We start from the raw sequence: 71785 nt of genomic DNA, 5'->3' as shown, positions 1-71785 counted from the left end.
GGTCTGGATAGTCCCAGCTGCTAAAAAATCAAGCCTTAATTGGTATTGGCCAACTTCAACCGATTTTGTTTAAATCTTAAAGATGAGCATCTCTGAGTTAATGCTGTCGTGACTCTTTGGCTGTATGTTCGGTTCCAGCCATGTGGCAGGCAGGGCCAGGAGGCTGTTCAGGGTTTTTCGTCTTTAGCTGGAGCAGGTCTCTGATCCAGTTCACCATGTGCTGCACAAATGCTCGCAGCCATGTTGTGCGCAGATGTGGCCGAGCAGCTGGGGAGTTGGCAGCTGGGGTTGACATTGTCACTGAGGGAAATGCAACCAGAGCCCTAGAAGAAAAAAGTTACTGAAGCAGGGGCTCAGCAGCGGTTGTTTGGTCTTGGGGATGGTCAGCATTTTGCCTGGTGGTAGTTAGGGCATGTACAAGGAACATGAAAGACTTGAGGGAGTGGTGGCTGGAGGATAGAGAAGAAAGGGCATGAGTGGACTTGATGGGGTGGGACAAGAAACAAAGGGGCCATTATGAATTTGGATAAGAGCAGGAATTATGCTCGGGAGATGAGGGGCACAGATCTGTACAGAATCAAGTGTCATTACTTTCATCTGAGTGAAATGACTCCTAATATTTCTTATTTCCCTGGAAATTAGTCTAAAAGCGTTGGAGGATAAGAGCAGGAATTATGCTCGGGAGATGAGGGGCACAGATCTGTACAGAATCAAGTGTCATTACTTTCAGCTGAGTGAAATGACTCCTAATATTTATTTCCCTGGAAATTAGTCTAAAAGCATTGGAGGATGGTGGCTATAGTATCCTGGTGAGGCTGAGCCTGTGGTTCCAGAGCAATCAGCCACATTTCTGTTCAGGCTCTTGGGCTGCCCCTTGTACTGTGCTGATGCAATGATGTGCGTGACTGCCTGGTGAACTGGGAGAGTGATCTAGTGGAAAATGAGTGTGGGGAACAGGGAAGAGAGATAGAGGTTGCTTCAGCAGCTCAGTCACGTAGGTGAAGCTTCACAAAAGCCACCGAGGGATTTCCCTCATTGGAAAGGGACTCTCCATCAGCCTTGGGTCCAGAGGAGCTGGAAGCAGAACTGAGAATCTGGTCTAGAGGTCCTTCTGTTACTGAAATGTCATATTTTTTTTAGAACAGTTCGTTATTGTCATAAACTCAGGGTTTCTCAGGCTTGGCCCTGAGCTAAGACTGTTGAATAGGCTAAGGAATTAGGTGACATATGTTGCTAATATTTTTAAAAGTAAAAATCTAGAGCGTTGATGAGAAATGCATGAGAATGGGAGCTGAGGGGAGGAGAAAGAAAAGGGATATATAGTCATGACTGTGTCTGTGTAATGCTTTCCATTTGAAGCCTCCTGTTACTGTTTAAATGAATGAATCTGCTAGACATTTCAAAGCAAAAGCTTCCCCTTCCAGTCCTCTACTTTATAGATAGCTTTATAAATACACAACTGCATGATAGTTGGGATAGGATCAAGGAAAGAAGTGTCATGTAGGAAAACTTTTGACAACTTCTTATAATATTTCTATTCAAACTGTAACAATACAATGTTATGAGCATTTAGTTGAATAGTTAAGGGAAAAATAGGTAATGTATGTTAGTAGGTTGTGTTGCTACTAAAACCAAAGTCAATTTCTGTATGGTATAAGGAGTAGTTGGAAACATTTGTTCCTGCCTTTCCCTTTCAGAACTGTGAAATAAGCTGGGTTGGCGCTAGCCAAACTAATTTAAAATTAGGATTGATTTGCTTTTACTTCTGAAGAATGTTTTTCATTCAACCATGTAAGTTTTTTGTATTTTCACTGTACTTTACCAGTATGAGCATTTTGCCACTTCCTCTTAGATAAGTATTCTTCCCACTTGGTGAGGGCAGCGGGACTTTCCTGGGGCCCTCCTTTGCTCCCAGATCACTTCATGTGGAATTTTCAAAGGTGTGTGAACTGCTTGAAAGTATGCTTCAGACTTGCAAAATGGAAAGAGATATGTAATTCAGAAAGAAAGGATAAAATGTAAGGCTTTTGCAGCTTTTATTCTGTGATAACTAAATTTTAAACTCTCTTGTCAGAAAGACAGCAAACTCCAGGTACTTGAAATGGGGGAAAAAAACACTGGTCACTTGTATGAAATCTTAACCTTTAACGGGTACGGGACGCTCTCTGTAGTGGGGTGTTGTAAGGGGATGATGTGTTTGTATATATGCGTGTGCGGAGGTGAGGAGGTAATGCATAGTGGGATCTAAAAATCAAACTTGGCTCCTGACCTTTGAGGCTTCTGAAGGTAATGTCTTTAGATATTGCTACAGGTCACGTTCCTAGTGGAGTGAGCATGTTTTCATTAAATGGTTGAAGTCAAAACAACACCTAAAATATAATGAAGTAATGAAACTTTTAGTAAGAGTTTTCCTGTGGCATGAGCATTGAAATTCTGATTCCTTGTGTTTTTATTTGAAGACACAAAGTAAGGAAAACAAAGTTCTCAAGTGATTGCATGATTCCCAGAAGTGAGTTTTAGCCTCTGAAAGCAATATGCAGATGAATGACTTTATTTGTGTGTCTGAGGCAACTTTGAGTTCATCTTGTTTACTTAATAAATTGGAAAAAAAAAAAGTGTTATTTTATGAAGTACCTAGATGGAGTTGTATTAAATTAGCCTTGAGGCTGAAATATTTCTCAGTACATGGTAAAATGAGATGCTACCTGTCAGTATGAAAATGTGCATCATTTTGAGGGGAACGTTATAAATGGGAAGAGCACGCTTGGTGAAGTATCTTGAAACAAAACTTACTATTTCTTTTGGTTTGAGAGTCTCCATCATTAAACTAAAAATACTTAATCAAATCAGAGTTCTCTAAACAATGGTAAAATTTTAAAAAGAACAGCTTTGTGGAACAGTTGAGTTTAAAGACACTTTTTTTTTTTTTTTTTCCCCAAAATAGAAAGATGATGACATTGAAGAGGGGGATCTTCCTGAGCACAAGAGGCCTCCAGCACCAATAGATTTCTCAAAAATTGATCCAGGCAAGCCTGAAAGTATCCTGAAGCTGACGAAAAAGGGGAAGACTTTGATGATGTTTGTCACGGTGTCGGGAAATCCCACAGAAAAGGAGACGGAAGAAATTACTAGCTTGTGGCAGGGCAGTCTCTTCAATGCAAACTATGATGTGCAGAGGTAAGCTGGTGTACACAAAGATAAAGTTCTTGCTTTTACGGATCACTTGCTGCTTGTTTCCTAAAAATGTTTTCAACTGTTCATCGTGTGCCCTTCCCCACCTCCATCTTCTGTCACTTTTTCTTTGTTTCTCTGTCAATTTATATACCTATTTGTTTTAAGTCACACTGCAAAAGCTCTGATGTGGTGCACAAATCTTTTTAACGCTTATGCATGATGTACATATAGCCTAGTTTCTTTTTATCTCATTACGTTTCAGCTATTTATCAGTTTTCGCTGCAGTAGTTTGCCTTTATGTGCTTGATGGAAAACATCACCCTCGGAAGACTTGTCACCACAAAAGGCTTTTTGTTCCTCTGGCTAAAAATGAGACTTTTCTCTCAGAGAGAGAGAGAGGATTGTTTTCAAACAGAGGAATGTTGTGCTCTTGAATTGAGGCTGAGAAGGGTAGCAGTAAGTGTATTAAGCAAATTTAATGTCCATTAGTGGATTTTACATAGTGCCGAATTAGTTCTTAAGTTTTCTTTGTAGTCTTACTCCTCCTTGGTTATTTGTAAACTTAATACATTTTGTTCTTCCCTGTGCTATAAAATTATTCTCTTGTGTCCATCCCCAGGCAACAACAAAACCAACTTCTTGCTCTTAAATGTATGCCTCAGTTGTGGAGATGCTCTGAATTTAGCAAAATGTTGTAGAACTTGAAAGGCATGGAGCTAACTGAAAAAAAAAATATCTTTCCTCTAGGTTTATTGTTGGCTCAAATCGTGCCATCTTTATGCTACGTGATGGTGGTTATGCCTGGGAGATCAAAGACTTCCTGATAAGTCAAGAAAGGTGTGCAGATGTTACTCTGGAAGGTCAGGTTTATCCTGGGAAAGGAGCAGAAGAAAGTGAGAAAGTGAAAAACAAAACAAAACCTGAAAAAGTAAAGAAGAAAAAAGATGTGGACAAGAAATCTAATAATATCAAAGAGGACAACCGAGCAACCAAGCAGAGGGAGGATCTATGATGGATGCATTAACCAGACTGAATACTGCTCTGCTGGTCCTTGAAGAGAAATTAAATTTCAATACAATTCCTGGCTTTATTGGGGGGAAGGAAGGAAGCCGAGATCACTGAGGTTAAAAGACTTCTATCTTGAAATACACCAGTTTACTTATTAATGTTGGCCATTTGTTTAGTTACAGGAAAGGTAATGTTTAATACCAGCAGTTGACTACTTTAGTTTGTCCTTTTTATGCTTTTGTTGTTGTTTAAAATTAACATATGAATCTATGTGTCTAACATTGCAAACTGAATTTAAATGGAAAAGAATACAGTCTCAGAATACACCAGTGTTCATTTGTAGTAGTAGCCAAGTCCATCCTGGGTATGCGAGTTGGTCGGTCGATTCGTAGCTGCTGTTAGATAGCAGAGTACGGCACTAAAAGATCTTTGAAGCCAGTCTGCTAGACTCAGTTGGCAAAGCTGCCTGAAATTGCAAAGAATAGCGTTACTGTGGCCAAAGATGCCTGAAATTACAAGGTTTAGGACAGTTTATTTAAAATAAACAAAACCCCTTCTGTCACTCGCAGAAATCCATAGAAGTGCTTAGAAGCGTGGTAGAAGTTAGGCAGGTGCTCAGCTAACGCACTCCAGATCAGTGCAGAAAGGCGATTCTGTACCCGTCAGAAGTGATGGTGGGATGCTCATGGAGTTACAGCACCTGCGTGAGCAGTGTTGGGGTGAAAGGAAAAGTCAGATTCATGGCATTCGGGTTGCTGCTGCTGCCAAAGAGCTGTGCCTGTGGAAGCAAATGCTATGTGTGTCCCATTTTCTGGACAGTGAGCTAGAAGAAATGGCTGTAACTCTGACATTAGCTTGTTTTACTGGTTTAAGGGTTTGTTTAAATCTTTGAAAAAGCACTAGTTACAGTGCAGAGTTAAACTTTGAGTTAAACATATCACTTACTGATGTTTAATAACCAGTTTATATTTTTTTTTGGTACAGATTCCTGACGGACATAGTTGATTGTAAATGAACATTGGATTTAAATAGTAAGAAGTTTGATGTATGGGAGCAAATTTGATTTCTCCTCAGAAGACTTTGTATAATTGAGAAGGTTTTATTATTTTTCAGATTGTATTTGGTTAAATACATTGCTTAGAATTGTTTCCCTTCTGCCTTGCTATGTGTTAAGGACTAAATGCACCTAGTCTGTATGGTCCATATCATTTTCCGGAGGATGAGCACAGTATTAACTGTCTTCATTCAGTACTACTAAAGTGTTACTTTGACTCTTTATTTAAGGTGCTAAAATCCAAGTGTTTTGGATAAAAGGTCCTAATTGAACCATAATGGTTGATTTTTGTGGAATACTTCAGTATCAAAAGTGGGAAACTGTGACTTACTGAGAGCTTGTACTAAAATAAAAGATGTCACCAAACTTACTGTTTCACTGAGTAGTAAAACCTTTTAAGTAATTATGCCATTAGTCAGGTATTTGGAAGACAGACTAACCCATCCTTGGCTTCTGGCCTAAATAACATTGATGAAGGTTCCAGGTGATCAGTTTTATTTAATTTTAATTATATTTCTATGAATATTGGATTAAAGAAGCCTTTCTGACCATGCTTCATTAAACAGGTCTGTGCCTGTTCAAGTGGAAAAATGAAAATAATGTATTTCTTCAGGTTTAACTATATTACTTTTATATTCTACTGTTAATCCACATGTGTAGTGGAGTTGAGAAGAGTCTCCGTAGGTACTTGAATATCACATTGGATTGAGGAGAGGTGTGCAGTCCATTTCTTTTTCAGAACTAGTTTATCATTTTGTCAAGGGTTCTGGGATTGTATCTTCCTTTTTCTGAAGAATATTGCTTCTCATCTCAAGAGATGAACAGAAGTTAGATGAAACTATAAAGTATTAATGAGTTTTTCTTTTTACAACTTAAATCTGTGTAGAGGTGACAATTCAGATTGTGATCCGAAACATGTGGAACTGCAGTTTCTCTATTTTTCCTAGAATTATGAAACAGAAATATGATTTCTGTTTTGGTCAGTTGGGTTCTTCCGGAGCTAAATAATTAAGCAATGAACACAGTATACAAATAACACAAAAGCAACTTAGCCGAGGAGGAGAAACAAGTACTACGCTATAGCCCAGCTGTTGGGAACAGATACTTGTTTCAGTCATTCATAAATCTGCATTTACAGTAGGTTGGGTCTTTTCCCTTTATAGTTAGAAGGAGGGGGCAGCTTTGTTGAAATTCAGCCAGCCCATTGACCAGGGTTTTTGTTTGGTTGCTTTGAGTCATTAAGTTGCCTATGCCAAATGCAGGCTTGTTCTGTGCTACATAGTTGAAGTGTTTGGTTTTGGGGTGGTTATTTTTAGGTTTTTAGTAAGAGTAATGACTTGAGGGCTGCTTTTTGATATAAAACACTAAATGCTGCCTTCAAGTAGCTTTTTTATCTTCTATTTTTCTTCTGCCTTTTTCATGCTTTACACTCAACAAATAATTAAATATGCTAGTAAGTATAATGTGGCTGTTGGGCAGGAACTTCTTCACCAGCCAGTCTTTCTCTGGTATCGTGGTTCATAATTCTACTCCAAAACAACTTCTGTTCCCTTTTAAAACCAGTAAGTCTCTGGGACTGTAGCACGTGTCCTGGTACGGTGTTAAATAGGTAGATGTTATTTTGTAATGAAGCCTGAACACAGTATCACTTATATATGTACGTATACATAAATATCTTCAAAAAGTTACTTAAGGTCACTAATGTTCTGCAAGTAACCCAGCAGATGCTGGATTCTGCATTTGAGTCTCATCAGACTTCCAATAACAGATTTTTGGCTCTACATGCAGGCGGTTCAGATACAGCCTTTGAAACAAATTTCAACAAGAAGGGTGGTGATTATAGCTCTTATAATTTCCTCTTTTTTTGCGTATTGTACAGAGGTATGTGTAAAATCATCTGCTTTCATGACAGTTAAATATTTGCTGCTTTTCTCCACGCAGCTTAGTGGTTTCTCTGTTCTAGCACCATAACTAAGTCTTCTAAGTTACCGTTAGATTTTTAACCCAGCTGTCCTCAGAAAAAAAGAGTTTGTCAATGATACCACACAAGCTGTAGTTGCACTTTGTGAAGAATTTCCAATGGACAATCAACTTTTTATGTAATAAAATAATGGAACAAATATCTTGGTGGTGGTTTTGTGGTATGGTTTAGTGTTTGGTCTTGCTTTGTTTTGGTTTTTAAGATAAGGCACATAGTATTCGTGCTGAAAAAAAAAAAATAATTAAATTCCTACCTCGAAGAGTACAAGTGCATCCCCTGTTCTTGAGTGCTTAACTTCATCAACCAAATAAGCAGGGAAGTTGGCATTTAAATTACTGGCATCAGGGCCCAGAAGACTTGAGAGAAGGTGCAGTATGTGAATGGGTGCTGGCAGTTGAATTCATAACAAAACATCCTCACCAACTACTAAGTTTTACTAATTAGGAGATACAAGCAACGTTCCTGTTCCCTGAAAAGATGAGAACTGCAGCTGCTGTCATTACATGGACAAGATGTAAGCATGATGGTGCAATAAAGTTTCCTATACCATCACACCTATTGCCAGTCTGTCTGCTGCGGTCTTTCTCTTTGTGCACATTTGCTAGCTAGTTTGCAGTTCCCATTTATTTTACAGCTTCTCTTAGTTTGTCTTTAGCTTTGTTGCTGCACTCATTTCTAGGTGAAGTATCCCTTTTTTTTTTTTTTTAATTCTATCTTTAAGTCTGTTATGACACACTTAGAAACTACAGCAGGGTTTCTGATCTTTACTTGGGCGGTCAAAGCATTTCTCTTCTCTGAGCAGTCAGGACAGCCTTGACTTCAAGAAGACTGCACGTTCCTGTCACTGTTTCTGAACTCTTCAATTTTCTCACTAAAAGGAGATAATACATTAAAACACCATTTTGTTAAGATACAGAACAGCCTGCTTTTGTCTGATGTTTGTGTGCTATTCTCCTGGGGTTTACAGTAAGGCTTGGAAATTATTTCCAGTCTTTATCTGTGGCTCATTTACTTTTCTGTTCAAGGAATAACAGTGTTTGCTTTCCAGAATTTTTTTTTTAATGGTAGTGGATGCTTATAGAAATTCAGAGAGCCCTTGCCTGAATTGGGGGGGTACCCCTGTTTTAACAAATGACTGTTTTGTTGGTACTCTCATGTTTCTCATTCTTAAGATTGCCTTATCTGTCGATAGCTTTTATTGTTAATTCTAACTCTGGGATAAAATGAACTATTTTTGCATATCACTATTTTCTATTTTTTATACTGCACCATTTTAACAAGGACAAACCCCACTGAATTCAGGTGATATCGAACTGCCAGGAGGGTTAGAGCTGCTTGGATTCATGAAGGAAAAACACTCCACTTCTGAATTTTTGAGTGGTGTTTTTTCTCCTCCAGCAGAGAAGCCAGGTAGTGTGAGGGGGCTGGACACACCATCTATCTGGAACAGAAGAGTTTCTGACCAGCGTTTAAAAGGTTGATGTGGCACATGACAATCAAGCATCACCCATCACGCCAGCCGTTATCCACAGACAGCTGGTAAATGCTTTGTTTCTATCCTGTGTGATGCTACTTGATAGACCAGTATTTTCGCTGTTGATGCTGCTGTCAGTTGGGTAAAGTTACCCATGGTGTGGATTTCTGTAATACGAAAAACTGATCTGTTAACCGTAATTTAAATTATCAGTAATAATTGTAAGAAAGAATTTCTCAAAAAATTGGGGAGATATAGATATTAATTAATACATAGACATTGGTATTTTAGGAGGGAGAAATGGGACAGTTAAAGGAGCTTCAGCCGCTCCCCAGTCTGACTTGCTGATGCTTTACACCTCTCACGGCGTGATGGCAGAGTCATCCCAGCCTGTGCAGTGCTGGAATTCACCCCATGGGGATGCCTGTGGGTACCCTGGCTCTGAAACAGCAGCACAGACATGACCTGTGTCAGGATTTCTTGTGTTCCGGTGGCTCACTGCCTGCTGAGGCTGTAAAAATAATCCTATTGGCAACGTCCTTGGCCTGAACATGGAATAAAATGGGGAAAGAATGTGTTACTTTTTGACAGGTCTCAGAAACAGAAACTTGTTCTTTTTTAATCCAGAATTATTGTGTCTCTGCCTTGTTGCAGCTGGACAGAAGAGACCCTAATTTTTTTTACAGAATAGGGACTAGAGTGCTCTAATCCATTAGGCTTAGAACCAAAACCTTTTTCTTTTTTCCTTTTGTTATTTATTGGTACCTCCAAAAAAACTGTGGGCCCATGTTTACTGCCTACAGCCTGTACTGCTTTTAACAATCATTTTCAGCAGTGTCGGAAGATACCCTGGACATCTGTGTTGGGGACATGCCCACTGATTCTGTGGGAACCGCTGACCAGCGCATTGAGCACTCATGAAATCACTGATATTTAAATCAGTTCAGGTGCCTTGGTTGATGGCAGTGTTACATGTTGGCAGGTCTCCGTGTGCTTTGGAAAGAGGCGAGCAGCAGGGTCCTGGCATTTTCTTGCGAGGTGCGAGGCCATTAGCAATGAGCTGTTTATGGAACAGCACCATGACATGACCTGGATCTCGCTGTAAGCTATGGAAGGTCTTCTTTGTAACGAGGTAGGCAGAGTTATATATGGAGAATTGTATTGCAAGGTTGTACTGAAGAAGAAAAAAATCATGATGAGCACTTGCTGTGTCAATAAATAAATAAAAGCTTTAATGTGTGTATTCATGTGATCATTGCTTATTTCCCAGAGCTATGCCTGCAAGCCACCCTGTCCCCACTGCAACTTCTTTTGCAAAAAATAAGCCAGTTTTCATTCCCTCATCCAAAATGAAATCTCACCAGTATCCATAGTAGTGCATACTTTAAATTACACAAGACTTTTGTATGAATATTTTATTCATCCTGGCAATTGTATCCACAGCCATACCCTATGACTTTTCAACCCGTGATAGCCAGCTGTTGCCTTTCCTGTGCTGTAAAACACATCAATAACTGTGTGAACTTTAGATATTCGCAGTTGTAGTAGGATGGAGTTCCCAGGGAGCTTAATGGAAGCATAGACATGTAAGTGTTCTGGCTCTTAAGACAGAGGTTGAGTAGAACATTTTGAAAAACTAACCTTCCCTTAATAACCTGGGGGCCAGGTATTTTGTTGTGATCTAATGAGGTGTGTAACTAACGAGGGAAAGGCCACTTCCCATCCCATCACCACACCTCCGTTCCTACACAGCATCACCACTTAAGCCACGTTTTGCTCAATTCTCAAACAGCCCCCGTAAGGCCTGAAATATATTTCAGCCACGTTATTATTGCTGTAGGCATTAATGAGCCAGGACAGTCTCACTTTCTGGGATGAGAAAAATTAACTTTAGATTTGCAACAGGGAAGACCATGCTCAAGAGATACCAGATGACATATCGGTACCAGTTGAATACTGGAGATGGACTCTAGGAAAGCAGAAATAAAAGTCAAATCAGCTGCATTAGTTTGCTGAGGTGCTGATATCAACTGACAGACCCTTGGGCTTTAGGTGAGGCATCTGTGCCCTAAGAAACATTATTCTGTACTCCTCCTGCAACACTAACATGGTTGGATGTTGGACCATGGTTTTGGTCGTGGTGGGAATTTCGTCATGATCTCACATTACACCCTTTGCCAAAGGAGGAAAGATACTTATTTGTAAGGGGCTTTCTGCAGAACAATTTCCCATTGAGTCCTGTCACTGCTGCCTTACTGCAGGCCCCTCACTGTGTCCTGGTACAGTTCCTGACTGCTGAGATACTCCAGCTCAGCCTCAAACTCAGAAACTGCAAATTCTATTTGCAAAGTGATAGAGCTCTCCCTCTTACCTTTTATTTATTTATTTATATTTTTTTTTTTTTTTTCCCCAGGTTGTACAGTGAGCGTACGTGCTGGATTCAGCGCCATGGCTAAGGGATCACTGCAGGGAGGAGCTTCCGAAGGTGTGTTTTGTGAAGAAGAAATGCAAGAGGAAGGAAGGGTGTAGCTGCAGTGGTGGTTTCTACACATCCCTCCCCGTCCTTTGGTCAGAAAGAAGGTGGTGTGATAAAACAGCCTGTGAGCCAGCTGCTGGAATGGACCTTTGGGGCTGAAAATAGCCTGGAGACATCACAGCGACTTCTTATTCTGGTGGCAGCAGTGGACTGGTCAGTCCAAAGGTCTGCAAGGGTTACTTCATGTCTTGTTTGTCCAGCAGGTTTGGGAGAATTAAAGCTCCATGAAGCAAAGGAGGGAGCATCCCTACATCTTGTAGCTGTGAGCAGAAACTGTGACAGCTCAGTTACTTGCTTGCTGCTTAGAAAAGACTTAAGTAGGAGTGTGACATTCAGCTGAGAATATTACTGGCATGATGGGATAAGAAGGAGTTTATGTAATAGCCAAAATCTCTGGGTTTTTCTTGGTTTGTGATTCAGCCCATACCCTCTTTTTCCGTTGTCTCAAGCAGCATCTATCAGAAAAGGAAAAAACCCACCAAACCAACACCAAAGCCTCCTCCCAAATGCTCTCGCTGAACTTCCTTCTGAAAGGCAGAAGCTGCAGCTGGAAGCACACCACCAAAATTGTGCCAGACGACACCCTGCCTCATGCGTTCGAAATGCAGTTTGAGGTACAAAAAACCTGCATCAGAGAGGGCTGGAGATCGTTGGCAGGTGGAAAGTTGCCAGGCTGCCCACGGCCCATTTCAGCTGCTCGGCCACTTCGTCCTTGACACCCCTGTCACCCTGGGGTTCCCTTGTCACCTCCGCACACGCGCGGGCCCGGAGCTGCCCCCGGCGGGGCGCTGTGCCCCTGCGCGGCCGCTAGGGGGAGGCAGCGGACAGGCAACGGGAAATTTTGGGGAAAAAAATATTATATTTGTGTGCTTTTTAATCTTTAGTAACAAATTAAGCATGTTGTTATACAGAAGACCATACATTTAATGTACAGTGTATTTTATACATTCGTAGATAGAATGTATCTACTCTATATATCTCCATATAAGTAAGAATTACGTGGTAATTTTTAGAATTAATGTAATTAATTGTATACAGTTATATATAGTTTGGTTTTAATTTCATTCAAACAGCTGTATATATGTAGACATCTATGCAGACACATAGACATATACACACATATCTATGCATGCAAACACCTCTTAGACACACACAAATACACAGAAAAACACAAATACTCTCACATAAATATCCACACACAGACACACCCACCCCCTTTCACACAATGACACAAATATATCCACACACGCACACCCCCCCACACACACACAAAAATGCACAAACATAAATATCCACACATACACACGCTTTATACACAGATACATATCCACACATCCCCTCCTTATACATAAACATGCACATACACATGCACACACACATCCACCCACCCCCATTGCCACCCTCACACCTCCCTTTGGCTCCATCAAAAAAAAAAAATCAATCAATAACGTAATAATGTAAAAGAGTCTGTGTACAAGGAATGTGTGTGTGTGCATATGCCTGTGTATCTGTGCATATGCCTGTGTATCTATGTGTACATGTGTATATAAAAAAATATACGTGTGTGTGAGAGCCATGTATGTGCATACATGTGTATGTGTGACCCTAAGATGTACGTGCACATATATAAAAGCTGTGTGTATGCATGTATAAGATGTGTACGTGTGTGTGTGTGTATAAACTACGTGCACGACTGCGTGTGAAATGGCTCCTGCTCCCCACCCTGGGATCCTGGGCAGGGTCTGCCGCAGGAGCAGGTGCCCAGCTGCTGTAGGGCCCTTTGGAGGTGCCGGGGACCCCCCCCCCAGTTCACCCCCGGGGCCCCCCCCCCATGTCACCCCTGTCACTTCAGTGGTGTGTCGCAGGCAGAGGCTAAAGCCCACCTCTGCCCCTGCTCCCCGGGCAGCCTCCGGAGCGCTCGACATGGAAGCCTTTGATCTTATCATGCTATTAAATATATGCACCATTTTTTTTCTGGTGCTAGTGTTGTAGAATGAGATTTCTGCCTTGATTTTCTTTCTTTTTTCTTTCTTTTCCCCATGGGGTTGATCTGCAAAAGCCCAGTGTATCAGTCATTGCAATCCGACACGAGCAGGCAGGACGCATTTTTGGTTTCCTGGCCTGGAGGCATTAGGTGGGTGATGCCCTCTAATACACTAACTACGAATTTGATACGTGATTTTAAAAATACATGCTTGCATGTTAGAAATGTTGATTGTTGCCACCAGAAAATCCCACTCCAGTTTTGGAGCTTCCAAAAAGTTTGATAGCAGAGTCTGCCCAGCTGTCATCAGCCCAGGGCGGAAACTTTACAGTCATACTTGACCCAATAGTGAAATTCACGTAAGCCTAATAGCTGCCCACTACAAAGACATTGTACATGTTTTATATGTTATTTCCATATACATTTCTACTCCATGTTCACCCTATTCACAAAAAGAAAAAAGGTTTTGTGAACAGGGGAACAAGACTTTTGTTTTAATCTGCTAATAGCTCCCCCCCCTCCCCAGCTGCCCCAAATACAGTCCTTCCCCATGTCTGCCCGCAGGAATATCCCCTTTCCCGCTTCCATCTCCTTCCCTTCCCATCTCCATGTGTGTGACACGAACCCAGGTGGGTAAACCAGCAGCTGTTCCAGCTGTTCATTGTTACACAGATGCACTGAAGAGGCAAGAGACAGAAATAAGAAGTTTGCACGGAATATTTATTTTGATAAACATTGCGTACTCCAGACAACTACATGTTATTTCAGTTGTAAGCCACAGTCTGTTGGAACCAACATCCCCAGAGCTCTTGTCATCATAAACCAGACAGTCAATGCATTACCATGGTCTGCGGACATAGAGAGCTTTCAAGTGCAAAGCAGATTATCAGAAAAGATGTATTGCCGACCTCTTTAACAACCTGGACAATGCTAACCTCCAGTAACAATGCTTCATATGTTTGCAATTTAGTTGTCTTAGTGCCATTGTAATAAATTAATAGAAAATATATCTTTTTCTTTTTCATTGGAATGTCTATAAGAAAATGTACAAACATCTAACTCCGAAAAAGGACCAGCTATTTCGGCAACAGGTAAAACAAGCATTTGAACAGAGGCAAAAAAACCCCAAACATCCAACCAAACGAACAGACAAACAAATAAAATGCAATCCAAAAACCCCACTCCACCGCTGGCAGCTGTGTAGGCAAACATGGAAACATCTGCAGGAATTAAACCTTACAAAGAGGGTAACTGCAGCTTGTGCGGGGACTGCTACAAGGCTCTACAAAGAACAAGCAGCCAGTGAATTCCCTAGTCAAAGTGTGCATGTGAGATTTCTAGAACAGTCAAAGATTAAAAAGTAATCATATGGCACAAAACGATTGCTGATTGGCAATGGTGTTAGCCTTCGTTCTGTCTTCAGAGCAACATGCTGGTGTCACCCCGAAACGGCCGATGGGAGCCCTTTGCGTGTCCCAGGCGCAGCCGCTCTGTCCCACTGCTGCGATGCTCTGCTGTCCCACAGGCTCACGGCTGCTGCGATCCCGCACGCCGTATGCACAGCGTGAGACCCACTCGAGCTCCAAAACAGGCCCCATGTGACAAGCTTTGCACGATACAACAAGCTACTTTAAAAGTTTTCTTCTCTTGATAAGATGAGATTTGTTTAGGAAAGAAAAAAAAAAAAGGTTTTCCTAGAGCCAAGTCTTATGATTTCACCCTGAGAATTCCCAAAAATGTAAAATCAGAAGCTACACTTTAGCACAAAGGCAGCGCACTTGTAGAAGCTGAACAAACCAGTCTTGGGGACAGATTCACCTGGCACGAACCCCCTGGGCATCGACACGCTGACAGCAGGGAAGGGCAGCAGCCACCACAAGGGACCTCTGCCCCGGGGGTCACACAGAGCCATGTCCCAAGCCAGGCACATCCTGAGCCCGGCTTTCCTGCCCTCCGCTTGTCAAGTGCTCATGAGAGAAATCCTCCTGCTTTGGTCCAGCTCATGGAAGCAATCGTGTCCCAGTAACACCAGTGCAAGGATACCAACAGGCTTGCCCCAGGGCGGTGCAGGGGCTGGATAACCCCGACTGATGCGCTCGAGGGACTTGGTTTTAGTCCATCTGCCTGACTTCAGGGGTACGGCTCTGTGCTGGCTACCAGAGAACGTCAGGTAAATGACATTTGGATAATCATGGTTGAACCATGAGTGGGACTGACTTTTTCAAGGAATAGTTTGTGAAATCCCCAAACCATCATAAGCCATCGGGGGAAAAAAGACCCCACCTTACTTGCCTTTTACAAGTGTTGCCCATTCGTATTCATTCTGGAAACAGCACAGATGCCTAAAGAGCAACAGACTCCTGTGGAGGAGCAAGAGGGGGAAAGCTTGGCTTTTAAACACACTACACGTGACATTCAGCGAGTTCAAAACAACTCTACAATAAGACTGAAAGGAACATTTCCAGTTTTGAAACCCAGGAGAGGCTTGAGGGGAATGTAACCTGCAGTACTATCCAAATTTTGCTCACGGTTGCTTCAACGTTCAGAATTATTGATCTAAACCAGGCAGATGGAGTGCAACACCTGCCCGGCCTTTGGAATGACACACAAACGGGTTTGCTCTTTCATTCTAGCTGCAAGATAGTGTTTTGGATTCTGTGGAAAAAAAGCAACTTAATTAAATGAGCTCTAATCAAAATGGAGCAAAACAAAGTCACCATCAGCAACCAGAATAACCTCTGTAGCAATGGGGGCAGGCAGAGACAAAGTGGGGAAACAAACCCAGGCAAACTTTGCATTCTCTGTGCTTTGAAAAGCTCTTCATCCTGTCTTTTATCCCCTCCTAGATTTCTTAGAACAGCCACAGCCTCCAGAGACACCTCCACGGCACTTCTCAGCAACAGACAGAAATATCACTGAGCACTGGAAGTACTTACAATGTTTTACAAGACAATGTTTAATTTCCCAGCTTTGAGAGATGTCCCCGCAGGAGTCCTGATTCACGCTAATCTGCCTTCATTACCCAGATATTGCTTTGAAGAAGAGGGAAAGGAGGTACAAGGCATCCAACTAGCGTATGGGGATTCTCACTCTAATTCTTCAGCTGCTTGGTAAGACCTCCATCCAGATCTCATGTAACTCTTCCAGGAGGACAAAGACACCCATGCCTCAAGCCTGAGGACAGGATCAGAAAGCAACGCAGAGCAGAGCAGTGTCATCCCAGTGCCTCTGACCTCCCTGGAAGGGCAAGGGCTGCCCACCCCATTTGAGGCTGCATAATGTGAGTCCCAGTACTCCCAGTTAAAAACTGGAAGCCCTGAACAGAGTGGCTTTGACTGGCTGCCTTAAACCCTCCAGACTGATCCTGAACATGATTATACAGAGGGACTGTATGGGGAAGGCTGAGAAAATATATGTGCTAATTGACATGGATTTCTTTCTAGCCTACAGCTGCTTGTTGAAGGAACACTTCCTATCTGAGCAACCACTATTGAAAAATCTTGATCCAAAGGAGAAATGCAGTTTTCTGAGCAAGCATAAATATGTGGTTTCATCAGTCTCCACTGGCATGTTTTATCCTCTCCTTCTTTCGTCTCTTCCCCAACTATGTGCCGTGGGCTGGCATGTACAACACAGATCCCAAAGAGCTCGACCAAACATCACAGAAGTTTTAGGATAAACTCCTACTGTCCAGTTATGTTTCCCAGTATCTTGATAACCATTCAAATATACTCTATCCATTTTAGATTTTTTAACCAGCCTTTAAATTGGTATTCCACATTCATGTCGGCAGCTAGTTAACACTATGGGGAAAAAAAAAAAAGGGTTTGGATAACTTAGAGGCTGGTAAAAGCAATAATCCTCCATGGCCTTCAGACCTAGAGCTCCCCCTTCGAGAGGCAGCACAGAAGTTAGTCTGTCACAGGGTGCTGCTAAAACCAGCACTTTGTAAACCAGGTCAAACCTTGCTTAGTAACACGAGAGTCAACATGGCATCAGTGAGCACGTCAACCGGCGAGGAGCTGGTGATCACAGAACTGATCGCAGAGGAAGGCGTTTCTGTCACATGTGGCCACTCTAGCTACTTACAGTAAGATTTCTTTTTGAACAACAACAACACCAACAACACCAGGCTCCACCTCGGGAGCAGGCTGCCAGGCGCCTGGGGTGAGCAGTCAGTAGTCCGTCCCGTGGGGCAGTGCTGGCAGGCAGCAGGCAGAGCTGTGTGTCTTCACAATTTCATTTTCTTCACCACAGGGATTGGCAGTGCTTGATAGATTTTAGCTGAGTCCTCATTAGTGACCAGCTTCACCCAGACAGGGCGGAAGCTGCCTTTGAATCCAACAAAAGCCATTTTTTCTGCAAATCAGAACAAACGCATCAGGAGTGTGTCGAGGCTGCACCAGAAATACACCTGCGTGGGTGAACCCCTTCATTTACACAGTGTAGTAACATGAAAAGGAACTTGAGGAAAATCTCCTCTCTATATTTAGATGTATTTTAAACCTCTGGATGGATGGATGGGGTGGACAAGAGCACACACGTGGACACAGACTTGGCCAATTATGCATTCTCCAGGTGGTAAAGAAATACTTTCCTAGTGAAGCTTAATGAACATTTTATTTACACATCGTACGCTTCCACTAATCAACAATGTGTGATACACAGCAGAGAAGAAAGAGAGAAGGAAAAACCTCCCTAGTAGGCAGCTTGTCTGTTGAGGCTATCATTATTTGCATGGTGGTTATACTCAAGACCCTTTCCTGCTTGGGAAAGGTGGGGGGATGATGAGGGCCAGGATAACAGACAAGACCTGTGTTAGCGAGTATAACACACAAACACAAGAAGAAAGTGTGCCAAAAGCTCACAGTTAGAGCTGATCAGAGCAACGTGGCCAAGAGAGCAACATTCTAGTGCAATATGAGATGCTTTGTAAGCAATATGCTTTGTGCCATCAAGTTGAAATTTTGTTACAAGAGAAAACAAGCTAAAAATAAGTTCAGACAAGTAAAAAAATCCTGATGTGGGGCATTTAGTGGGAAAAAGTCCAATATTCCTATTGTTAAAATGACTTTATTTAAAGTGAATGTGGAAAATTAAACCCCCCGAATCCTTTACTTCCAAGAACAGCGGCCAGGGCACTTTTTTTCCATCTACGGTTAAATTGTGTGCTGTTATCCAAAGCTGCAGTGGATGCAACCTCACCAAATAAATAAATGACAGCTTCCAGGATGCTTGAGCACATGCTGATAGAAACAAGCAAGGCAAAGTTTAGAAGCAGAAAATAGGTCCCTTTACTGGCACCATGGGAGGGTAATAGATCAAAGAGGTTTAGAATGGGGTTTTTAAAAAGTGGTTACCTTTTAACCTAAACCCCTCTTCTTCTCCGAGTCTCTCCAGTACTTTAGTCCATGGTCCTCTTGAAACAAATCTTCCTTTAGATGTCACCAGCACTATGGAGCTGAAGGGAACAGAGTCATTTATAAACAGATGAAGTCATAACACATTCCTTGCTTGTCTGTCTTGAGCACTGGTAACTCCCGCCTGCCTGACTCAAAGACACCCACGAACCACCGTGGTTTCTGCTTTAACGGCTTTTGTCAATGCTTTCCAACAGCTTAGTCATATATTCACTTTTCCAATCATGCAAAATCCATTAGGAAGCCAACAGGCTAACTTTTTTTTCTTTTAAATACTGTTTTCTAGAATGATTTAAATGTTTCCAAGCAGCAGTTCCATCCTGCTTTGCTCAGAAAGGAACATGCTCTCTCTGAGATGCTCTAAGCAAGTCTCAAGTCATTTATTATTCTTAGACAATTAGCAAGATAAAGCCTGAACAAATTGACTTCTTTGAGATTTTTGCTGGCCTGATGCTTTTCCTTTATTTTCAGTGTGCTTTTGCTTAAAAGGTTTATTATTATTATTATTATTACCATCATTATTACCTTGCTTGCATGTACTGCATTTCACCTCAAAATTCTCAGGCTCTTCTACAAATGCCATAATAATAAGCAAAGGACATGAAGTAAGCGCGTTAACCTAATGCAAATCTGTAAAATGTTTGGGCAAAAGCTGGTAACTGCCTAGGCTTAATTCTAAAAGGGTAAAATAAAAACCCAAATTAAACATCAGGGGATAATTTTATAGTGAGAATTGTCCATAGAGAAGCACAGGCCACGCAGCGATGTTAACCTTAATTCCTGCAAGATGCACAAACACTTCCCGTGGTTATCTCCAGGTGTATGAAGAGCTACACTCCAGGGAGTTCAGTGGAAGTTTTGCTATTGAGCTCAGAGGGCCTGGAATATCATCCTTGTCCAGCTCCTAATTAAAGCTGCATCACAGAGTAATTGAGCAAACACTTGCTCAGATGAAATTATTTCATTCCACCTTGCAGGCTTTCTATGAATGAAACCTCCCTGCACCAAGCGGCGTCTGCAGCCTTGCAGAATGGGAGCCTTGCTGGGTCTGCTTTCCTGCATGGCAGTGGACACCAGTCGCGAAAATTAATTAGTCAAGAGCTCCTGCAGAGCTCAAACCCTGAGCTACTGAGTGCAGTAGTTACATCTTAACACCTCAGCTGGAACTGGAACTGTTCAAGGGAAAATAGCAACGGGTGGTGGCAGAGGAACAAGAGAAGCAAAGCAGTGAAGAGCCACCAGGACTTTTCCTAGAATAAACCCAAGGTGTTAAAATACCCCAGTGCTTATGAGAGCAGATTGAGCTGGCAGGCTGCTTTTGAGTACTTTGCAAATGCTGAATCATCTCTTTTTTCTTTCTTCAGTTCACTAAAATGATTACTTTTCATTAAGCCTTCCCTGCTATGGAAGTTTATAATAAATTGACCAGATGTTTTGTTTTCTTATCCCTGGGAAACTCATCAGAAAAGTGGATTTACTAAAAAAAGAAAAAGGAATTTGGCCTGCAGAAAGTTGCTTAAATGAACAAAGTGGCTTGTCCTTGCTAGAAACACCTCTTCTCTCATCCCCAAATCCATAAACCCGACAGTTGTTCCAGCAGACTCTTCAGAAGAGGCTGGCAAGGCTGGGGAGGCCCTTTCCTTCCATGAGCACCGTCCCTCTGTACAGTCTGTGCTTGGCATCGCTTCAGGGAGAGGTGACAAGAAGCTGCTAACTGTACAGTCCCACCATCTGCACGGTGTCTGCATCTGCCTCTGAACAATGCTTTGATCCAGTAAATGGATGAGAGACGTGCCACAGCTCTGGCTCAAGCCTTTGCCTGACCAGGTGGGAAAGGCTCACAGGAGAAGGGCTGGGGAAACCTTTGGTGAAAGGAGAATAATTTTGGGGTTCAATCCTTGCAAAGCCACACACCTGAGTGGGACCTGAGAGGTGCTGACCGTGTTGGGTCAACTTCCAGTTCTAATTCTAATCCTAGTCCTAATCCTAATCCTAATCCTAATCCAGTTCCAACACTAATCAAGAAAAGACAATGAGGCTCAGAAAGACTTAAAAACACCTCAAGTCTAATTACGATTCAATCCTCTCAAGTAAGAAAAAATCCAGGAGCTGTATTTAGCCAGGACTGACATTGGATTTTTTGCAGAGGAGGATGATAGCCTCTCTGAAAAGCCCTACTTTTTTTATGAAAGAAAAATGAGCTGCTGCCATGCTTCTCTGCAGTAACTACTCATGTTTTTTCCAACCTGCAGAATTATTTAAGACTGTAGAAACACGTCCCTATCTACCTGCATGGCATTGTGCTGAAACTTTGCCCGAGTCTCTAGAATAAATGCCAGAACAATGTCCTGTTGATCTGCCCACAGTTATTTCAGATGATTCATCAACAAAGCAATCATATTTATATTAAATGCTACATACCAGATTCCAAATCAAACCAGATTTAATAACAAGGAAATATGTTCACTTCCCAACAGCACTCCACAAACCAATGTGAGCACAACCCCTTCGGTTAGAGACTATCTGATGTTATTCCCATTCCTATTCCAGCAGATGAACCCGCTGTCCTCCAGGATGCAGGAATATGTGTTGGCCAATTACCGCCCACTTGCAAAACTCTGCTTTTCTGGCTGCCCATACTTTAAAAAAAAACAAAAAAGCATCCAGCGCTTAGGTCTGGGCAGAGAACATGTGCAAAGAGGAATGTATTTTATTAGTGGAATTTTCTGCAATTTGTGAGAGCATGCAGGCAATAGAAAAATGTAAACTGCGCCCATCTGTACAGATAAGTGCTGAGCGTTTATTTGTGAGTTAAAGTCTGCAGGCTGTCTGTAACCCACAACATAAATGTGGATCTGCAGTTTATTAATCAAATGTAGCTCTGCGCCTTATCTGGGGCTCGATCAGTTCCTGAATCCCAGAGACTGCATCCCGCTGCAGGACAGGCAGGCGCCTGTCCCCCTCACACTTGGGCTCTGTCAGGGTCAGCAGGTACAAAAGCACATCCTTAGCCCGCTCAGTCTGGCCCATCTTGGGTGACAAAAAGCAGGAAAAAGATGAGTGTTGTAGAGCATTCTCACACACGGGATGTTAGTAACACCGGATTATTTACTCACTGGTCTTTGATGTTGTTGACATAATTTTCTATCTGTGCTGGGATTCCTTGTAGAATTGAGTTTCTGAATGTTACTCGATCAACAACTTTTCCGTGATGTCCATCAATCACAACCAGCTGGATACCCTCATCAGTGAGGAAAAACCTGACACCGTCAACCTGTGTGCGGGGAAAAAACATTCGTGATCTATCACAGTAACAATTCCAAACAACCACCTGTAAGAAGCACTGGCATTCTTCAGTCACAGGACTACGCCTTCTATCAAAGGGCAGAATTACAGATCTCTGAGGTCAAGCTGTCCTGCATTTTTGCTAATGTGGGGAAGTTACAGACTTTAAAAAAAAAAATAAATAAATAAAGCAAAATCGACCGGAATTTAATTATCCATGGAAATGTCATAAGCAAGTTTTCCATAAAAAATGCAGCAAATGCCTTGAATTTTGTACCATAAGGTTCACTGAGAGGAGCTGCTCACCTCAATGTATGCAAAGTCATCCTTTAGGTGGAAGTACTGTTTCTTATAAGTTTCTATTTTCACTTCTAGTAGGTGGTCCTTCATCTTCTGTTTACGAAGCAAAAACAAACAAGAAAAGGAGAGAAAAGAGATTTTCTAGTGAGGATGTGCATGCTGCATTTTCAGAAAGCATTTTAAACTTGAAATTCAATCAATAAGGAAGCAACATAATAAGCACTGGTTTGCCAAATTACACTGCTAATGAGACCGGGCACAACGGTAACCTCTCTGCTCATCCTGTCAGCATTTAAATGGTTTCACCAAATGGCAGAGCATAAGTGATTCTCACTTTGCAGAGCTGCCACATAATTCTCTGGGGCTTTGTTTTTCAGGGGTGATGAGTGAAAAAAACCAGAAAACAGATAAATATCCCTCTCCCTCCCGCAGAACCAGGCAGGACTGGATATAGGAGACAGTGTTGTACAAAATCCTTTACAGGGATGCGACATTCAGCCATGCAGCCCCTTCTCTCACACTGCTGTTCCTATAGCCTGGAGGAGCTGGGGGCCGGGCAAGAGACCTTGTGTCTCTCCAGAACCACCTTCTCTGGACCAACCTGTCTTCCAGCTCATCATTTTGCACCCTGTGCTTCTAAGCACAGCAATTCACAACAGAGCCCCAAAAGACTAAGTATCCAACTCCAGCCAAAGTCTTGGGTGGCTCTGTCCTTTGAGGACCTGGGCTCTTTGCAAGTATCTTGTTTCATGTACCTGGGCCATTTCAGAAAATCAGACATAGGATATACTGAACCTGGTACAAAGTCTTTCTGTGTCTGTGGGCACAGTATGTGCCAGAACTACAGATTTACACTGGCGATAACTGCAGTAAGAAATCAACTACTTTACCAGTTGTGTACTGGAGAGTTTCTTGGGCATTGGCACTTCCACTATTGGTGTCTCCATGTACTTGGGATAGGCCATGGCTTCACAGTCGCTGATGCCAGCCGTCTTTGGGATCACCGCTTTGATCCTTATTCGTTCACAGCCTTTGACAGAGCAGAAAGCAAATTTCTCCTTCTCGTTTTGAGCTTTGAGTTTCAGAAACAGCAGCCTGCAGGTAGGAGAGAAGAGTGAACAACATCCTTGAGACTTCTGTGTAAAAAATGACTGTCTCCCAGTTTTGGCAGACTCCTTCCTAATGCTTTGGAATAATGTGCGTTGCAAACCCTCAGTGCCGATGTCTGCAATTTATAGTGCTCAGTGTGCTACTTGCAAATAAAAGAGGACACACATCTCAGAAACAGTTTGGGGAGGTCAGGGATCTTAAGACAGAGAAATTAGATGACACCTCAGCCCCCTTTGAGCTCTATTTTATAATGACACATTTATCTAGAAATACATGGTTTGTGTGTCTTTTTATTTTAGGTCTCTCTTTCTTTCCCATTATTTTAATTTTTTAAAAGAAAACAACAGGCTTTACATTCTTAGTTCCCATACAGCCCTGTTGTGGTGTTTACGAATGTTCAAACCAAAAAGGGTTGGGTACGTGTCCAGTTCAGTTTCATGGTCTGCACTTTGCTTTTGTCTTTTTTTTCTAATTTGTATTCACTTGGCAAAGCATTTCCCAGAGTGACAGGCGGTGCAACAGAGGCTATGAATGATTGGCAGCTGTGGGAGTCCCAGGAAAATGAAACGCTGGTCACAGTCCCAGAAAGACTTTCTTTCTGGTTTTGTTGTGATCTCCACTAACGGCATTAGCCAACCGGCCCAGGAATCCGGCAGCTTTCTCAAAGCCATGTCCAAACAGGCAAGACTTGCTTCCTTACCCAGTGTCCTCATCCCAGTAGTAATATCCTTTGCTAGGATATCTGTGCTCCAATTTCTCCATTTGAGAGGTTCTATAGAAGGTTCCAGTTTTGTATGTTTTCTTCAAGAGACGATTGTGGATGTCTGAGAGAATGGAAAATGTCGTCCCCTTAGGATAGCAAAACCCTACTTGGATCCAGTCGTTCCTAAAAATAGCAAAGACCCACATTATAACAAGTCGACACAGGACTCTTATTTTCCTGGGCATGCTAGAAGCCAAACTAAATAATTCACTCTGAAACGCAACTTAATTTTTTCCTGGCCAGTTAGAATTTTAATGGTTTGGGACAAACCAATGCAACGTAAATTAGACACAATAACCATGGGTTAGTGAAGCAACTTGTGTCAGAGCTGACTGCTACACCTGTGACTTCCATGCACCAGGAATGAATTAGCTCTAGGCTTCTAAAAATGAACCGTGTTATCTTGCAGGGCTTCCCAGGGGAGGAAACAGGAATCTGAGATGTCAAATGGAATGATGGTGAACTCGATGGACTTCCTGGAACAAGCATGTTCTGAGGAAGAGCTCTGGAAGAGCTCAGGAGGTGATGACCTCACCCATTAAAAATGTGCAGTTACATTATTGGGCTGGAATGTTGGAATTTGGTCGGATCACTCACTTGTTGAAGTTGATGAGCCATATGGCCAGCTCTTCAGGGGCTGTCTTATCCCAGTGGATGGTGTAGCCTTTCCTCAGAGTTATAACTGGCTGATACTGCTGGTAATGAGTGCTTTTGCTCAAAGCCCCTTCCAAATAGAGTGGGTGACTGTGGTAGTCATTTTTTATTATTTTCATTTTCAGGTTGGCTGGCTTGTAGGCTTGAATGTACATCTAGATGAAAAAAGGAACAGTAAGGGTTTAATGAATGACAGTAAAACACAAAAGGTGCAGCTACTCAATAGATGTGAACTGGCACAACCACCAGTTGGCCTGTGACTTCAGCAGGGACCTGTATGCCCGACGCTTATATTAAATTTCTTAGGCTTCCTTTTCAGCAAAGTAAACTGTTTTCAGAAAAAAAGAAGGATCATTTCCTCATCCACTGAGTTCAAGAGTATGTGCCAGTCACGGCTTCAAGCAGGTCTGCAGCAGGGTTGAAGTATTTCACAGCGTTAGTGGCAACCCTCCGTGGTGGGACAGTGCCTGCCTTAGACATCTGACCTCTACTGAACAAGGACTCTCTGTCTGGATTTCAGAAGCATGAAAGCCAGCTCAGTGGTTAGAAATTGGCTTTAGTGGCACTACACAGAAAAAAAACAACAGTTGCAACACCCAAGGCAAAAACAGGAGCTACGCACCAGAGGAAAGTGAAGACTCTCTCAAGGCAGCAGCACTCGGAGCTTGTGTGGTCAGGAGAATGGTTTGGCGGTTACACAACAGGATGAAAGATCATGAGGGCCGAAGTCAAATCGTGACTGCTCAGCACATTTCCCATAACACTGTGGGCAGCACTTCCCTCCGCAAATCAAGGGAAAATAACTAGCCACAAGCCTATAGATTTATGACTATTAATCTGTTAATGCTCACGGAGCTCTCAGGGGACCTCAGGGAGAAGTTGTTAGAGCTGTTAGCAGTCAAGGCCAAAGTATCTGAAAATGTACCACAGTATCCTCATGTCCTAAACCACCTGTGCAGACACGCAGATAAACAAACCCTGAGCACCCTGAAAAAAGTCCATTTCTAAAGGTTGAGCTTCACACTGCCAAAAAATTTTAAATAAAATAAAGTTATAATGATACTGCAAGGTAAGCAGCTGTACCTGTGCAAAGCGTCCGCTGCAGATGGAACCTCGCCAGTCAGGCACGTCAATGCAGTCAGGGTGCTTGATTAACCAGTTATCTTCTTTTATCAGGTACGAGCCTGGATATTCTGACACAGAACCATCTACATCATGAAAAACTGATGTTTTGTCACCATCCATATCCAGATCATTGAACCAGGGGCCAGGTTCTCCAAAGAAGACCCTTGAGGTAATCTAAACAAAACAGTGAAACACGTTGACATCTCCAGAAAGGAATTCATCACTTAGAGTACAGAGCAAAGGATGGCTGTGGTCACTAGAGTGGCTCAAAGGACCCATTTTCTGCCTTAATTTGGCATTGGGAAGTAGCTTGGACAAGAAATAGTGTTGGGCTTGTGGGCCAACTTGTGCATGAAGAAATCTGTGTATGCACCAGCATCGCCATTCTTTAAATGACCACAGATTTTGGCTGCTCAGCTTGAGACATTGTAGGCTTGATGTTCAACAGCTCTGAGGCCCCATGACTCCAGATGAAGTCTGGGGTTGCAGGTCCTCTGAGATACCATTTATGTGGGAACAAAACTATGAGCTTCTGAAACTGACCATCCAGAGACGGAAGCATCAAAATAATTTTCAGCTGAGGTGGTTTTGTTAGTTGTCAGGAACATCAGTGCCACTTGGCACAGGCATATGAGGATTGTTGCTGCCTGCACACCGCCTCTTTGTCAAGCCTGAAGGCAGCGTAAAGCTGGGTCACACACTTAAAAGGTGTTTGATTTATCAGACAGAGCAGACACACTGCCTTGCTGACCATGGGGGAAAGGCTAAAACAACCAGAACTTCAGCATCAGCTGTGAGAAGGTTTGTTTCAAAATTCTGGAGGGCGGTTCAGGAGATGGGGTAATTTCACTAGAGCCACTTTACCTGTTGTCTGCTAATATATTTTGAAGGTTTGAAAGCCACATAGTCACACCGATGCTGGGAATAATCAGTGACCTCCCCCGGGAAATGGCTGCTCAGGCAATTCTGACTGATATTTTTATCCAATATAAATAAATGTCCTGTCACCAGCCTGCCTGGTGCAATGTGAGAGAGTGACTGAGCAACACTTTTAGGGGAATTTTGCGTTTCCCACCCCATTTGGCACAAGGATGGAGAGTCAGCCCTTTTGCTGACAAGAAAGGAAGTCTGCTAATTTTTTTTGAAAGTTAAGCAACCCAAATCATTTCAGTCCCAACCACTTTATTTATTTATTTGTTTGCAATGCTTGGCAGTTGGATTTAACAGCTGCTAGAGGTGAACCTCAGCAAACCAGTTAGCACATATTTGTGCAAGCAAATACAAAAATAACTCAAAAGCACAGACCCCAGGATGGGTTCAGACCAGCACCCAGAAGTTCATACTGTAATTCAAAGGCTGGCAGACCCTTTTTGGATGGGCTCTTCTCCCATTAATGTCTTCAGAACTGGAGTCCCAGGAATTACCCTGGTGTGCAGGGCTGCAGGATTACCGTGCATCAGCTCGGTTTCAATGGCCATTTCCCAAAATCAGTATTTTCTCCTTCTAGGTGAATTACACCTTCCACAGCAGACTTCCTTCTGTTGTTACTTTAATATTATGCTGCTGTTGAAAATAAAGGGGCAGATTCTTCTCCCTCTTTCACAGTTTCTGAGACATACAGAAACAGAAATTATTTTCACTTGAATGTCACTATTTTTTTTTGAACTGATGCCTGCTTCTGGTTTGCTGCAAACCTGTCAGAGAATTGGATTTCCTTGTCATTTCATCCATTTAATTTTCTCTTTCTTAGCTGCCACCATCTGTGTTAAACTTCTGTCAAAGACAATGGGAAACCTCCTGGAGATCTCATGTTTTCTCCTAAAGGCTTCTACACTCTTTTTACCCACAACCCCATTTCCAGGACAGCTGGAAGGGGCTTTTCTGAGAAGGATAACTCACAGGGACATCTTCAAAATGAATGTCGGTGACGTTGTTGTTGGGGCAGCTCTGCCAGGCGTTGTTGAGGCGGAAGGCCAGGGCACTCGTGTGCCGGCCGTCCAGGGCAGCGAACTTGCGGAAGGTGCAGTTTTGGACATTGATCGGTCCATCGTAAAACTGAATCCCTCGAATGGGAAAATCCCTAAAAAACATTTGGAAGACACAGTGAGATTTGGTTACGACACATTAACATGAGGATGAGAATCTATTCTAGACCTGCACAGTCCCACAGCACTTGTTCAGCTGCTTTCATTTTTCACAGCCCTTAGAATGACTCCTGAGTTCATGTTTTGGAAGAGAAGGGATTTCCCTCCTCCTTAGGTCTGCGAAGTCCTCTTATCCGTGCAAGTTCAGCTCAAGTTCTCTTGTGTCTGAACAGATCATCTTTATTTGCTCTGTGCTCCTCCAGGGAAGGAACTTAGAGCAATGCCAAAGCATTGACATAAAAATGAATAAATTCGTGTTTGCCCTGAGAAATGAGTTCTGCAGCAGTGAAACCTGAAACTCTTCAGAGCCATGCAGACTCTTTGGGCTGAGTAACGGCAGGGCTAAAGTAAGTCCCACCACATCTTTCAAAGGAACTTGGAGAGAAACAGTGCAACTCAACTGCAATAAAAATGGATTTGAAAACAAGGAAAGATCTTGCAATCTATAGGGCTGAAAAGAGGTGAAGGGGCAGAGTAATGAACCTTTATTAACAGCCTTTTCTGATATAATCTGCAAGGTAAAGAAGACACCATTTTTTACACTGATTAAGTGAACAAGATACTTAAACTCCTTAAGAGGCTAAGATAAAATGTTTCAAATTTCACTTATGGTAAATAAATTTGATCTCTTCCTCATATGAATGGTTTTCCTTAGACAAGACTTGCCTGCTCCTGTGCATTTGTTCTGTTCCTCTGAGTTTCTACACACAACACCCAAGATGAGATACTCCCACAAATATATACGTAAAGAATATTAGAAGGAGAGTCGTAGCAGACTGGGTTTTCATTATTACTATAGTTAATAATAAGCCTCCTGTATCACTACCAACAACCAAAGTTGAGGCGTGTAATATAGCAGAAAAAAAATCGTCTGAGCTATGTCTTCCCTGTAGGGCTAGGTTAGGATAACTGTTTTTAGGAATAACAACAAAACATTATTGCACTTGTAAACCAATCTGTAGGACTAAGGTCTAGGAAGAGGCCACACACGAAGTTCACTGGCCATTTCAAAACTATTTCACAAAGGCATCAAATTCCTGTAGCACAGCAGCGATAGTAACAGCAGCTTTGAGGACATCTGTGACCGCATCTGGGCCAGTTCAAGCGCAGGGAAGGGCTTCTAGGAGCTTTCCTGGCAGCTGACCTGGACAGAGACTGCCACACTGCTCAACCACTGCTGAGCACATAAACAGCAGTGCCCAGATAGCACACAGTCCTCTTGCTGTCTACTCAGCTCTGCTTGCGAAGAGGAGGGGGAAGGAAAGAGGAGTTTGATGCTGTCTTGGCAGCCTGCAAGTATGTACCTGCCAGCAGCAGCTGCACATGAGGACTTTGGGATCAGGAGATGTGAAACCAAATCCTTTGTGTGTAATGGTTATTAAACCAAACAGCACTGAAGAAACCACACTGGGCTGGCGTTTGCACTGGGAGTGAGAACAGAGAATGCTTTGATGTGCTGAGCTGAACTTACGGGCCGATGGGCAGGGTCCTTCCTCTGTGATCCAGACCTCCAGGTCCCCAGATCTCATTGTCCATCATCTCGGTGCCCAGGTTTCCACTCTCACCAACAAACAGGCTGTTCTTGATTTCTTGCTTTGAGCCATCATCATGAGGGAAAGTCCCACCACTGGGAGAGAAAAGCTGGAGGTGAAGGGGCTGCTCACACCCATCCCCACCAGCTCTGCCCAGGCTGCAGGACAACCTGTGCCACACTCACCTCGCCAAGGTCAGGCCAATGCCGTTGTCAGCAAACCTGCAAAGAGGAAAGCGATGCTTCAGAAGAGGTTCGGGTTTGCTTTGGTTTATCATGTCAAACTAAAATAAACAACCCAATGAGGTGGAAGGCAGCAGGGCTTAGTTACTGAACAGTGTTCATGGGGAGGCTCAGGATTTTCCAGATTTGTTCCGTGTCTGGTTTTGGAAGATCTTTTTTGGCACATCTTGCAGCACATGCAGATCATATGAAGCAGCAGACATGCACCTGATTGCTTCTAGCTGAGGTTAAGCTGGTGATCACTGGGCATGGTTTATTTGTCTAATAAAGCTTTTTCCCTGTGTCTAATGACCATGCTTTTTGCAGTAAAAAGATCGTGCTTATCTCTCACTCCAACTGGCTTTTGTTATTTAACAGTGCTTTGCCTTACACACACCTCTGTGCTCCTCTGTTTATGTGTCACGTACTCCTTCCATGAAACAAGTTTACAAGAGGAAATGATATAAAAGCAGAGAAGTTTGGCTTCTCCTTCATAAACAGAAAGAAAGAGATCAGATCTTCCTTATTAAAAAAAAAAAAAAAAAAAAAAAAAAAAGTCTTTCCATTTTGCTGAAATTCCAAAGCTTTTAGATGAGATAAAGCACAACTGTTGGTCCATGACTCCTGCTTACAGAAAGGCTACAATTAATATGATATATGAGTAAGTCTTGATGGTATCTTCACATTGGTGTCACTCTTAACACATCTGTCACTGATCCCAGCAAAAACACCCGCGGAGATCCCACTGCAGAGTAACACCCAGCTTTGTCCTGCTTCTGTCTGTAGATGGCAGCCCTTCACACGCCATCGCCTCTCCTCGCTCTCCAGCCCCATAAGCGCACGCAGTAGTTTGTATACTGCATGCCACATTAACATTTGTTTTGTTAATGTAATACATAAGTCTTCTTGTAGCAACAGAAATGGAAATTACGATGGCTATAAAGACAATTACAGTTTGATGTCTGCTTCCTCAAATCCACATACGTTCATAGGTTTGCTGCTGGAAACTGATGAAGTACTCGGTCTTTTAGCAACCGCCATATGCTGCATTTGCTCCGTAAGAAATGCAAATATCTCAGTGACATGAGCATGTTCCTCGAAGACAACACTTGCTGGTCACGGAATGGGCTAGATAATTCTAGTTCATAAGTTCAGAAGAAGCACAGACTGTACTACTAAATATCACGTTTCTGCTACCATCTCATTCTCACCAACCTGACCAGTTGCTAGAGCCAGCTTATAGCACCGTTTACTTTAAGAGGTTTGGGTCACTCGAAGGTAAGGCAGCTCTGGCTGGGAATTGGACACCAGATAACGGTGTGACAGCTATTCCCACCAGGGTTATCACAATATGCCTCATAAAGCAGCTTTTTCCTTTTTCTCCTCTTTCTTCATTGAAGTTGATATCAAGAGCCTGGCTCAGCAAAAGAAACTGCAGAAGATCATCTGTGTTCAGGGGCAAAACAAATATCTGTTCTGACCAGCACAGGAAACAGCCTTCAAAGAGCACAACACGCCTCTGCCCAGTCTCTCTCCCTCGCTGCTGTGATGCATAGTTTCATGTCTGCTTCATCAGTACTTGCTTATTCAGCATAACAGTGAACCACATAAAACTGATCTGTGCCCAGGCTTAGCCAGGGAAGGTGGTGGATTTTACTGCTTTCTTTTCAAAGCGCCTCATTTTTCATGTAAAAAATTAGGTTTTATTTTTAGTTATTTGCATCTGCGTGTCTGTGTGTGTCAGCATCACACAGAGAAACAATCTGAGGGATCTTCGGTTCAGACAAAGCAGGTTTTGTTTGTCTAAAATAATGCCTGTGTTTACTTAACGTTTCATCTTTATTTCAATCTTGGCCATACGGAAGGTGCAAAGCAATATAAATAGTCTGAACCACAGCTATGCTCGCCATAAACACCAGGCTGAACTCTGAGAGTTGAAATAAGGCAAAACTCACTGGCAGTTGTCCAGCCACACATCTCCACCCCGCAGCCAGGCCCCGTGATCCTGATTCTTGTAGGCAATAAAGCGCTCGATTATTGCAGGTTCCCTGGGCTTCAAAGGGTCAGCATCTTTGTGTGGGCTGTATCTGCAACCAGGAGAGAAGAAAGGTTGGCGAGGGAAGGTGCACAGCCCTGCTAAACATCTGGTTTCTGCTAACTCAGGAACAGCTTTGGGACAACAGTCCATCCAAGCAGTGTGTCTCGTCAAGCAGCCATGGCCAGACCCAGCTGCCAAGGGAAGGACGGTCCAGGTAAAGCAGTTGTAAAGACCTGCTCCAAGATTCCTTTCAACTTTCTATTATGGTATTGCTGATATACTGCTGAAAGCACGGAAAGTTTATTATTGCTCCCAAAAGTCTGAGATGTTTTTTAATCCCTTACTGTTATCCTTTAGCATATTCCTGTTATTTAGATAAATATTCTTTTGTTTTCCCTTTTGAGCATTCTTATCTCCTAACCTTGGCTATGCCGTGGCAATGAGTACTGCTGCCAAATTTTCCTTGCTGTGGAAAGGAATTAAAACATCTTGGAGAGGGGCTGAGAGTATGTCCTTTGTTATTCCTGTTATACACTACCCAGGACACATTTACAAGATTTATTAACTCTGAAGTTCTCAAGTATGATGAAATATCGGGCTGATGTAGGAAAAAAGCAGACACAAGTGGAAACTGCAGCAATGTGTGCCCTCAGCTGCTGCATGTTGGCCACCACTTGGGCCACAGGGTCTCGGCAAGGATCTGTCTCGCTACGGTGATGCTGAGCTCGGCTGTCATTTACCTGGTCCTGAGGCACAGCTCACCCTTTTCCTACTGAAGGGGCATCTTCTATCATACTACACAGCTTAGAAAACCTGACAGATGAGTATCCAACTCAGTGCCAGCAACGGATGGTCTAGAGATTGAAAGTCATGCGTCGCCAATGGGTAGCAAGGCCAAGCTGTCAAATCGCTAACTGATATTCAATAGTGCTTTGCTTTGTTTAATAAGCCATCATATCTATCTGAAACTGAGCATCAGGCTGATAGGGTTCCAGTAAATGAATATTGCTTTGGCAGCTTCATCACAGTGAATTTGCTTTCAGAGAGTGATTTAGTATCAGCCCTTGTGAATTCCCCAGACATTGTTAAACACAGATATTTTGAGATGGATTCCAGTTTCATTCACATCTGTGTATAACTGGAGGAACGCTACAGAGTGCAGAATTTGGCCCAGATATTTAATGCTGTAACTGAATGCAGAATAATCTCTCCAACTGTCCAGCCTACCTCAAAGTCTGCCCCAGCCAGTCCAGCTATAATCATTTATTCGGTCTTTCACTCTTGACACATGACAAGTGGTATAAATAATCTGAGCTGCAGCCTGTGCTGGTGGGTAATCCCCAAGCAGAAATATGACTGCATTATGAATTACTTGGCTTCCAGGGGCCATTCCTGCCCTTCTATGGCAAGGGACAAATTGCCTTTTGTAATCACTTACTGTGCCTGTGGCAGCAGGCACTTTCCCAAGGCACGTGTTCAGCGATATGAAATAGCAGCATCAAGCTCCCAAGAGAATTTGCAGATGCCTGCAGAGCAGGCTGCTCTTAATAAGTTATTTTATTAGCAGTTACTTTTATTATTGAATTAATGATTTCAATTAATTGAGCCTTAAAATAATGTAAATAATGTTCGCTTTTGATCATCTTTTGCCATCAGCTGCTGGGCAGGGCACTGGAGTGATGTGGGTCACAGGATAACTGATACCTGAGCTGCTGGCTGGGCTCCCCTGGGGAGGACAGAGCCCACCCCTGAGATGCTTGCCTGGTGCATGACTACAGCAATCCCGGTAACCCACGCCCCAGAGATGGAAAGGAGAAAGGAAGAAATAACAGCCATTCTCCACTGCTGAGCAGAGGTTTTCAGCAGGTTTCCCTTCCCTACATGGCTTCTTCTGTCAAGAAACCCATCCATGGGAGAATGTAGGTTGGGTACAACTGGAGGCAATCGGTCTGCCAGAAAAGAAAACTACGAAACTTGAGAATATTTAAGTCCTTTTCTCTCCCTGGGATTGGTAACTAAGAGCCAGACTCAACCTCTAAGGAGATAAAAGGGTGCAAGTGAGGTCCTTATGCTATTACACTTTGCCCACAAGAAGCCTTCTGCTTACATCAGCCTCCTCATGTGGTCAGCTTTGGGGGAAAAAAAAATCAACAGCATTCCCAGAAAATACTTTAATTTCTTATTCCTGGGAAACTCTTGCAGTAAGTGCTGCCGAGTGGGGCTGTTGACCAGACAGCATCTAATTTTCTTGCTAAACTACAAAAATACAAAAGTCAATGGAACACCCTAGAGTAGATGTAACATCCATGCCAGCTCAGCTCAGAGCTAAAGAGCAAGGACAAAACCAGAAGGGTGTGGGTGCTGGGGGTCCCTTGGGAAGGAGAATGGAGAAGATGAAGTTAGAAAGTTGTAAATCTAAGTTAAAACCTTTCCTCAATAAAAGCCATCATTGCAATGATTCTTGTCAGCTTCCTTGGGTGCTCTAGAGAAGTATTTTCCAAACCAAACTGTGCAAAACACTTTACCTCCCAGATATCAGTGTCAGGATAGGTCTTTTGTCCTTGGCTGAGGCTGGAGTGGTTTTGACGCCATTATCAATGATCATTCCAGCCTGAAAGAAAAGATAAATGCAATATTACAGCATGTTTTTATATTCTACAGTTCTTTCCATCTCCAGGCTCTGCCTCCAACTGTTCCAAGCCCAAGTCATTTGCTCGATCCTAATGACTGCTTCTGCTAGTAGCATGTGAAACAGACTATCCAGACTTGCACAGACCCCCCCCCCTCCCCAAAGCACCGCAGATTTCCAGAAACTGAACCTCTTGTAAATGTGTGCATCATCCCCATACACAGAAACACCCCGCTGCAGCCTAAAGCCCTCTGTAACAGTAACACACAGCCCCATGACATGGCACGCTAAGGGTAAATGAGTAAAGAGAAGGCGATTAGACACAGCGGCCCGTATTTATCCCTCTAGAAGCTGTTCAGTTAATTGCTAACATTGGCAGTTGAGGTCTATAATTAGACAAGCTGCCAGTAGATGCTCCTGGAGGCACTATTTTAGGAGTGCAGCAGCAGAGAAGCAGCCTGAGCAGAGGGAAGAGCCTCTCCAAATGCCCAAAAGCCAAGCAAAGCGGGTGCTGGCCGACTCTGTGTGCTCCCACGCCAGCACGCAAGCTGCTTTATCTGCAGACACAAGTTTGCAGTGACTTGGAGTGAAACAGAAAGCACAGGCATTAATAGCTTGCAGACCCAAAGAGCTGGTGCGAGAGGGTGGTGTTTTTTTCGAGGGCAACGTTCCCGTTGCGTGTAGACTCACCCGGTAGTTGGAATGCGCGCGGTTGTTGGAGAATTTCCCCATCGGCATGTGCTCTGAGTAGCCAGGGGAATACATGCCTGCCGAAGGGCCTGTCGGCACATGGTGCAGAACAAACCAAAAGCCTGTTTCCTGACAGAAAGAACAGACATCTGAGCCTTTGCTTCACCGTCTTTGCTGATCTACCTTAGCCCAAGGTTTTATCAGTAAAGCCACAAGACAGAAGCCAGAAGATTTCAGGACAAATCACAGCTAGCAGCATTGACCTGTATAACTATATGCAGTAAAAAGTTTAACACACACACACACACACACACACACACATTCACACTCACAACCAGCATCTTCAAGGTGCCTTAACTTAAGCTCTGATATCTATACTGAAGCTATAATCAAGACTTTCAAAATCCATAACACACACACACACACACAGATGTCCTCCTATCAACACGTGCGCGCATCTTAAAAATAAGATAATTTTATTTAGTTGCTTAAAAATGTATCTAGGAGCCCAAATCTAGATAGACAGTTTTGGAACCTCTGGAAAGACCGCATTGCTTTGTTTAAGGCTTAGTTTGCTTGTTTATTTGTCTTAGTAGGAAAATAAAGGCTCCTGACGTGACCAAGAATTCTTGTGGAATTAGCATTAGTGCCGACTGAAATTTCAGAGCACCATTACTGTACTGCAATCACCACAATCATTGCCAAAGACTTCACTGGGACTCCACAGCCACATTTATTTAATTTATTCAGGCTGCACACTGGGCAAAGGCTGGGAATTTTTCTTAAAGCCATCCAGCTCTAGAAACAGCAAGTGACAAGAAGTGTGGAGCAAAAGGAAAAGCATTCTTTTTTATTGTCAGAACAAGCCACGTTAATATGTGTCTCCATCTAGCAGTGTCAAAAATGCCTGAGTAACAGCAACAGGTTCTATTCCAGCAAGAGCCTTGCAGGGCTGTAACCGGTCTGAGTTGTTACCAAACACGAGACTTCTGCACTCACTTCAGATCCCGCAGCTGCACAGTTGATGAGGTTGTTGTGTGGGTTGGCTATCCAAAAGGTAGATACGGCACTGCAGGTCAGGAAAACAAAGAATAACATGAAAATGACACTTTGAGCACACACCAGGGTCACCCACCAACTCCCCCAGTGCAGGCAGGGCCGATAACTCCCCAGATAAGGGGTCCTGCCTCAGGGGCAAAGGGAATGGTTTTTTCTTTCTTTCTCGTCTCATACCACATGTGTCCTCTGAGGTTTGACAGAGAGCATGGCCTTATCTTTTAAAACTCTGAGTATTAAATGAGGAATTTCTACTGCCATTCCAAGCCTGCTATGAAGCTGTCAGATGTCCATCACTTTTTATGATAAGATGAATATGTTGTTGCACAAGTCACAGAAAAGAACTTTGCCCCCCAAATAATCCCTCAGGTTCATCAGAGACTCGTTTCATCCAGGGACCTGATGAATTGCCTCTTAAGGGCTTTCCAAGTGTACTCCAGTACCTGCCTTCTCCAAGAGCTGCTGTGATTCATTAACTTTATTTGCTCCCACCCTCCTCTGCACCTCTTTTGGGACAAAAGGACTCCATTTGTCTAATGTATATAAAAGACTCTTAATTGAAAGATTCCCATCAAGGAGGAAAGACCAATCCATCACTGTCCATCCCCTGACATACAGCATTCATTAACCGACAGGCACATGAACTTACAGCCAGCAGACTGGGTCCCTAAATCTGCCGGGTGAGATTCGCCCCCCTGCAGGGGATGGACCTATGGAACCCTTCTGTCTATTTCAGTCTTGCTATGAAGGACTTCATAGGGGCTTTAGGCCAACGGATTTTGCTGGCCTTAGATGAAGTTTTGTTTGTGTGACTTTATCATGAAAACATTACAATTTTTTTTTTTCTATTTTGGGCATGGGACCGGCCTAGAAAGAAACAATTTGAGATTATTTATAGACTACCTCCTGCTGTGGAGGTGAGGGCAAGGACATTGTATTTCCACAGTGACCTGTCTTTCAGCCCGATCCCATCTCTCAGAGCCACGTGGACTGGGAAGGTTACTGTGTCATTTGGCGCAATCCTATCGTCTTATTTTCTGTCAGCGGCTGCCTGCCTGCCTCTTCCAAGCTGACGGAGCCGCAGCTGGTGCTCATCCCTCGTCCCTGCGCCGGGTGCTTGGCTGCTGCCCTAGGAGCAGCGTTAGCATACTCATGCACTTGCAGGCTGGATGAGCCCGGTGCAAAACACATTATTTTTCTGATCAGACCTTGAATTCTTTCATAAAGGAAAAAGTGGCAGATCAAAGTACCATAGGACCTTCTCATTAGAACTCCGCCTATCATTCCTAGCACTTTTTCATATAACAGTCTTCAAAATGACACAAAATATGTTCCTCTGACTATTAAATGGGTTATCAGTGGAAAACAGGCACAATGGCTGATTAACTCTTATTTTATGAATGGAGACACCAAGTGTAATTCATAAACAAACACAGATGTGAGAAAGAGCATTGCATGAATTCATCTCTTTTCCTTGCCAAAAAGCTAAAAATATGTTTCTTTGGACAAAACCCCAGTTTGTTCTGAGGACAGAATGGATGATGCTGGTACAGTTCTCAGCAGATTGAGAGTATTTCCAAATAAAAGAAAGCCCCCGAAGATTTTTAGCTGTTAGGCATCAATCAGCTTCTAATTGTCTCATTTTCAGGATGGAAGCCTGGCTCCAGAGAGTTTCTTGTTGACTTTTTGTGGGTCAGAAATTTCGCTTTTTTTTTTTTTTTTTTTTTTTAGTTTAGATTTTCCCCCCCTCCAATTACAGCAGAATGAAATCCTGGAGACAAATCTGTACTACAGGCAGAAGTGCTCCTGTCTCCCAGCAGCTTCAATACAGCACCAGTGCCCTGTGGGCTCAAGATAAATCTTCACTGTGGAAGACCTCCCATTCTCTTGCACAGGGGTCTTGTCCTCAAGATGATCCACCATCAATTTTAAACTCTTAGAGGCAAGCTTGACATCCAACTTTTAATGGAAACTGTTCTGAAAACAATGTGAGTCCACAGATCTTCTCCAGACCGCTTGCTATGCACCCTGGACCTCAGCTGGGGATCTGCTTGCCCAGCTGCTGAGCACACAGGTTTTACTTTAATTTGTACTCTCTCAAGAAGAGTTGGGGGGGATGGGGAAGAAAAAGAAAGATAATTAGCTGTGCACCTTGATTTTTGGGGCAGAAAAACTGCAGGAAAATCATGGAAAGGAGGGCTAGACTGGCCTTCAGGAGCTCAGTGAGTCCACACCCTGCCTTATGACAGGGTCAGCTACAGCTACAGTAGTTGTGACTGGCATTTCTCTATTCAGTGCTTAAAAATCACTGCTAATGTGGAACCCATTAATTCCTCTAAGAAAAAATTCTAACGCTTAACTATGCAGCCAAGCTGGTTGTGTTTCTTCTACAGTTCACCTGATTTTTTTTCTACAAGGCAACAGAACAGCAAAAAGAACTTGTAAAATCCCTTCTTATTGCAAATGCTTCTATAATCCTCATCTAAACCTCAGTTGGCAGATCTGCAAGGACACTTAGAGGAAAGGATCTTTCATTCTTGGCATTTTTCAAGTTTAATACAGTGTTTGTGGCAAACAGAAGTTTTGAGAAGTTCTCATGGAAACGTTTTAATGAGCTCATGTATAGACAGACTATTACAGACCCAATGGGTGTAAACAGTCTTTGATCTTTTATTGTCAAATTCCAATCCTGTGCTAAACCGCATTTATTATATTATTTTGGTTTCACTCCACAGTTTAGTTAGACTGTGCCAAATGAATGGATAATGCCAATGCTGTATCATTAAACAGTATCCGTTCTTTGCAAATAATGACTTCTGAATTAATGGGAGTATTTTCAAAATCAGCCACCATTCAACATGAGCACTAATGTCAGAGCCCAGCCCACTCTGAACTCAGCAACATTTTGCTGAGCCATTGGGGTCAAGATTCCGTAAGGCACAAGGCATCACTGTGTACATCAAAAGAGAGCTTTTCAATATCTGAGGTAGCAACCATCTCAACAGACTTTAGGCTAAAAAGGGAAATGACACCCTAAGTGTGGAGGCATCTAAATAGCAGAAGGATAAAGATGCTGAGGAGACTGCTCCCCCAACCTCTGGGGCACGCAGCCCTAACCTCTACAGATGACCACATAATCTTATACATGGTATGCTATATCTACGGCTAAGTCCTGCAAGGAAAATAAATAAGAAAAGGAAGGCTCCCACTCACCTGCAGTCCTGCCTGGGTTTAGGGATGTACCCTGGGTAAGCACCCTCTGTGATCAGCTTGCACATCCTGCTGTCTCGGTCGGAGGGGAGCAGGGTGCTGGGTTTAACAAGCAGCCCAAGGCAGTGATCAAACGTGTTGCGCTCTTCTGGTCCATCTTCCGTAAAGAAGCAATGGCCCAGTGCATCATAACCCACCACATCCTTCACCTGCATGTACAAAACAAAGGTCTGTGTTCAGGTTTCATCCTTCAGCCACCACATAATAAGAAGAAACTTTATAGTAACGGCACATAGGAATGTCAGTACTCTCTTGAACTCAGAGTGTATAAACAAAAACAAAAGCAAGATCACTCTCTTCTCTTAAGAGCCTATAGTCTAAGCAATAACTCCAACACTTAAATTTAATTAGAATTTGTCATCACCTAGGAAATGCTCATTCCGTTCTTTTGTCTGCCTGTGAAATTAGAGACTGTTTTAGCATAAGGCTGGAAAAAACACCGGATGGGGGGATGAATGGAGAATGTTAGATGTTCAAATCACATCTGGGCTCATTCATCTTCACGTGGAGTTACACAAGCAGCTACATAAAAATGCATCTGAAAAATGCAGCTGAGCTGAAAAAATATTTTTTCAGGCTATCAGAGAGGTGGCAAGTTGTTTTCCAGACAGGCTGGCTTGTTTTTGGTTTGACCTGATCCTTTTTTCCAAGTCATTGACAGAAGCTTTACTTGACCCTGAGACAAATCAGCTGGTGTTAATCAGTGCTGTTCTGGTTTTGGTTGTTGTTAACATTGGGACACCTTTGTGCTGGACAGAACAATACCCACCACAGAAAGATCTGAGAAAACAATTTCAGGAGCAGGTATGTGAATTCGAAGCCTAAAGCTGGGACTGGCTGAGAAACAACAGCTCTCAGACACACCATGTCCAACAAGCCAGTTGTTGGTGGATATGTCTGGGATATGGAAAACTAATTTCAGGTCTCCATTAGCCAGGCGAAGTGCTGGCTATCCTGATCTCTCTCCTTGCTCTTCCCATCAGCCATCACCCATCAACCACCTTGGACTTAGAAAACCATCCTGCCAAAGCTTAGCCTGACACCAGTGTGTTCCTACAAATGCTCCTGATGAAACAGCCATTGCCATGGGGCAAAAGACAATATTAAACTGGATAGAAGACCTATTCTTTATGGTGTCATTGAAAGAGCTGGGCACACAAGCACCCGAATTATTTTTGTAAACAGGCCTGAGACGACTCTGTCATCTACATGCCTCATTCTCAAGGCAAGGAGCACAAATTTCAAATAAAATCCCAAGACTAGTGTTGAAATTATTACAAATATGTTCTCACATAAGAAAGAAGTCTTTGCTGCCAAATCTATTACAAGCTTACATGGGCACACACATCTATTATGTATCATCCATGCTCCAGTGTAAATGCTCAAATCTCTGAACAGGAGTCATCACAGTAAATTAAACACAGCTAAAAAGACCTGCAAAGTGCTGCATTCCTCTAAGCTACCTCTCTGAAATTGACTGCTAACTTCCCGAATCTAATTAGATGATAGCTTTTGCAAGGTTGATGCTTCTTTATTTAGGTGTAAAACATATGTACTAGACAGAAGTGTCCCTCCTTGGAAGCATGAGCTGCCCCAGCCTTGTAATTGTAAAGACTTCAGCTGGGGCAAAGCCCACCTCTGTGCATGGGGAGTAACATCGCTGAGACGATCTGAGAGAACATCTCCTGGTACGACGAGAGAGGAGTGAAGCACTGGCAAAGGGCCTCAGAGCCAGAAAATGCCCCTTGTTCTCCTAACTCATCCCTGAAAGCCCACAGAACAACCTGGAGTTATCAGCCAGGGACCTGGTCCCTAACATACTTGTCACCCTCTGTCTGATTAATTACTTTCCCCATATCTCATCTCTCGGTCAGCTCTGACTTTAGTTTCCTGTGCGTGTTTTCATGCACGAGCCCAGTGCTGAAATGCTTGGATAGCAAACGAGATGCTTGTTCCAAAATCACTTTTCCAGTGGATTTAATTTTTCATTTGATTAAAACCTTCCTAATAGTCCAGAATCTTACTTTAACCGTGAGTAATTTATGGCCAGATAATGCATTTCATTGTAAAACAATTGCAGCGCAGTACAGCTGGATTACTAAAAGCAGATACCACTGAAGCAGTTAGAGAGTACAACCTCTCATTCCATGAAGCACAGCTCTCCCCTGGATTCTGCCAGACTGTTTATTGACCTCCATTTAACTTCCCTCCCCATTGGCCGTTTCTATTTTAGCTTGCACACTGGGATGCAGTGGAGAGAGTGGGAATCAGAGCAAAGTTTCATCCCTAGGATTGCAGTGGCATAATTAGGTGGTTTTCTGGCCAATGTACTAAAGAAAACATTGGGCAATTATTGCATTTTCAAACAATAACTATGGTGAGAAAAGAATTTCTACAATTTGTTTCCAGAAAGACCCTCTGTGCCTTGCAGTGAACATGATCTTGTAGACAAGTGCAAAACAGCCCATCAGTGAAGTGAGCTCATGTTGAGACAGTGACTTTTAGCACACTGCACAGACCACAAAAAAAAAAAACATTTCTGTCATTATGAATAGCTGGACACTTTTCTCCTAGTATTTTCTGTGTGAGTGTCTCTGAAGTGACAGCAGAAAAGTTACAGCAAAGCAAGCAGGGAAGTCTGTATTACCAGCCTGCTTTAATGACAGTTAAAAATAACTGATACCCCTCTCCCATTTGTTAAAGCATTTGCACAGGTACTCAGCCACAGTCATGCAAGAAGCCCCTTTGAAATCCACAACCTAATGTTAAGGCCATCCTTAAGTGCTGTGCTATGCGGAGGTTTAAGAGCCCAGCTAGGTTTTTTGTATGGTTATTTCCAGCGTGTGGTTTGTGCACATCATCAAGGCAAATTTTCCCTCAGCAGAGTATACTTTGGGTCTACCTGATCTCAGAGGGAATGAATGTTACCTGGGGGAGGTGGAGCTCATCTCTGTTTGCACAAATGATGTTGATGCAGGTAGAAACAGGTAGTGCTGCCCAAGTAAGAAGACAACAGGCAACTAGGAAATGTATAGAATAACCATTGTACTCATCAGAGACTCGTGGTTGTCTGTGAATGTATCTGGGGCAGAAGGAAGAGGAAAGGAAGGAAAACAGAATCAGAAAGCAGATGAGGAGATTGTGGTGGGATCATTTGATGAATCAAGGCATGGAGCTGCTTGACTACAGATGTCTATCACAGAGCAATGAAGCAACATCTAAGTGATGCAACCTTTGGAGAGTGTCTTCTGTGACGCAACTGAACAGACTTGGTCAGATTGTTTTATTTCACTGGGGCTTTCTTTTCAGCTGTCAGTAATAATTATACAGTTAAAATAAAAAATAGATTAAGTATTATGAGCAGAACTTAGTATTCACTAATTTTGATAAATTGTAGTCAACAGAGACTAAATTCTTGACTAACTTTTCAGATTATATGTCCTAAATTCTAAGACTTCTTTTGGATGCCTTGTCATAGAGGCAAAGCACGGTCGTTTAGGGAATTGTGGCTGTTGAGTAACAGTAAAAGAGAATCAAGCTGCTTCCGTCAGCTATATCAGCCTGTCTAAATTTCATCATGCCGCCTTGCCTGAAAAAGCCTGAGCACATGGATCCCTATCCCATGGCACAGTTGTCAGCTGGAGAAAGCACAAGAGACAGAACTATTTCCAAATGCTCTATATGAATCCATCTGTCTGACCGATAAGAAAAATACCAGGTTCTGGGTATTTGGTTCAGCAAGCACTCATCAGTAGGGAATGAAGATCTCACATTAGCTCCAGAAGCAGGGCTTTAGGTGTTCTGCAGCTCATCAACAGCTGTGCAACCTCGTGCACCCAAAGACTGTGTTTGTGGTGCCATTGGTAATAGCCCATGATGGTGTGACACACAAATCCTGCAACGCTGCCCTTCCACTCTGCCCATTAATTGTATACTGACCTCCTGTACGGGTGACTCCGTTGGAAAGATGCCATATGACCCTGAGTGCCTTATATAACTTACATAGTAGAAGGCCTTTTTTCTTCAGAAGCTGTATTCACTTTGTAGGTTTTTAGAATCATGTTATAAACTTAGAAGGAGAGAGAGGTCAAAACCCTAAACCTCAGAATCAAAAATAGCAGATAAAAGATGCTCTGCTTCTGGAGCTACAATTTCAATGCCTTCTATTCAACTTCTGTGCATTTTAATTATGCCTGTGACTTCTCCTTCCAACGTTGCCACTTTTAGAGGCTGCAGTCTGCAGCACTTGCCAAAAGGAAGACTGTAAGTTGAAGCCTTCCATGTGCTGGAGTCAGTAAAGGAGGAAGCACACATCAGCAAGTAAAAGGGCAAAAAGCGTGTCTTAGCTGGGCATTGAAAGCAAATGCTATTTCTCAAATAAATTCAAGGAAAAATAGATTCTTACAGGCTCCTACCATTAGATGGTACGATAACTTTAAAATGATGGTATGGTTATGAACCACACGTTTCTTTCCCTCTGCATCCTTACCCTAAAGAAGGCACCCCTAGAACTGGGGAGAATCCGAACATGTTCTTACCATCTCTGGTGTGCTGTAACTTATCTGGTAAACATAGGTCATTTTATAGATTTATCCTAGAGGACTTCTTCTTTTGGAGAGTAACTGACAAATCAGATCTCTGCGAGTGCTTAATGTTGTGAATGGCATTGCAAACACAAACCTTTGTTACAGGAAAGATGAAGCACACTTAAACCTGATTACCCTCTTTAAAAAAGCAAGCTGTCTGTCTAGAGATAAATCCAACTACTCATTAGAGATGGGCTGGTCTGCAGACATCTGCACACAGACAAAAGCTCTGCCTCCTTTGAGTCGTGCCCAGCCTACAGTGCCACATTGGCCTCCTCCTTCTTAATGCAGGTTGAAATATGCCTGGAGTATGTAGCCACATAGTCAAGATGCAGAGGAGAGTCAGACAATAGCTCCAACAATAAAACACATCACCCGGCAGTAATTAAGCTGTATTCATGCTGTGAGGAAATATTTTGACTGGTGCCTTGATCTCTCAGGTAGACATCGGGGCTTCTTACCAGCAAACCATTGGATCCATGGACTGTGACACAGCGGGAGAAGGTATGGTGGATGGAGGCATCCTTCACGTACGTCGGAGGGTTGTAGCCTCCTTTCTCATCCACATCTCCAGCCATATGGAAATGAATTGGGTAATGTCCCATTGTCTGCTGGCCCATATATTTCAGTTCTAGACCTTCAATGTGGGTAGCCTTAAAATTGAGACCAATCTGGAGAAAAACAGAACATCAGTCAAGATATATAAAAAACTGTAGAGGGCAAGACGGAGAGGGATAGGGAAGGTTGTACGGTATCTGCTAGAGAGATTTACTGTGTGGAAGGGAGTGTATGGCTACAGAGTGAGGGAAGGAGGGTCAGGGTGGCTAAGGGGACTATAGCTTGATCCCACCACTGCTGCCATGGCTACATTTGACTTATTTTAGAAGGAAAACCATATGCATTTAATGTTTTCCGTGAGTTTCAATCAGCTGGGCTCAAATCAAACTCCCTGGGCTGAGCATCACCAGAATCTGGGGAAAACTGAGATCAGGATGTGGAGACTGTATCTTGGATGGGTTGAGCACCAGCCTGGCTGGCTCAGCAACATCTGCAGAGGTGTGAAGGTGCACTTCAAAGCCAAGGGACAGGCAGCAGCAGCAGGGTGGATCTGCTGCACTGTGGGGAGAGGCTGTTTGCTCAGCCGCTGACACAAGGGATTTTTCTCTTTCTGCATCCTGGCTTCCTGGTATGTGAAGGTGTGGCTGGGAGGAGTAAAGTGCAAGGAGAGGGTTCCAGCCCTACCTTGATGTGTCCCCCGAAGGTGTCGAAATCAAAGAAGGAGCATAACTTGTTGCCGTACTCATAGCACCGTCCCTCCATCTCACCCATCACCACGACATTGCGGCTCAACAGCCCCACTTCTGCCCGCATGTCGACGCCATCAACGACTTCACCAACGTGGAGGTATTTTGCTTTCCCTAAAGGAACAAGATCCAGTTTCAGGGTTACTCTGCCAACACTGCTGTTTTCCCCTTGTGCTTCCTGTGGTGGGGTTAGCGTGATAATGAAAGGAGTAATTGAGTCAGCAAAAACTGTTGGCCGACTCCTCAAAGAAGGGAAGGCTGGAGCACAGGTGTTGCCCAAGGTCGTGCTGAGATATTTGCAATAGAGGAAGTGGAATTTTTGGTCTTAAGTTGCTTCATTTAGCCAGGGAGTTAAACCAACAGTCTGCCAGATAAAACACATTTCCTACCTTGCAAAAGGATCACTCGAGACCTTTTCACTTTGGATTACAATCACCTGGGTACGAATGCCCAACACAAAGAAAATTGATGATGTAGCTACTGAAAAATCTAAATCACCAAGGTTAGCTCAGCACTTCATACAGCGAGACACGGGGAGCTGCTCAGATCCCACAGCACTAATCATGGGCGAGCATCGGTCTGATCCTGCACACGCCATGGCTGTTAATCTAAGCAAGGAGAGGGCTGGGCAGAAGGCCTTGTGGAAATTGTGAGTTAGGACAATTGCAACCCCTCATCCAGCTTGTGGGCTAGAAATCTCCTGCTGCCTGCCCTCCCAGACCTCTCAATTTTAGATCCACCTACATATCTCCAACTTGCTCTCAACACTTCCCTCTGCCCTGGTGTCGTCCGAGTCAATGGGATCTTCCATCTACCCCATGCCACATGTTCCTTTGCCAAGCCAGGTTGCTCACAACCTCTTACACACACACACTTGGCTCAATGGAGAGGTTAAAAACACAGAAAGCTTTCCCTGGCCTGACCAGAAAGGGGTAAAGTCCAGGCAGTGTGGATGTCTAGAAAGCAAAATAATCTCTCTGCTGTAATTTCATTGAAACATATTCATATTCCCTCCTTCCTTCTGCAGCTTTCTGCAGTGAATGCAGTTGGGAAAAGGTTCATCTTACTGACTACATTCTGTATTATTCCAGTAAAAATAAGTAATAAACCCTTTAAGTAAACACTGAACTTTAAGGAATGCTACACGTGCACGTATTTAACTTCAACGGAACCATTCAAAAGAGTAATTAGAAACAAATGGCGAGCCTGAAGCCTGGCTATCGCTGCAAAGCACTTTATGCCTAAGCAGAGGTGCCAAGTCAAGGGGAGGATTTTGAACACTGAAAGTCTTGGTTTTAACCAAAACATGATGCTTTGACTTTATAACAAAGCTAAAAAAACACCATTCACTCCCTCTTTTTCCTGGAGCTGGGAGCAGTGTAGTTTGATGGCAATACTGGGATTTGGGAAGGGTGAGCGCTCTGCCTTGCTCCCCTGCTCAACTGCTGTTTTGAGGGATGGGGGTCACACTGACACATGGGCCCTCCACCTTAGCACCCTCACCTTAAAAAAATGTAATTGTGAAAACACACTCCCCGTTAACTGGAGGAGTGGGGATGGCAGGACAGATGGACGCTGTTACCCAGGGCTGCAGTGGGAAGATGAGGCTCCTCTGAGCTCTGTGCTCAGCCCCAGAAACGAGAGGCTGCAAGGTTTGCACCTCACCCATGTTTGCAATTGCCTCCCTAGAAAGACCCTGGGCTTCCTTGTGTTGTTGCCCTGAAGCCAGCAAGTCTCATCAGGTGTGTGGCCAAAACCAGACTCAGCCCATCCAAAAAGCAGCTTTGCTTCCCTTATTCACATACATTAAAAATGCCGCTGCAGTGTGTCCTTCACACGAGGATGCTCTGGGCTGGATCCTTGAGGGAGTCTGCTAAGGAGCACAGCCTCTTATTACGAAATGGTTTTTAAGCTGTTATTTTTCACTTTCCCCCAGAGATGACCTTTCCTTGATTTACTGAAATGCAGGAAGAAGTGCAGATAATCATAAGAACATCCTATTTCAAGCCACATCTCCAGGATTTGTAGCAGTGAAATTAGATAGGCAGTTTTGTTATTCATGTGCTGAGCTCTAGAATAATAAATGTCATGCTTGCATGTATTTAATTTAATTTAACACCAGTCCAGACATGCAAAATAGTGTAAGCACTGAGAGGAATGTTAAATACGGACTAACCAGTTTCTAAATATAACTTCTTGGGTGCATGTTTTTCACTTTGTGCTTTTGCTGACTTGACTTGTTTGGAGATAAAAGGAGAGATGGAAAGCAATTCCCTTCCAATGTAAAAGTGGATTTTGAATAATAGCTCCTTTAACAGAGTTTTGAAAAAACAAACCTCTCCTCAAGGCAGACAGAAATTCAAGCTCCCCATGGCAATGGGAGCCTGTGCTCCTGAAACAGCTTTCAGGAGACTGACCCTGGCATAGGAGCCCTCAGGTGCTGTAAATGCCTGATGGAAACCAGCACCGGGCACTTCCCATGGGGTCGGGAGCACCACAATGTGCATTTATAGACGGGTGGCACTTCCAGGGAGCTGCTGGGGCATGTTCAGTGATGGGCATGAAAAAAAACATTAAAAGAGGTTGCTCTGTGATGAATTCAGGGAGTTCACATGGAGATGGGAGTGTCTCGCTTGACAGAGTTGCAAATTTGAAGTTAGGCTGCTCCTTGCAGCCCGCATGTGGCATCTTCCCAGGGAGCAGCCGTGATACCCGAGACCCTGGGCACTGACCACGGGCAAACCCAAGCCAGTGTTTTGCGAACAGGCACTGAAGTTGTTTGATACTAAGAAAGGCAACAGTGTGCTTTGAACATGGGAGGAATGTGCCGGCTGCTCCAGCACCAAAGCTGGTGCCTGCGATTGCCCAGCCGCCAACAAAGCCAGGGCTCAGTGATTCACCATCTCCTCCTTTGGGCTCAGTCTCGCTGCATCGCCTACAGACAGATATTGCCTCGCCACCAAGCCAGGCTTGTGCCATGTTATCATCTAAACCAAACAAAGCCTTGCAGTGACACGGATTACATCTTCCCACTACCAGCCTGTGTGACGGGCTAGGAAAAACCGCCCTGGGTTTGCTGCTCTATTTGTCATAGCAGTGCCTCCAGTTACTCCAAAATGTACATTCACAGGGAACAACTTCTAATGTGTGGGCTTGCCTGGTAGAAGTCTTGAGTCAGCAAAATATGAGCACATTTCCATGCTTATTACTCAAGACAGTGACTACTAAAGTCACCAGTTGTTGCTAAGAACAAGGTAATTATTAAAAGAAAGTATGCATTAAGATAAACATAGATGATCCTCTAATCAAGGGCATGCTTATGTCAACATAGCAATTCAAAGCAGCGTCTCTCCAAACTGTACAAACTCCAGGAAAACCTGCCATACTTGAACCTACCCATAAAACCGGAGTCTCAGGCCTTATCAAACCTAGGAAGGGTGGAGTTTTAAAACTATTTCAGCTGCTACAGATGTGGAAGAGTGCTCAGCTCTGGCGAGGTACACAGATGTCTCTGAAAACCCTCCCAGGTACACTCATGCATTCCTAAATGCCTTGGATCTAAACGACACAAACTGCTAAATCTCCCTTTCAGAAGTGAAACAGCCACTTGAAGGTCTGGGTTTGTGAAGATAAAGTGGAGCTAAGATGCTCCTGTTTTAGTTGTTTTTTCTCTAAAGGGTCTTTTGTTCTCCTTTGTGCTCTCTAAAGCTAAGACCTTCACTCTCATGGTCTTTTAATGTTTCCTAAACAAAAGTTTTTAAAGGAAATGCTAAACACAAACTTGTCTGTTCAAGCCACATCATCCAGTGATAGTGAATCCTTCAGGGCATCTTTAAAATCAGGGCACATTGCAGATGCCAGCCCAGACCTCTGTCAGATTTAGCATTTTTGCCGAACACTTGGTATCACTGGTGGTAATGCCCCTATTGCTTATATGTAATAACCAACAAATGTTCACACAAGCATCCTGTCAAATCCTAATTGTTCTGAATTATCTCAATGGGGTTTGCTATTACATCCCTACGACACAAGACTGTAATGCAAGGCGGAATGGTTTGGGTGAGCTGACCAGTTTCTTGAGTGATGTAGTACAACCACATGTCTTAAAGAATAGATATTCCTTGAATTCATAACTTTTATGAGGAAAATTAAGTTTCCAGTAGAAAGACATACAGCAGAAATTACGAAACTTCATAAGGAGTTCAGAGCCAACTAAGCCTTTCTTGGGACAGTTTTCTGCTGGGAAACTCATCCTATTACAGCCCTTCAACCCTTTCCTCCTTCAAGATCCTGCACGGTGTCCCGCAACGGTCAGAAATACACCCTCTGTTGTAGGAGTGTGAAGAGCCTTGAGTTCATGTGGGTATTACTAGGTGTACGCTTAAATGCCGTGTTGGATCAAAGCCTCGGTGGCTCTTTGGTTTCAAGGCTGAAATGAGTGGCTCTTACTGCGGCAGACAGGTGCGACAGGAGGAAGATCATGCAGGTCTGGTGGACAAACAGATCAAATCCTTACTTACATCAGGCCCAAAATCAACCCTTCTGAACTGTTATGTAAACTTGAATATGCTTCTGTCAACTCTGCTTCTAGGCAACGCCCAGCAGTAGAAGAGCTCTGTAAGACTGTTAGAAAGGGCCGTTTCCTGACATTTCCTGCCCAGCCCTCAAGCACCAGGGTTGCCTTAAAAAAGAGCTTCTGGCAAGTTCCAGCCAAAATGATGCCAACTTCTAAACAGAGCCTCTTAAATCTCTAAAAGAATCTGAATTTTGATAGTGGAGTAACTTCTCCCATCCTTACAGCACAAGATGAATACTAACACAGGCTGCGGAGTTGCTAGACAACTATGTATTTACATTTTTAATTTGAAGTTCTCTGCATGAATGAGATCACAGTAAATTCCGTATCTCTATAGTATTTGCAACCCAATAAGCAGGATTTAAGATATGTGTTCCTGTAATCAGAGATTCACCATTATGTGGGATAATTGGAGTAATTATGCCAGGCACACATAGTTTTTTCTTGCTTTCTCAAGAGCATATAGAGCACAAAAGAGCATTTCATCATTTTTGTTCCGTGGTGAAACTTATCAGCATTAGTAGTAACTTCATACAGAGCAACCAAGATGCAGATAAGACTTGTTTCCCAGGGAAACTAGACAAAATACTTGATCTTTCCTACTATCCAATTCTATCATAACACCACAACCCTTCCTTCCTTCCTTCCTTCCTCCTCCCTCCCTCTGCCCTGTACTGTCGTCCCTCGCCAAACCTTGTGAAGTTGAAAGATCAAACAGTTTTAATCTGTTCCCACAGAGAAAATAATCTAGGCACAAAAATGACAAGAAAAAAAATTAAACAAAAGAGGATAGTGGAGAAAAAAGTTCCATTTAAGTGAGCGACAATTTGACCAGGAGCAGGACCTGCAGAGCTGAGTCCTCATGCAAACCATAAGCTGCTTTGAAAAGACCAGTCTCTAGTCAAACCATTTCTAGCAAGTAAAGAAAGTAGGAGTTTTCATCAGGAAGTATCAAATATAAATAGGACATGAGCTAACTAATGAGTTTGACTTATTTGGCACAATGCGCTAAACCATATCTATTCAAATATTATTAAACGATGAAAGCATCAATTATAATTAAACCTTGGTATGCCAAGTGGCTGCCCCACCAAATTGTCTGTCCACAAAGCAGAGGTTTTCTCCCTTTTTTTAAACAAAGAGACTATTAAGTAGTTCAGACCTGACATTTAGGTTTCGTTTAAAAAAAAAAAAATGGAAAGGAAAAAAATAAAGACTAAAAGGGAAACAAACCATCACGGGTAGGAATGGTTTTATCATTTGTCTTTCAAAGGGCAGACTTTTGGAGTTCTCAGCTGCTAAACTAAACCTCTTAGGAAAATTAAGCCATTCCACTTATTACAAACGACATCCCTCTGAGACCCCATATATCTGTGTGGAAGTCTTTTCTTGGAAGCAGCAAAGCAATCTTGCATATCTCACACAGCAAAAGGAAGGAAGATATTTATGATTAATGTCTTCTGCACACAATTAAGAGCCTAATGTGGCCACACAAGCATAGTGGGGCTGTTCACCTGTGCTAAGGCTAGAGGCCAGCCCTTTGCTTGCCAGCTCTTTTTATGTGCCTGCTCTCTGTCGGCCATTCTCCCTTCACACAATATTTGGCGAACCACTGGGACAAATAAAGCCCTATTTAACAGAAGGCTCACGGGTAATTAATCGAATCCCAATAAGCTTCATCAAAGTCAGTGCCTGATCATGGGTCAGTGGATTCATATACTCACGGCCACGCTAAGACAGGTTTCAGTGCAAGCCAAGATCTCAGCATGGTGGTGTTTGCCTCCTCCAGCGATGAGCACACCTCAAAACCAACCGCTGCGGTACTGCTGCCCTCCTGGCAGGGCAGGGAGAGTGCAGGCAGAGCTGTGCAGGCTGCAGGCAGCTGCAGGCATGGTGGAAGGGAGGAGGCATGGAGAGCACCCACCCCCGGCTCATTAGTGGTCCTTATTCTGGCTAATGTCACGTCATGGCACAGGGCAACGGATGAAGTTACACCATAGTCGGGAATAGAGAAGCTCAGGGACCTCCTGGCTCCTAAAGACAGGGGACATCTCAGCCTTCCCCAGGTTTTAGTTCATCTAGACTGAACCTGGAATCAGGCAGATTATTTTATTTTCTAGTGTGAATGTGCTTTTGTTACAAGAAAGTTGGATGTGATTTTTATTACTGGACTAGATTTTGCCTTGATTTATATAATCAGTGAAATCCCATTGACGTCAATGGAGTTGCCTGGATATAAGTATGGGCAGACTTTGGCCCTGGTGCTCATGTCATTTGTGGTAATAAAAAGAATGTCCTAATTCTCCTAAGGAGTAATTGGAGACCAAGAGCACAATTACTTTAACAAGTGTTTCCACTGCTGCTTTACTTAAAATTCGCATGAACTTTTTTGTTGTTTTTAACCCTTTATTAATTTCCTTAAACTAACTTAGTTGTCATTGTTGTAGAAGAGAAATGTAATTACATGAATTTCACTGATACATTAGACTATGGGAAGCCTAAGAGAAAGATTCCTATGTCATCTTTATTTTTACTGATGATCTTCCAAGATCATCTTGATGTGACTTGTATTATACATGTCTGGTACAGTTTTTCCAATAGCTCAAAAGTTGCTCAAGAAAAATATTCAGCTTGGAAATGTGTGTCCTTTGAAAGTACTAGTCACTTTAAGTCATAAGACTATGATACATTCAAACTGTGAATAACATTTTTCTTGGCTTGATGAGCATCTCTCTTCCGGGCCATCCAGCAATGAATGGCTAGAGCTCTGTGGGGAGGCAGTTGCCAAAGGAAGTATATTCGTACCTTCCAGAAGATGTTGCATCAGAGATAGTGGTGAAGTAGTTCATTTCACGGAGCTGAGAAAACTCCCTGGTGCACTGGATGTTCCAAGTGCTCTCATGGTTTCTCAGAAAGATCTTACTGTAAATGCAGACAAAACCTCTGCCTAGAGCAATTGCCAGTGTGTAAGCAAAAGATAATATAACATGCATGTTTTACCACCAGGCAGATCCCGCCTTTGAAATACAGCCTCAGCTGTTATATACTTCTATATTGTAAAATAACTTTTGCTTTTGTAAAGTATAGCAAATAAAAGTTCTTCATTTATTCACAGAAAAGGCAGTTCATGTGGTATTTCCATGGTCTGCTTATCAATGTGCCACAACCTAGTTCTAGAAGGAAAAGACCACTTCACTGACTCAAGTGGAGATGCAGGTCTCTCACTCGGGATTTCACAACAGTGAAATGCCCATATCGGTAATCGTCTGTGCTCCACCACGGTTATGATACTTAATTAGTCTTAGTATCTGAAGGCCACTTTACCATCACTGTACTACAGTGTCTTTTCATCAAAAGCCATTTGTTCTGGATTTGAACTAGTCAGCTTCAAGAGAAAAATACTGTGGCTCTGCAAAGGGTCCAGGTCCTCCTGCCCAGACTAACTTAGGCAGTGCTCCACCAACTTCTGCTCCCCCAGTCCTGTGGCTCAGCACAGCTTGCTGGCCACGTGGTGCCAGAAATGTTTGGTTAATACATCACCTCTAATCAATGCCGTCTAGAGACATAGTTAAACAGTAGCTTCAGTAGTACAAAACAATATTTCTAAAATGTGAGATTACAGATCTTGTTAAATGCAACTTTCTTGGGAAAATAGCCAGCTGCAGATGACTTCATAGCCTCACAGTCCCTCCCGCTCTGCTCCTGCCCTAGCTCACTCTTCACATCAGCTGGGCTCGTCTCCTGCTTTCTAGGAAGTGACACATTTTCAAATACAGTTATGCAAAACTGAACATTTCAAATACATGACCTGTATTTGTCTCTCTTAAATAAATACATCCATTCACTAGTGTGCTTGGGGACAAAAAACTGGAGTCAGCTATGAACAAGGAAGGCAGAAAGGAACCAGAATCAGGTTAGATGGCTTTCAAGCATGAGAGGCATATGTTTTACAAAAGCATGTAAAACCTATCTACCAAATTCAGGTGTCTTGCAAACCTTTGCAATCCTTAAGGGAGTTATCTCAGTGCAAATGACAGAATTTGCGAACTGCAACACCAGCATGACCAGACGAAGCACCTTACCTGCTACCTTGACCTGGGTGGGTCTGCAGGTTCTGCACAGCAGGACTTGGAACTCCTCCGCCTGGTACATGGAGTAGTCAGTGCTTGCGACCACAAGCCTGTCTCCGGGTTTCCATGAGCTCACGTCATCCACCAGGTTCAGGATCGTGCTGTTCACATTGGTGTCAATGGTTACCGTAAGCTTTGGTTTCACTGAGAAGTCAAAATGGAAGGGTGGAGAATTCAGTTAACCTTATCAGAAAACGCTTGCTCTTTTTTTTTTTTTTTTTTTTTCCTTTTCCTGGAACATCACCAAAAATGATGATCTCCTCATGCAACAAAAAATAGTTAACTCTTCCAAACACCCTTTTTACTCTCTTTGGCTTGGAAAACAAACAAACAAAAAAGTGTTTTCCTTTAGTTGCAGGCAGGTGGATTTTCCACTGACCCCAGGACTAAGTTTAAAAGCAGCTCTTAGTGGCTCATTTTCACCACACCCACTTAGCAGCAGCACTTGTGGGTGCTGGGCACTGTTATTTACAGCAGCCAAGTGGTCTTTAGCGTAATGACTGCTTTTTCCAGCAAAACAACTGTCTTCCACCCTTCTTTTCCCGCCAGCTGAGCGGGGAAGAATCCTAATGACCTGTCTAATGACCAGGTTAGGGACAGCAGTGTTGGAATTAAAAACTACAAAATAAAGCGTTACTTTCAAAACCTGTTGTCTTTGCACGCTCTGGTTGACTAATCCTATCTCATCCCAAAATGCTTTAGTAAAAGACAAGATGTTTACAGGAAGGGACTTGCCAAGTATTTGCCATGGTCTCGCTGGGTTTTGGAGGCACCACCCTGTTGCCTCTGTTAACGCTCAGGAATTTTTCCTGAGATAAATCTTCAGCCTTTTTATCTGCGTTCATGTCAGTAGCCCAGCCAACGTTTCAGCCTGGGGAATTACTCAAGTTGTTCTTACACCTAACAAGAGTCAGTCATCGGAAGATGGTATTTCTGCTTTTCCATGATCTGGCTCTCAAACACGGGGCACATACCGGATCTGCCACACAGGAACCGTACTCGGTAGTTCTGGCAGCCCTCGCCCGTCTGGTCCTTGCCACGGCACAGAAACCTGTAATCGTGGCCATTCTTGTAGAAAACCTCAGTTGTTAAATTATCTCCATCAAGCGTCATTGCCTGGAATGAGAATAGAAATACAAAACAGGTGACACCTTGAATGAAGGTATTTCACCAAAACATTGCCGCCATCAGAAGAGGCTTTTGCTTGGTTTTGGGTGATGCACAACAGTTGTATAACAAAACATCGCTGTGTGTGCTATCCAGCTGGCACTCCAGCTGGTGCTCAGACACAGCTATTTTATCCTCAAGCTGCACAGACTGTTGCTAGGTGCATGCCTCTCTCCTCTATCTATATTAAGACCATGTGCTTTTTTGGGAGGAGTATTCTGACCTTCACTAACATCTGCCTTGGTGCACTAGATTTTCTCCTGTCGTTGCTTTGAGGACAGATGAAAACACTAAACACAGATGCTTGCACCCAAATGAACTCATGGTTCCAAACCTCTTCACTGCCCTCATTTAATTGCTTGTGGGTGGACTATGTCTGAACCTCGCAGAAGAAAGAGGTGGGGGTCTTATTTCTTCTTTGCATGGATCAGTCTCCCTAAGAAAAAAAAACAAAGTGGCTCCAGTACCCATTGCTCCAAAAGGAACAAGAAGAGGTGACCTTTTCTCACACACAGGTACCGGCTTGTAGACCTGCCTTGAGCAAACAGGCTGTATTGTAGCAGTGTGATACGTGGCCTCTCCTGTGTTCCTGCTGGGGCCATGTCACCCCTCAGGGTGATGTTAAATTTCACAGTCTGGCTCTATAGCTTGCAATTCTCTTGACCTTTTCACAAAAATGTGATGCATTGCATTGGGCAATCCAAATATCACGTGCATTTTAACAAGGCACCAGGAGATAAGCCATCTTTCAATGAAGGGTCTGATCCTGACTCTCTCACTCACGCAGACCTTCCTCGTTAATGCAGACGCCCCGCTGCCATGTATAGGATTAACACCAGCAGCTGAAGGAATGTGCCTCTGGCTGTGCCGCACTTCTGTTATTATCATCATACCTTCAATTTTCCTGTATGCAGCATAGCCAGAGCAGGCCAGCTGCTATAAATCAGTGTGACTTTATGAAAGCAATGAGCAACACCAGATTACACTACCTAAGGATTTGCCCTAAGATCTGCAGGATAAACTGAAAAATGTTGTCTCACTTTTAATATACATGGGGGAAAAAAAAGTAGTTGTCATTTAACAGAAGAGAAAAAAAAAAAAGTTTGTGTCTCGAACGGAAGAATCTCTTTCTTGTTTCTTTTCTAACACGCATGCTAGAAAGGGCTGTATCATAACAAACATCTGATCCCTGTTTTGAAATAAGTTGTCACTTCTAATATATGTATATGGAAGCAGAAATGAATGTGGATTTGCTAAGACCTAGCAGAAAATTATAGGGTAGTTTTTTCCTTTCTGTTCGAGAGGAGATTCTTTATAAAATCTAGCCCTGGAAACTTTCACTCATACTGTCAGCATTCCCATTGACTGCAATAGCCACATTCTTGTGAGTAAGGACAACTTCACTGGTTCCGAGTATGCAGGAAGCTCAAGTTCAGCTTCCCACAGACATGAAGTATTTTATTATCTTTTGCTGGGCAATGCTTCTGCTATGGTGTTTTACCAGGTAGACATATAAAGTATACGGTGAGGATATGCAAAAAAAAGGCTTGGTTTTTGCTTTTTGTTGTTGTTGTTATTGAAGAGGCTTTTGCAGTGACAGAACAGGTATATGATTTCTCCTCAGCATGCTGGCCCAATGGCATAATTATACTGTTTAGCCCCAAACAGAATTCAAATTTATTTCCATAGAGAAAAAAAAAATTGACTCCAAGAAATGCCTGCAAGCTCACCAATATTTTTTGCAAACTACTACAGCTGGTCACTTTACCATCTCATTACATTTTGCAATTAATTTTTTAGGTAGGGTCCATTCCAGGACCATTTAAAAATCTTAAAATTTTAATGTGTTTTTTCCTTTTAATCTTCCAGCAGGGAACCACATATTTCATGATAGCATCTGTGCTGTCCATGACCCATCTGTACTCCTTTTCGTGCCAGAAGCCAGAATTTACTGAAAGGAGCTCAATTCTATAAACTTTTGTCTCAGAATCATACAAGACTGAATACCAGATCTTGTCGGTTGTGTATTAGAGCAGTAAAATAATCAATGTCTTCTATCTAAAAACAAAAGATTAGTGACAAGCACAATTATTTTGGTGTTCAGTGTCAGCCCAAAGAGGACTTGCCCCTCTGAAGCAAGTGGTAAGCTTGCCTACCTGGATGTCGATGGGTTGCCTACAGATTTTATCAGGATGAGCAGCTTTGAAGTCAGAAAGCTTCTCCATGTCCTTCGATCTTGCTTTATCCGGCTTCTGAAACCAGTCTGTCCATTCTACATCTGGACACAAGTACAAACAAGAAAAGTCATTTAAAAGTCAAGCTTAATGAATGCAGCAAAAGTGCATGAAGCACAATATGATCTCAGATATCATTCACAAGTTTCTTCACTGATGATCTGATTCCTGCCTCTTCCTACCAGTCTGTCAGCTGCTTTTAATGATGCTGTGAAGGGTAACCAGCCCAGGGAGAGCAGACTTACTAGAAGGTACATAATTGGAGTATGAGGTATGAGCATTATTAATAGGTATAAATTTTGGATCTATGTCTTCCTTAGCTGCCTTTCCTGATCTCCAGATGAAGTTACTACCAGTTACTGCATGTTGCCTGAAACACGCCTGAAACATGGACATGATGATGACACAGTCAAAAGAAGTCAGAGGTGGTGCGTGATCTCTTAGATCGTAAGAGATGGAATTTCATACCCAGTGCAGTAAAGGAAAAAGGATCCCAGTTATTCAGAGAGTCCTGGAGACAACTGGGGAAGGAATCTGTGCATGTTCTTTACTTGAGTTAGCAGCAACATAAATAGTAGCTAGAGAGTCCACTCTTCCCAGATGGAAGTGTATTGTAATAAAAAGGATGATTCACCCTATTTTTCAACTGTCTACCACTGAGTTAAATGGCACACAGACTTCTTACCTTGAACCCACTCACTAGTTGAAGAGACGTTAAAAAGTTCTCCGTTCTCAGCTTTGAATAGTTTGAATACTTTGGCTACAGCTGACCCTTTGTGACCTGTAAAAAAACAAACATGGGTAAAATAGTTGAATGCAATCAATAAAAGTCAGAACTGAAAAGCTAATGATCCATGTATGTGTTTGCGTATTTTAGCTACATTATCCAGAATTATCCCTGCACAGTTTCCAGAAAAATTTACTGATCTTGGAATGAGGTTTCACTTTTAGAACTCTTTGGACCATCAGGAGGAAGAATCTTCAAAAATCGAGAGGATAAAAAAGCATTATTTGTAATATATTGCTATTTTTATATGATGTTGCAGCAAGCCATGTTGTTAGCTGCTCTTGAAAATGTCATGAGAAGACACAGTAAGCCTCAAAAGTCTTCAGCTTGCAAGAAAATGGTTTGCAGGAGTATTTGAGGCTGCCAGTGCAGGACACACTGATGAAATTTTCAGCTGGTGTGAACTGCGTTTGTTCCATAGCTTTGTGTCTATGAGAGGCAGAGTCCAAGTTCAAGAGAGTTACATGGTTTTACACCAACGCAGGATTTCACCTTTTATCTCAGGGTTTGGATAACCTAGGTTATACCCCAACTCAGCTGCTTCAGCAGCATTAATGGAAGAAGCAATATATACAGCGAGCATTCAATTAAATATGTCTAGCCATCAATTGCTCACAGCTTCAATGTAATGAAGTGTCAAGTGAAAACACCATTGACCAAATTAATCCAGCCATAACTCCAATAATTTCCGGAGATAATGTCAAGCCAGCGTTTTGTGCATGAATTACCCTGATATTCAATGTGGTCTTCAACAGAAGAGGCGGGATTTCCTTTAACGGTAATAAAACTCCACGGGTGCCTGAAAAATGAAAATGAAAAATGATAAAGTTATGTCATGTATGAGATGCCTATTTTTTATACTACAATGTTCTTGCATTTCTCAGGGGCGCCACATTCAAGACTGTCTGATTAATGTGACAGGCAGCTTGGTTAAAATTAAAAATATCTTAACACTGTATTTCCCTAGTAAATATATCAAAAGAGAAGGAAGCTCAAAGACAAATCCCTCCTATAACAGGGGTTTTCTCTTTTCAATGAGTGTTTAAAGAGGCTTGTGTGTGATAGACCCACAGGACACTGGCAACTCTTTGAGGAGCCCAAAAATTTTCTTTTGTGTGTGTGTGTGCGTGCATGCACACTAAAGAATATGAAAAGAAGCCACTTCTGCTTAAATAAATTTATCTCATGCTGCAACCTTGTACATCACAATTGCCTTTGGAGTGACCCATGAGAATTTCTAATAGACAGACTGGGTGGCAAAGGTCAATAAAAAATACCTAGATAGCATCTGGATATCTATTTTCTTTATTTTGGACATTGAACAGGGATAAAGGTTTATGAATCTGAATTGTCTGTTCAGATCTGATCCTATATGAGAAGTAAGTTCATTACTGCCTGACGGTTAGTAGTTGAGTGGGTTCGATAGCTATCAGCAACACTGGAGAATGACCCCATGGATGAGTAAGCAGTGGAGACAGAGACTGAAGTGCCTCCCAACCTCAGACGTGAACCCAATTAGCGGGGGTCAGGAGGGAGTTTTATTTTCAAAATAGAAGTTCAGGCATATTTGCTGTTAATGGCTAACAGAATAAAAAATATGGTTTTAGGGTGGTGGGGAGGCTGTCACCCCTACCCTGAACTTAGCAAACAGTCCCACAGATTGAATCATGTCTCTGGAGGTATAAATACTCAGTGATTTCAATTGCATCAAGAGTCACCCTTGAGTCTTGCAGGTCACCTCACATTTACCATTTGCTGGTATAAGTGAAGTGATAAACCGCTAGGGGACTACAGAAAAAAACACACACAGACATTGACAGATAGCCACTAAAACACACACAAATCCCACAGGCATGAGCTGGGCTTTGCTGGGATTCACAGCCCTGGGCTTTGGGGCAGCAGGGGCAGGCTGAGGGTGAGCACTGGTGCACCCCATGCCGTGCTGAGAGCCCATGCACGCACCAGACACGGCTCCTCGAGGGGAGGTAGTCCCCATGGCGTGTCCCCAGCCCAGGCACGGGGCAGGCTGATGGGAGCTGCCAGCACCAGTGCTTCGGGAGCCTGCCAGCCAGCCAGATGCTCCTGCTGGAAAACGTGCCTGTGCGCCAACTGCCCAAGGCACTGCTGGGCTGTGATCTGCATCCAGGGAGAGAAGGGGGATGGGGGCAGGAAGGACACTTTATCACTCAGCAGGCAAGATAGATTTGGTTTTTTGGGTTTATTTTGGGTCATCAAATTCAAAACAAATGACAAAAAAGATGATGGCCCCAGAATAATCTGAAAAATAATCTAAAGAATAAGAAGCTAGCTAGCTCTGCAACTCAAGGTTTGGCCTCATTTCATATGTTAAAATAGTTGTTTCTCCCAGTTACGTTATTGCTAAAAATAGTTTTAAAGTTATTCAACCCTAACACATAAGGACACACGCAATCTGTTTGGGCTATATAAAGTGAAGGGACCAGTAAGTCCAGAGCCAAACCAGTGATATTTGGGTGGGATTCCAAAGAGAACAACTGTGTCACGGAGCTGAAAGGCTTTCTGTCAGGAAAAAAAATGCAGCTCACACTTAAAGAGAAAACTCACTTTTTGAAAAGAAAACAATAGAGGAGGTATGCATGAGTTTCCTTTCATTCCTAAGGCTCTGGACTCAGCAAATAGGCAACTGAAATTGATGTCAGGAGCACTGAAACATTTTTGGATAAATCAGCATTGCTCCTTGGCTCCTCTGCAGCAAGAGGGAGTTGCACAACTTTACAACCTGGCTGAACATGGAACAACTGGAGACAGACAGGAGTTTGTCCATATAACCCCCGCCACCACTCCAGTCAGAAAAACAACCCAGACTACGGCTGAGTAGCCTGAATCAGGTAGCACCTCACAAAATGTGAAATAGAATTTTCCTACGCCAAATTACTGCCTAGGGTCACACCGTGACTGTCTCAGTGATGGTCAGCTCCAGGCATTGGCATGGAGCTGAGGAGTTCTGACCACCAGGATCCTCCAGGACCTGCCAGCCAGCACTGGGTGCTGGGCAGCAAGTGGTTGGAGCATGTACATGGGCGTGATAGAAAGGAAAATCCATCCTCTCTCCTCTGGCAGAGCCTTCCTTTGCCACACAGGTAAAGTCTCATCCTGAACATTTTTTTAAGATCTTCCAAAAAATTTAGAAAAGCCCCTGTCAGGTGTATACATCCTTATTCATACTTATAGATGTGTCTGAAAAGTAAATCAATATTTCTAAATCTTGTCACATTAAAGTGAAGTGGAAGTTCAGTTTGAATGGATCTGACAAAGCCACCCGTCTTCCACTCTGCCATCTGCCTTTGTAAATCTGGTCCCAGCTGCCATCCAGACAGTGGTTTTTTTTTTTGAAAGCTGATGAACTTAAATGCTGAGAACACTCCTAAAAATACAGTCTTTTAAATAATGCACCAAGATGCAGGTATTTTTCCACATTCCACTGTGCTGGTGGGAGACAATATTTACTAACTAATACCACATTACGGTACCCACGATGTCCCTATTATTTATATAAGGAAATACTGTGGTGTTTCAGATAACACTATGGCAAGGATTTGCTTTTTAACTGCAAACAATAACAAAGGTGAAAGTCACACTTCCATGGATTAATTTCTGTGGTATTTCCATTATAAGCATTTATGGGAAAGAGCTGAGAAGTTAGAATTAAAACATCACAGCAGTCTAAAAACACCAAATGCAATTTACTTCTATAAACATATGTGAAACCCATCAATTTCTTCCTGTTGCACAATTGGAAAAAGGAAGTATAATGTTCAAAAATCTTTTTCTATTTCCCTAATTTCAGTCTTGGAAAAGAAACCCAGCAGGTTACTGGGCTTTAATACAGGGTCTGGGTCCCTGAGAGCAAGCCTTGCACTGATGGAGATAGCCTGGTTTTGGAGACTATTTCTGCAGCTTTGGTTGATTCTTTGAAATGCATTATCATGTGCACAGGAGTCCCTGTAATATTTGACACAACCTCTTCATCAACCACCCCAAATCTTACTCCATCTGCATGTGCCCAGCTGACATTTGTCTGTTCCACAGACTGCTGTATTCAACCACTTCTCCTTACAAGTTAGGAGTTTTTTTGTTTTGGGGTTTTTTTTTCTGCAGTGATCCTCTTAGTGCCTCTAATAAAAAAAAGACTACATAAATTCAGACAAACACAAAAAATATAATGGTTACAGTTGTATAAATAGCAAATATTCTCCACAGTGTGTGTGCCAACACAGACACTGTATTGGTCACAGTCCACAGCATAAATTCATGCTTGCTAAATTTCTGTGCTGAACAAGTCACTGAATGTGTATTGGACAAGCTAAAGAATATGCTGTATGTATGTCTATATGCATTTAGCCAGGGCTACCCGGCTGTTATTCTACCCTCCTTCATGTTCAGCCATTCCAATCCACTGTGTGTGTGTAGATATTCTTAAATCTTTGGGGGATGGCTTGAAAATAAATTGGAATAAGTAACTTGTGGGAACAATATCTTGGAAAAACATCTTTTTCAATGTGAATCATATGCTACTCTTCAATCTACTAATAAAAATACCCAATATAGACACTGAGTACATCTTAAACTATCTAATTAACTGCTAAAACTTCACATTGAGAAGTTTCCCTTTTTTTTTTTTTCTTTTTTTTTTTTTCTTCCATGTGAAAGAACTTTGTGCTTTTGAGAGAGTGGAATTATTTGGACATCTCAGGAGAATAATAAAGCCTCTGTGCTGGGAGAACTGGCAGGACTGGCACATACCTAAACCCAAGGTGGAGGAAATGCTTGCTGCCCAGTTTGGTCATTGCTTTCCTGGCAGAGTCATCCAAGTTTCTAGATCCTTCATCGTTCACTGCAACCGACAGGATCATGCCATTCGCAACTCTGCCCAAATACTGAGCAAGACGTATGCTTTCCTCTTTTGCTCTGTAGGTATCAAACCTAAAGTAATAAAAAAACCCAAAAACATTTACTTCACTGAGCATCACAGCTGAAAAGCAAGTGTTCTGAAGAAATAACTTTTCTGTATTGTTTACCGTAATTATATTATCCCATTGCAAAAGCATTTGTCTAACAGTGTATATAAGGGTTTCTGTTAAGTCAAATTGATTACACTCCAGTTGACAGAATAGCAAGGCAGTAACACTACTCACTCCTTGGTTTTGGAGATAACTTACTGATCTAGAAAGAATTCCATATACATGCAATGACATCCATTTGGACAAGATGCTAAAACATGTGTTTCTGAGCTTGCTGAGATGCTGTCCCCAACCTGTTCCCAAAGATCTTCACATCTAGACAGCTGAAAAGTCACTCACCGATCTGAATGGACAACTGCCCCTGTCTTTGGGTCAATAACGTGGACAATGACACCTCGATGGCCCCAGCTCCTTTCAAAGTAATATCCACCTTCTTCCATGCCACCAGGATGAAGAGTCTTGTTTAAGAAAGTCCAGGACAGCTTCTTCTTTCCATGGATCTCAAGAATGCCGCCCTTACTTACTCCAAGATACTTCCGCCCAAAGTAGGGATCCGGCTGGCTGCCATCATCCGCTCTGCAGGGAGGAAAGGAACCAGTTTTGTGTTTATATCTGACAGTTAAGGAGTCTCTCTCCTTGTTCTGCTATGGCCCAAGGAGAGAAGTGTCATGATTTGCAATGCATTTCTTTTAACTACTCTAAGAATGAGCAACTGCTCGTATTGTACAGAAAATAAATATTTTGAAATAATACTAGCAACTGCTGGAGACCAGCAGCAATCTGGAAGGCAGATTATACATGTTATGTTCTTTATATCCAGGACAGGGGAGGTCTGAAGCCCAGACTGAATGACACATTTGTGTTTTTGAATTCTGGAGGAAGCCAGGACTCTAACCAGGAGCTAGGAGGTCTAGTGGTTGTCAAATATGAGTTTGACATCCTTGAAAAATCTAAGAGGCTCTGTAGCAATCTGCAAGACACAAATGTATTATCTTTTGACTCACCACTTTCATGCAGAAAGAAAGGATTGTTAAGGAGGAGAAATTTCCAAATAAAAGAACTCACTGGGCTTTAAGGCTATTCTGGAAAATCAGCCTGAGTGGTGGCAAGGTACATGCTGATTTTCTGGCATGCCCAAATACCCTGGTGTTCATCTCCCAGTAGTATTTGAAAGAAGAACCAAAACTGCATCCGTTTTTTAAAGGGCATTTAAATTGTTTAAGAAGCTACTGAACTTTCCCCAGAGCACTGATAAGTGTATCTGAGAAAATGTCATTTTAAGGGACATTTTTCGTTCCTGTTGTGGAAGAGAGATCGCAGAAAGTTCTAAGATAATATTTTATCATGCATACATACCGCCCATATAAGATGATAACCACATTGCCTTGGTAAGGGCACGTCTCACTGCCGATATGTAACTCTCCATCATTTTCAATGAGTATATGTCTAGTACGCAAGATGATTGGCTGCACATCGTCTTTAATGACCAGCTTTCCTAAGTAGACAAGGTTATGACAGTTTCTTTAACACACAGCAGCTCATCAGAGGTCATGATACCATTGTGCTAAACCCAGTGCTGGGCTCTCATCTCAACTTTTGAAAAATTCTGCTCATCCTCCCCAAAACAGCTCTCAATACAAATCCTAAAGACATTACATGTTTTTTATTCACTTCAGTACTTGAAGAATGCAATTAAGATTTGTGTGGAAGGAGACTTATTCAAAACAGGCAGAGTTAAGATGAAAAAAAGCTATTCACACAAGCAGCCACCAGCAACACTAGGACTCTGTCCTTAGAGACAAAGAGGTACATATGTATCTGCCCTGTCCTGAGACCCTGAGAGCACAACTATTGCAGTATGATGTTATCAGGACAATGATTTAGTAAAAAAATGTTTTTGAAGCAAATCACAGAAGTAGAACTAATGAGTATGCTGAGCTACTTTTGTAAATTCTCCAGAAAGGACAGCAAATATGTTGTTTATAATGGCTAAAGAACTGATAGCATCTCAGCTACCACCCACCCGTGTACTGAATTCAAGCTGTTTGTCCAGTAGCCACCAAGTTCTCAGCAAGAAGCAGGAAGCTCTCCCAGCATGAGGCAGAGTGATTTAAATAAGCACAGTGGAAAGCACCCTTCACCCAGCCTTCCCACCAGTGCATTTTACCTCCATCAGTGATGTGGATAGAGTGGACAGTCGCAGAAGAAGAGAGAAGGAGCTTCCTGCCCATACGGATTTCAATGCGGTTTTCTTCATTGTGACCTGGGTGCCAGATTTCTAGCTCAGGATCCTTATCAGGACATGTCACAGCTGCTTCTGCTGGGTAGAGATGGAGAACGAAGGCAATTACTATTTGTTCAGTGCAAGACAGAAAGCTCCATATCTGGGCATCTTTACAGTATCATTCTCGGTACTCTCCTTGGCTGACCCCCTGGAACACAGCAATATCTCAGTGCAGCAGAGTACATGTGGGTCACAACCAAAAGAAAACAAACAACAGCTTAAGCTGTATGGTTTGCTGGTTTATGAAAGCATGGAAAAACCCCTACCCCATGCAAAGGAGCCTTGCGAGGGATGCAGTTTCCAAAAAACTACCCAAGAGGCTGTAACTGAGTCCCTCCTGCAGTTACATTCTGCTTGGTTCATACCATCCAGACACAACATCTTTTACAAGCCCAGGGACGATGCTGATGGAAGGATAAAACACCTTCCCCCCTTTATAAACGCCACCTCATGACCCAAAATACCTTCAAGGTTTGAAAAGCTTTGTTTAATGTAAAGATGTTAAAATATGTTTGCATACTGTGTTTTCACTGGAGATGGAAAGTGAAAGAGCTCAAACTCACATGAAAATACCAATCATCGAGGAATTACCAGTCCACCCAGTAACAGAGAGCAACAGGGATCTCACAAGAGAGATTCCCGGGTTGTGAGCTCTTCCAGGTAGGAGCAATAAGGATTCATTCACTTTGGGTTCACACACCAGTCTCCACACACAGATTTGATTACGGACTGCCATGACATGTTAGTCTAAATGGCGCCCATACCAAATCCAAGAGTCTCATGTTACAATTATTTACTTAAGATAAAATATTTTCCTGATATAATCTCACTCGATACGTGAGCCTCACATCTTACTCTAATCAACAAAACTGCAAGTGCGAGAGACCCATGTGTGATGCATATTTTTGGAGGGTAGAAACTTTTCTAATCCTAGGAAGCTGAGGTCAGTGGAAGTTTGAACAATGAGCCTTTGTCATGAGAAAGAGTTGGGAGTTCTCAACAGATCTCAAAATTTTATCCTTTACAACAAAAACACCATAGGAAAACTACAGGATCCACAAATCCATGATAATAGACATGGGATAAACCCCCGACTTCAGTAACGTTATGGGTCTGGCACTTCATATAGTAAAGTTGGGTGGTTTTTCCCCGCAGATACTAAAACCTTCAGTTAATGGAAAGGACAACCACATGAATCCATGCAGGGAAACATGTCCCAGGGCTGGCTGTTGTGTGCTGCCACTGTGGAACTTGAGGGACATCTGTAATTCCACAGCAACAGAAACCAGACCTGTCCATCTGCATTCAGTTTCTTCTCAGATTCCTCCACCAGCCTCATGTTTTAAGAAAACAATAGAATTGGACCAGCCACTGCCTGAACATCTCCAGAGACCCACTAAATACCAGCCATGTAAGATAAGCAAGGGACATTTCATGTGGGCAGCATATGCTTTGGCTCTCTGCAAACTTTTTCCATATACATGAAGTGATCAAATCAGAGAAGGCTAATAATCTACCGGGTAACAAGTCAAATACTGATAAACACCCAGGGCCTGATGTTGATATCACTTGTGGCAGCTGAAAAGTGTCAGAAACACTTTTTCCAATTTACAGTAATTGAGGAAAATAAGAAGGAGTTTCTGGGTTTCCACCTACCAGAACACACAAAGAATTAATAAGAGTTGGAAAAGATAAATACTTCAGGCAGGAAATGGGACTTGCATTGTAAATAGATGTCCAAATATAACTGTAATACACACTGACAACAAATTAAAAAAAATGAGCTGTTATTCCCATAGGAATAAGGATAATAGAAAAATTTGCTCATGATGAGAAGCTAAATAAAACCAAAAGAATCAATTCAAATGCAGAGGTATAATTTATCAACTGGATTAACTGGACAGAGTAAAAGCTTGTTCATTTTTCCATTTACTTGGCTATGCTAGTGTCCAAAAGAGCTTCCTGCAGTCTCAAAAGATGACTTGTGCACCTAAAAATCATTCATTATCTAGGAACAGAGAGGCAGACAGTGAAGCCTAAGGGGAAATCAAGAGGAATTTGCATTGATGATTGGGATGGCAATCAGCAAAAGCCGACACAATTCAGAACAAAGGACCCAAATTCCCAATTTCATTACCCAACTAGTACCAGAGAGCAGTAGCTGTGCACAGCACCTGCATCCGCTGCGCCAAGGACACTGGAGGGCTGAGCATCTTCTGCTAGCTTGTCCAGGTACTTTGCCAGCTTGTATTTTTACTTCGTTGTCATTTTTTAAATGAGTGCAACTTCTGCCCAGCGCAAGGAGTTAACTGCATGCTTTGCTTATTGACCAAAAGGGCCTGAGCACGGCAATGAAAGGTTGCTTCATGCAGCTGCAGCGTTTGGGGCAAGCCATATGGTTTCTTTGTTTTAAACAAATAGAAACCCCCAAATTAGCTCTATTTACAATACGTATACCCAGCTTCCCTTTTCCCCTTCCCCTGACTGCTCAGGAAAAGGGCTGCTTGCGAGACACAAACCCCAAGGGGCAGGGGTGTCCCACCCCAGAGCTTTTTGCTGTCACACATCTGGGCTCAGGCGATGCAGCGAGATGTTGAACTTCACCTCCCACAGCCACAGCTATTAGGACCTGAGGTTTCTTTTGTTATTTCTTTCTGGCAGTTTGCTGGATTTGGGTTTGTTTTAAGAATGTGTGGTAGAGTTGGAGGGATTCCTGAGGGTACTTTCACCTGCTCAGAAATTTCAGCCTTTGCCACTCCAGCTGCCCTTGACCAGGAGTATCGGCACATCAGAAAACTGCTTTTCGCCTGAGATTTCTCACTCTGTCCTTGACTCTTCTTGTATGAAGAGTGAAGAGCTGCTCAGTCTAAACCAGCAACATCTTTGTTTAAAAATAGTGTTACAAACCCTGCCCTTTTTCCCCATGGCAGGAAAACTTACCTGTGCTTACAGAAGAGATTACAAACAGAAGAAAAACAAAGTTTTCAGCCAGATACTTGGAGGTAGGTAGAGCCATTCTTCAGGATTTTTAATTCTCTGGATGCGTAACTGTGAAGAAAGAATAACAAGCACATGTCACTTTTTTTTTTCCCCCAGCTCATGCAAAAACCATTCACTGCACAAAAAAAAAAAGGTCATATCCAGCTTTATGCCAGCCCACATCCACTCCCCTTCAGATCTATGGCTCAGAACACCTTCACGCTGCTTCAGGACCAGCCCAAAAAGAGCAAGAAGCTAAGGGCTCCTCACCCTTTGGTTTAGGATAAACCCACTTGGGAATCCAAACAGACACTCAGAAATCAACCGCCTGATGGAACCGAAAACGCTTTAGGAATGCAGTGTAAACACAACCAGCGTCAAGACTTTCTAGGGCTGCATATTCACATGTGCAAAAAAGTAATGAAACACAACAGAGAAGGCGTTCGCAGAGTGACAAATTTTCACGAAGCAACCTTTCACTGGCACCTCTCTCCCCCCGTCCGACCCACACATTTTTAACAATGGTGTTTTGTGCACCCCCAAGATAAACCGTACTCACACTTCCAGTCTGAAGCATGCAGTTTCTTAGATTTCAGATCCAAGCAAACACTGTCTATTTAATATGTCCGCCCAGAATTTTCTTGCAAAACCAAAAGCTGCTTTTGAAACCTGTCTACCTAATGTTGTTTTCGTTTCTTCAGTAGCCAACCCTCAGCAAAAACAAATAAGCAGTGTCATGAAAGTCAAAGTTAGAACTAATGTGATTCTCTCCAGTCTCCAGTGGTTGACTCTGCAGCTCTGCCCCACACTCATGACAATTTATTGACATGTGTATTCACACTGAGTCAAGGACACCCACTTCTGTAAGTGCCAATGCTCTGTATCCATAAGGCGCTGCTTAAAATTCCCATGTAGTCCTTGGAGACATTAGGTTTTATAATGTAAGCCAGTATATGAGGAATATCAAAGAAATTTATTTGTAGCTGTCATGTCACACTGCAGTGATGAAATAGGATAAATGTATGCATCACACAGCTTAGTTAGACACACACACACAAAAAAAAATAAAAAAATAAAAAAAAAAACTCCAGGGTGTCCCAGTTTTTTTAGGGCAAAAAACACATGTTATTTTTCATGTCACTTGTTAGTACAAACCAAACAAAAAACATGACAAAAAGGCATGCCAGAAGCCAGGATTTAGTCTGGAGCAAATTTTACAGTGTATATATGCAAAACACGTGTGTGTACTTTTCATAAAGGTGATATAGCTCAAAGATACATTCAAACAACATGTAATCCAATGATTGTATTAAAAACAGCATTAGAACCAGATTTGTCAAGAAATATTCCAGCAGGAAAATGTTTGCTTGTTTTGGTGTAGCGTTTTTGACAGCTGTGAGCTCTGGAAACAGCATAGACCCAGGGCTCGGTGCAGTCTATCAGGTGCTGAAATGCTCTTACAGAACAGTGGAAAAGAGGAATGCACTCAGGAACGCTATAACTTGGAATGATGTACATTATCAGAGAGCAATACCGTCGCCATGGAATTTGTGCCAGAGCCAGGCTGCACGTGCCTGACATTTTAACAACATTAACCATCAACATCTGATAGGCCAGGTCTCTTTTAAATGAGCATTATTAGAGGTATGCACAAAGTACAGCAGTCACCATTAAAATGTCAAGATTTATTAGCAATTATTACACAGCCTCATCTGCAAACCCAATCACTAGATTCTGCTTTAGATAGAGGAAAAACTAAACAAGTGGTTATACCACAGATCAACATCTGATAGGCCAGGTCTCTTTTAAATGAGCATTATTAGAGGTATGCACAAAGTACAGCAGTCACCATTAAAATGTCAAGATTTATTAGCAATTATTACACAGCCTCATCTGCAAACCCAATCACTAGATTCTGCTTTAACGATAGAGGAAAAACTAAACAAGTGGTAATACCACAGGATGGTCATCACAGACAAACATGATCACGGGCACAGCTATATCTTAGTGGTGCATAAAGCCAGATTCCAACTGGTAAGGTATTGTTCACAAAATGCATTCAGATGATATAAGAGTTCACAGAAATGAAAAGAAGGGACTGGTTTTTTAGACAGTGATGGCATGCATTTGCTCTCCTGTTGCTTTGTAGGTAGCAAAGAAATGTCTTTGTTCTGGCCCATTAAAAACTCAGAGGAGCATCTCTGCTCCGTCCAGCTCATGATCTTGTTTCTGACAGTAATTACTGTCAGGAAATTACTGTAAGAAATTTCATAGCCTTTGCTTACTTTAGAGCCAAGAACTGCACAGTACTTACCACCAGATTGTGCAAAATGGCTTCTGCTATCATACCCCGATTGCTCACCGGGGACTGCTTCCCCGATTACATCCATCTTCATCAGCAGAGATGAAAACAAGCAATCAGACACTGGAAAGTCACGGCATTTTTGGAGGCATCAGCTGTGTGCCAGGCTCCAATGTTTTTGCAGTGTCTGATCTGCCACAGTCCAAAGAATATCCTGCTTATTTTGTGACTGAGGTAGGGTGTTTGATTGGGCTCGTGGCGAGCTCAAGTTCATTGCAGTGTTAGTGTTAACTGGCACTGGGGCTGGAAAGGCTGAGAGCCGAAGAGGGCCAAGAGGATCCGACTCCTCTGATTCAGCTCTGACTAACACACTGCCGGAAAAATGCTGCCCGGAGGATAATCTTAGGAATTTTCCTTCAAATGCTCTCAATTAAGCATCTTTCCCAAATATTAGACAAAAACAGTGACATGTTTGATTTTATTATTAAATATAGAGGAGGAAGAGATAGTGGCTCTGGCATCAATGTCTCCTGCTGGAGAGGACTCCAGAGAAGTTATCTCCTGCCAGCCCGACGCTTCGTTAGCTCTGCGCTCTGAGCCGCAGGGATACAGCAACACACATCGCACTTGAACAGGCGCCACGTGGCAGAGCTCAGCTCTGATGTAACCAGCTATGTCAACAAACTTCCCTGCGGATTCAGGCACTCTGAGAGTGTAAGGGCCATACAAGTGTCCTCCTAAGTCTATCATCTCCAACATTTCTCAAATACCACCCGCAATTCCTCTCGTGGGTGAGAAAAGCTTTTTCATCTAGCCCTTAAAACTGCCTGGCAATGGCAAGCGGGACTCATATCCCTGGATCTGGCAAGGCAGACTTTCTGAAATGATTCCCAGCTGCTGGATCTTTCCAAAAGAGTGAACAATAGCAGCAGACAATGCTGAAAGTAGAGGCAGGAAACCATTAGTCCTCAGCTGGCTGCTACCGCAG

At 42.8% G+C, this 71785-nt stretch overlaps 2 protein-coding genes across 3 annotated transcripts; one reads left to right on the top strand and one right to left on the bottom strand.

Moving 5' to 3' along the window:
- Positions 1-2944: 2944 nt before the first annotated feature.
- MESDC2 (mesoderm development candidate 2) lies at positions 2945-4364 on the top strand (the record flags this gene model as incomplete). The annotated part of the gene is given in 3 exon segments (XM_010081100.1): positions 2945-3177; positions 3922-4157; positions 4160-4364. Coding segments are annotated over 3 exon segments (606 nt in total), but the record flags the coding sequence as incomplete, so codon positions are not given.
- A 13078-nt stretch (positions 4365-17442) lies between these two features.
- Positions 17443-68532, bottom strand: CEMIP (cell migration inducing protein, hyaluronan binding). Of its 2 annotated transcripts, none has more exons than XM_010081097.1 (28): positions 68457-68532; positions 65400-65552; positions 64589-64727; positions 63572-63808; positions 63015-63194; positions 58961-59031; positions 58131-58226; positions 57368-57489; positions 55019-55160; positions 53997-54188; positions 45277-45452; positions 44496-44705; positions 39392-39597; positions 36122-36191; positions 35123-35251; positions 34329-34414; positions 31721-31852; positions 29730-29765; positions 29484-29639; positions 27768-27948; positions 25827-26042; positions 24687-24898; positions 24027-24212; positions 23107-23311; positions 22223-22309; positions 21748-21905; positions 18572-18672; positions 17443-17570 (listed from the first exon to the last, which is right to left on the bottom strand). In XM_010081097.1, the coding sequence occupies exons 1-28, from the start codon at positions 68530-68532 to the stop codon at positions 17443-17445; spliced, it is 4083 nt and encodes a 1360-aa protein (XP_010079399.1). The 2 variants fall into 2 exon arrangements, with proteins under 2 accessions (XP_010079399.1, XP_010079400.1); XM_010081098.1 differs by having other exon boundaries at positions 65400-65549.
- Positions 68533-71785: the final 3253 nt, after the last annotated feature.

Source organism: Pterocles gutturalis, unplaced genomic scaffold (genome assembly GCF_000699245.1).
Source record: "Pterocles gutturalis isolate BGI_N339 unplaced genomic scaffold, ASM69924v1 scaffold7244, whole genome shotgun sequence".
NCBI classification, from domain to species: domain Eukaryota; kingdom Metazoa; phylum Chordata; class Aves; order Pterocliformes; family Pteroclidae; genus Pterocles; species Pterocles gutturalis.
The sequence above is the reverse complement of the archived record's forward strand: the minus strand, read 5'-3'. Positions and strand labels throughout refer to the sequence as shown.

Excerpts from the sequence above, each read along its gene's own strand:
- CEMIP (XM_010081097.1), bottom strand. The coding sequence starts at position 68,532 with ATGGCTCTACCTACCTCCAAGTATCTGGCTGAAAACTTTGTTTTTCTT. Across the intron at positions 34,415-35,122 it reads GCGCGCATTCCAACTACCGG|GCTGGAATGATCATTGATAA; the intron begins GTGAGTCTACAC and ends CTTTTCTTTCAG. Across the intron at positions 24,899-25,826 it reads GCAGCGGACGCTTTGCACAG|ATGTACATTCAAGCCTACAA; the intron begins GTACAGCTGCTT and ends TTTTTCATCTAG.